Raw genomic sequence first — 63849 nt, 5'->3', positions numbered from 1 at the left:
GCTTCCACCTTTACAAAAATATAGTGAAATGTTGATTGATTGATTGATTGATTATGTGCTGTTTTTCATTCCCAGAAATCACATAGACAGATTTTCTTCATGATGATATAGTAAAATAAACATTTTTTAAAGTGATGACTTGGATCTCTTATCTGGTTAGGTTTATGCACAGATTCTCCCTCTAGGTGTTGAGAGCCGGGGCGATACTGGAGGAAGGATTAAGACTATTTCACACATTGCACTATCTGAGACACACTGAAATAACCATGTCCCTATTTCTGACTCTGAAATGTTGGCAGCCAGAAATATGCTAAGACAAACCACTATAGGTCTTTAACATGTTGCATGTTCCAATCTGCCAATTTCCTCTGGGATCTGCCTGCCCCCTCCCCCTCCCGAGTGTAATTTACTTTACAAATTAAAATTTACAAATTTACTCTGAGTGTAAATTTGACCTGCACTCAAATTACATTTTAATGGAAAAAGAAATCCCATTGAAATCAAATTTCTCTTTGTGCATGCGACAAAGAGGGCATAATCCAAGTTTATATTTGTATAGAAAATAGGTGATAGTTTTTCTAGAAGTGTTTGGCAAGACACAACAATATGTTATTTACAAATGGGAAAATTATCAAAGAACAGTACATAGTTCTTTAAAAGATTGCCTTTGTATGGGTAATGAATGTACATTTGTCTGTATATTCCCTACATAGGCATAAGTAATTTATGCACACACTGGAGAAGACAGGTAACCTGGGGACTATATCTTCAAATGGTGATATTGTGTACAATCTTGCATATGGTTGCAATATCTCTAACTCTTTTGAGCACAAGCAATATTCCCATAACCCAAGATGCAGTGACTGGTTGCCAAGCAGTGTTGCTAAGCATAATCTCTCCATCAGTGAGAAAAGAGCTATTGAATGCTATGATGCAACCACCCACACCATGGAGCTGCTTAAAGCTGCTTAAAGCCAGGATTGAGTGTCTGTCTGTCTGTCTGTCTGTCTGTCTGTCTGTCTGTCTGTCTATCTATCTATCTATCTATCTATCTATCTCATCATCATCATCATCATCATCATCATCATCATCATCATCATCGGAAATACAGCCACTACTATGTTTATTTTATCAGGGGGTTGTTAGGGGTTTTGGGTGGGTATGGCTTTTTTTCTATTTCATTGTCTCTGTGTCCTATGATGTAAGCCACTGAGTCATTTTGGAGTTGGGCAGCCTCCAACCTACAGTAAATAAATAGGCTTCTACAGTTTTCTGTCAGCATCTAAATAATGATTTATCAACTTAAGTGTTGTAAAGAGAATTAGTGATAGAAGCTTCCCAGAACTTTGTGATGTGCATTGCCTCTGTTAGTCTTAACATGAATTAGGAAGTACTTTAACTACTGTGCTCCTATCTGCTGGGAAAAAAATGGCTTTATTTTGGTTTCCAAGCAGTGACCAGAAAAGTGGAAAGAACCTTGCCAATTGCCTGTGCCAGTGGTCCTTAAGCTTTCTTTTTAGGCTGAGAACTTTATCATCATTGGAAAAATTTCGAGGACTTCCCCTTAACCTAAGAGCTGGCAATGTGGCACCAGAATTCCCAAATTAAATACAACTAATCAAAATTTAAAATAAATTAGGAATGGTTCAAATTGCATGAGATTACAGGATTTCATGAGATTTTGGAATTCTTGCCTGAACATTGCAAGCTTTTGGCTGGAAAAGCAAACATCTTGTATGATCCAGCAATCCCCTAAAATTGTATTGCATTTTATTTCATTTTCATTTTAGTGCTTATACTAGGGGCTGCCTGGGGATCATCAGTGGGAACCACTGATCTACTCTAATGTAAACCAGAAATGAAGCAAGGCTCATCCTAAATTTCTCCTGATTATGATGCATTTCTGAAAATAGTCTCAGCAATCAGATTGTGGGTAACTGATTCATGGGATTCTCAACAACCATGAACAATTATTTATTTCCCTTCCTGGCTCTGACAAATAATGTGTGTTGCATTTGTTGTTTTCTCACGTAGTAATATTATTGTTTTAATGCTGCCTCTTGGATGGAAAAATGAAGGATCCATGGATAAATTAATAAAGACATAACTTAGTCAGCATAGTGCAATACATAGCTGTATGTGTACAGGTGTGAGTGGCAGGATGGGAAAAGGAAAATGACAGAATTTACCGACTGCCAAAGAAGTGATTGGTCACAAGCTTGCTTAATCTGACGTCAGTAGCTTAGCCATAGCTAAGTCACTTCTGCTGGCATAAGAGTTCAATTTGTCAACTTTTCAGTTTTGGTGTCATATGTTTCACTCGCCTGGACCATTGGGCAAGAACTTGTAAAAGATTACTAACCTCTGCTTAGTTGTTTCTACTGCAATGGATTAACATTTATTTAGAGTAATTTCTATTTCATAGAAAACTAACTTCCTTCCTTCCTTCCTTCCTTCCTTCCTTCCTTCCTTCCTTCCTTCCTTCCTTCCTTCCTTCCTTCCTTCCTTCCTGATTCCAGTTTTATAAAACAGTTGGCTTGCTGACTTTCTCTCTTTATGTAACCAATTCTCCTTTACAGTTGGCCATTCTCCCCCCACTTTATGAACAATTTGGTCATTGATCCACCTACATTTTAATTAGGATGAGCATTTTAACTACATTGAAAATGCTCACTACTAGGGAACAGAACTTCAGACTCAGAGGAGATATTAATATCAGAAAAAGATAAAACAAATATTACTAGTATTTGCCTAATTTGGTTTACATCCAACAGAAAGCCTCATTCACAGGTAGCTCACAAATAGGTGATTTTTGTAAAAGTTTTGACTATTAGGTTTGGGCTTAATGAGGGTTAACAACATCTTGAAATACAGATTGTGCATGCATGTTCAAAATGGTAATTTCTATTTAAGATCCCTTGTTACCCTTTTCTGTACTGGTTGTCTTCTCCCCTTTCTCTCTTGCTTTAGAAGTAACTAGGGTGAATGGTACCTTCTTGATTCACACAGTGCATTGAATTATAAACTAAGCCACAAAACTCAAGTCAAGATTAAAACTAATGAAGCACAGCATGGTTTATGTGAGTGCAGCTGCTAGGTCTTTAACTGATCCAGCTAAACCCGTTTTATGAACTCAGCTGGGGAGTTTGCATCTTGAACTCTCTCAACTGAAAATGTCCTTTATCATTATTTTTGTGTTATAGCCACTGTTCATATCTAAGGATCATACTGTTTTAGATTTGGAGTTTGTGTGTGTGTATCTGTGTGTTTCAACTAGACTGAGCCCTGTTAGTTCTCGGACTACAGATGGATCACTGTTCTGTTAGGGCTACCATATCTGGGCTGCAAAAATCCAGCTGAACATTGAATGGCAGTTGCTACCTAATGGCCATTGGGATTTTTGCAGCCCAGAGCTGGCAGCACTAGTTCTGTCCACTAATGTTTGGAGTCCTCTAATCCTCTACTTCACCCAAAGCTATCTTGGTTCCAGGTTAATAGGAACAACTGAGATAGAGCCTTCAATAAGAAGATCCCTTGGAATTTTGTTTTACTTGCCCTTTGACTGCATAGCCAAATGTTAACTATTTAAGAAATCTCCAGGAGATTTGGGACAGTTGGAGAAAGCTGACAGATACACTATTATTAATCTTTTGAGTGATCTGGTTCAATTAGACATCCGAACAGCCATCTATCCCTCCCATTTCTTCCTCAAATGATGTTCTTATCTGAGCATGGAAACATCTTCAGTCTTCTGCAATGCTTTTAAGTAAAGAAAATGCTATTTAAAATCCCAATCTACCTTCAAAGTGGTGGATTTCTTTTTCTAGAGTAAGTTGAACCCTTAGATGTTGGTACTCCTTATTTTATGTGACAGAAAATAAAGCTTATATATATGGCTCTCCGCTCCAGCTATTAACATTTCGTTAAAGACAAGGCATTTCCTTCTCGTACAAATATCCAGCAGGGTGAAGATAAATTTTTGCAATCTTTAAATACACAAGACATCAAGGCTTCATGAAGAAACTATTTCATATCTGCACAGACGCTCATAATTGAACTTTCATCCTCAGGCTAAGCTTTCCTTTGGCTAAAGTACTCCCGTGTGCCAAAAGAGGATCATGCCAGACATGACAGAGCTTTAAATTCATGGTAATTAGTATCCCTTCCAGCTGCCACAATTGCACTTAATCTATCGTGTAACAATTGATGGAGCACTTATACTCCCCACCGCAATAGACACAAATACACATACATACATGCATACATACTGGAGTGCTATGTTACACACTCACTATATAATTCATAGAAAATTATACATTATATTCAAAATCCTCATAACACACTAGATCAGTTGTACTTTTTGTTCACCCATGTTGATTTATTACCATAAAAAAATCCCTGTTTTCCTTTTTAAAATGAGTGACCAGTTCTCATCACGGTGTGAAATTAGCTGGGCTCCCATTTAGCAGTAAGCCGTAGTGTGAAATATTGTTGGCTTGGTTTCCGGCTCAATGTTGTTTGAACCCAGCTATGGTCATGTATAAACCATAGTTTATGAGATCATGATGCTTAAACTCTGTCAATTGTGGTTTATTCAATGCCCTAGGGTTAAATAAGCTGGGTCTTGATGCAGTGAGTGAAGCCAGTAATGATGTGAGAGCTGGGATATAAGATCATGACATGATCTAATGATTAAGGAAACAAGTAAGAATGAAAAAGAATATCTGACTGCCTTTGAGTACAATCCAGAAACAGTAGTTGGTCCAGAAACTGCTGCCATGGGGTTCTGGCAGGAACCATAATGATCTCAGTGCATCATAATTACTGCACAAATGATTTGAATTATGTAATTTGGTTCCACCATGTCATGACATCATGAAAGAAATAGTGTAAATACATCATTGATGTGTGTGATGTCATTTGCCTTCCTTGCCTTCTTCAGATGCCCATGAAAGTTGCCAAATTGTTATTAGCAGCTAGCAGGAAAAGCCAAATTATTACTAGTTCTTTCTTATCTGACAAAGATTTCTTATCCATTTTGGTTCATATGCAATTCTTAGCCTAATTTCAAAAGCCTGATTCCAAAAATCTGATTAACTTTTGAGAAGCAATCTTTCTTTCTCAGTTGCCTACTGGCAAGGGAAGGGGGAAAGCAAAAGGAGCAAATGCTAGAAAGAGGAAGAGAGAAGGGCTCTCTCCCTCCCCTTCCACTCCCAGAGCTGGTGCAGCCCAAGCTAGAAGAAGCTCCTCCTTGACCAGTTAACTTTGAGGGAACATGGAGCTCAACAGTCATTGTAAAGCCAAACAGCCTGGATGAGACCATCTCAGGAAGTGCCCCTTCCTATGTGAATCTGCTCATCCTCTGAGTCCCTTCCTAATCCTAATAAAAAAAGACCCTTATTTGTTAGATATGGAAAACAGAGTCTTTTCTGGCATTGTGTCCAAATTATGGAAGATTTAGGGACATTTTTAAGTAGGCATTTTTATACTCAAGATAACATATTGGTTCTGCTGCTTCAACTGTTTTCCCAATTGTTTCGCTTTGATTCTTTTGATTTTTGTCATACTTGAGGTTTTAGCTTTTTATGTGGACACTCGCTTTGAGAAGTAGGATATTCAGTTTTGTGAGATATGAATATAATGAATTGCTGGCTCATTGTGGAATTTGCTCAACTGATGGGCTCAGTGTCACAGGGAATGTGTCTTGCTGAGAACATATTTCTTTATTAAATCAAGCAAGGTCCAATGTAGTTCAATGTTCTTTTCAACTTAGCACAAAGTCAATATGTGGTAATATCACTAGAATTTTTATAATGAACTGTCTTCTGCTTTGATCCATTTGTACAGCAGGTGGGAGCACCTAGCTGACCTTGACTGATCTCAAAAAGGAGACTATCAGGAAATTCCAGGACTGCAGACTAGATTGGGAAACTGAAAAAATATCCCAGAAGAAGGCAACGGCAAGCCATATCCATATTCTTCAAGATGGATATGTCACTTCAGTCACAAAAAATTGAGGTCAACATAAAGGAGACTTTCCCTTTTGCCTTTAAAGTATTTCATGAAATCTTGTTAATTTAGCAAAACTTTGAATGCAATTTAGAGAGTATCAGCCATACTTAAATTTAGAAATGGCTTTGAATTCTGCACCATTTGTATCTTATGATAGATTCTTAGGTGTGATACACCAATGGAATCCATTGGTTCCATTGGGTATAATCCTAAAGTAGTATGCAAGATCTAGTAATGTTCTTTAGTCATGCAAGGCCAAATATTAAACTTCTGAAGCTTAATGAATTAAAAGATCAGTGGTGTCCATTTCAGAATGTATAGTGAAAAGTAAAATCCATTTCCATTCCATATTCCTTTCTGAAATTAGAGGCCAATTGGATCATGTTTTCACCAAGACATTTAAGAATAATAGCCAGTATGTTAATCTTACTAACATACTACTGAAAGTAATGGGCTTTATGTATAAAATAAGGTGATTATGATCCATTGCTTTCAGTGAAGAATTGTTCCCAAAGTGGTTACAAATGGGATCCTGACTTACCTGCCATTCTGCAAAAATAATGAACTCCAGAAGGCTACCAATTAAGCCAAAAACAAGCATTTTTAAGTTCCATCGATCGCCACAGGAGATATTTAAACTTGTGCCAAATTTTCATATTAAAATCAGCAGGCAGGTATACAAAATGATTAATTTTGGCTGGAGCATGGCCCAAATGTTCATAATTTGTTTTCACCAGAATAGCCAACCAGGACTTCATATATTACAGGAGACATTTTGGACTTGATAGGCCATTGATTTGAGCACAGCAATGAATGTTCTTGAGCCAAAGATTGTTCTCACCAGGAAATAACATATATATTTGGTGACAGCGGATCAAAAAGCAATTGTCTTCCAGAGGAAGATGTATCATGGATCATAGAAGGATATTAGTCAGATATACTGATTAATAGATATACTGATCTACATTCTAACTAAAACTAGCTATTTTTTTCTCTGTGTCACCTTTTCTGAACTTGACAGATCAGATAATTCATAAATCTGTTTTAGTAGAGGATCCTTTTACAAAATACCAAATGATAAACATTTAAGCTGTTCCCTGATATTCCATATTCATACAAAACTAGGGACGTTGCAGGATATGAAGACTTCTACATTCAAAGGCAGAGTAAGGGATAACAAAGAGATAGTCATCACAATCATTATAAAAATATTCATGCATTGTAGTTCAGACTGTCTCAACAAGAGGACAAATAATGCTGGTTGGCTGGGGACATGGACTTGCAGTCCAACACATCTAGAGAGAACCCAGTTGAGAATGATTGTTGAAGATATTACATTCTGTTAACTTATATATTACAGATCTAATTTCAATACAAAATGAACATGGTACCATCACAAATATTCTCACATAGGCACTTCTTTGCTGACCAGTTCACAGAAAAAGTCTGTGTAATTTTTCAGGTGGCAGATTCTGAATATAATCAATGCATAGATCCAACAACCAACAAAAAATGAAAAATGTGCTACCCATTTGCAAGCAACCCAAAACACAAGGTATAATTTGGAACAGTTGTAGTTCAGTCTTATAATAAAATAAGACCTTTACATTATTATCTTCCACTGACGGAACAACACTTTCTTTTTCACAGAAAATGATATCATTTCTCTTTCTGATTCACATCTCACTTATTATTTATGAAATCAGCTTGAAATCAAAGTGAACTGAGATACTTAAGGTAACAGTGAGTTCCTATCACCAGAAAAAAATATGATGTCATGAATTACATCTTTACCTTAAACAATCCCAACAGATGGGAAATTACTGAATATTCCAAGGTTAGCCAATTCTTCCATTCATGATTTTTATCACTGAAATCCACTAAAACCTTTTACTATAGTTCATAACTTGATTGCATAATAGAGCTTTTGCCTTCATAAATTTTTCAGTGGTGGAAATGAGCATTTTTGAAAGGGGCTAGCAGCTGAGTCTAATTTGACAAGCAAATTGGTTTATATTTTGCACATCTGCTAATCCTTTGAGTCTTGGATGATAAAATACAGAACAAACATCTTATTAGTCAAAGACAATTCAAGCCCATTTGTAAAAGTGTCTTTTATTAAGAATTTAATATTGATAATCCAGAGGAAGATATCAACTAAATTTAACAGTGTACTTCTGACTTCCCTGTTCTTTCATTGATGTTACTGATCTTTATTATCTGAATATCCTTTTTTTCATTGACTCTAATCAAGTTGCCTCTACTTATTATCAGCCTCAGAAAGAGCTAATGCAGAAAAACAATGAAAAGTGTTGTTGATCCGAACAACCTAAAGAGAATATGTTCAGATACCAATAATGTTTTTAAAATAGTAATAATAATAATAATAATAATAATAATAATAATAATAATAATACACAGTTACATGAATTTCACTATAAAGCAATAATAAAAGCCTTGCCAATTGAATCAGTTCCCCTGGTGTTAATGCTCATCTTAAAATATTTCCAAAATACAGGACAGTATTTCTTCCCTCATACTCCTAAGGTCCTAATGTGGAATGTTAAGCAGAAGATTGCATAGCTTTTGGATTAACCCTTATGAAACACTACTGTATTTGACTTCTAAGTAAAGGAAGGATTGGGCTTTATAAGGATTTCTATAATACATTAGAGCATTTCATTTCCCTCTTCCTCCCCCTCACCCCCAGAGCCTTCCTTATTAGTCCAGAGCATTTAATTGCCTTGAAAGTCAAGGGCATCCAGTTCAGGGTATAAGCCATCCTACTACAGGTCTCATAGCCTCTCCTCTAGCTGGGCTTCTAAAAGGGGAGAATTTTTCCAGTAATAATTTCTTAACCACCTTTTTAGTCTGGTGTGATGGGCTCCCTTCAAAATAGTTTCTGAAGAAAATCCAGTGTGGGCAACAGCAGCTTCTCTGTCACCAATGGCTCTGGAGATTCAGCCCAGCCAAATGCCGTGCATGCTGCTTGGCTCATCATAATAGATTCTCTTGCCCAATCATATCCCAGAGTTGTCTCCCCTACCTCCCACCTTGAAACGAAGGCATCGGCTTGTTTCTTACTCACCATGTCATAAACATTCAAGATCACCGGTTCATTTGCCATTGTAGATTGCAGTGATGCTTGGATTGAAGCCCTTAAATCCCTGCCAGATGTGGCAATGCCCAGGGGATGGGGTTTTTTCACCCTTAGCTACACAGGAAAACCAATGCCCATGCTACTGAGGAAGTGTCAACTATGGTGGGAAGGTCCGGAGAGGGCTTTCCAAGCCTTTTGATGCCAAAGTTTCTTGGTAACGAGGCTCCTTTTAAAACTCAGCTGAATACTCAACCTTAAAAAAAAAATCACTGCAGATGATTGATGTGCCAGTGTTTGTACAGCATGTTCCAAGTCAGTCCCTGTCCTCCTGTCTCCTAACAGCATATCCCAACTAGCTACCACCAAAAGACAGACTGGCTTGCCTTAAAGATCAGTCCTCCTTCTAAACCTCCCAGAAGGGTGGAAACAGAAAAGATTACAGGACGGGTGGATGGATGAATCCACACTAGACTTTCAGCCAAAGTTGAAATATTTTAAATGAATATCAAAAGGTGGAGCAATGTGGGGAAAGGTGCGCTGAGGGATGGGAAGGGGAGAGCTTAAAGCAAAAATCCGCACCACATTTCTAGGCTACAGCAAATCCAAGCAGACATTTACAGAAAATCTGAATTCTTATATATACTGAGTCTCTAAGTTCAGCAGGCATGGGGGGGCGGGGGGGAAATAGAACTGTCTACCCTGCTACTGTTTCGTTTTTCTTGTGCCTCAATCCCCAAAATGTTGCAAGAATGGAGCCTATCCAGGTGCTGAAGTTTACCTTTCAGAGCTTCAGTTCCTCCATCAATCTAGGTGATTATTTGGGGGAAAAACAGAAAAAAAATGGCTTTGATATCAATTCCAGTTCAAGAATAAATCTGTAGGGAAAAGGGGAAGGTGATTTTTCTGAAAGGGAAAAGAGGACGCGCACCAAAGCAGTTTAACTCAGTCTCTGGATCAAATCTGGGAGCCGAGAGGGAACTGTCCAGGGTTCTGAAGCCTCTCCAGCCATCTATCCCACGGAACAGCACTCTTGGTAACCCTTTAGGAGAATCGCGTGCAAAGCGCTCTCCAGGTGCTGATGGCAAAACCGTAGCAAACCAGAAAATGCTGAGTACCAAGTCTTGGCTCTTCTCAGCACTTTGTACAGGAAGCTAAAAACCCCTTTTTCCACACCAGTTTCTCTCAACAGGAACATTCTCCAGTGGCTGGAAAAAGCTGATGAGTGCCACTCCATCTTTTCCTGAGAGAAGGCATCTCCAAAGGGAGAAGTTTAAACAACCAGTAAACGAATGAGAGCAGAAGGAGCAGATATTACTTTTGGTAGGGGTAGGAGTAATTCTGGACTTTCTGTTATCCCGCTGCTGGCTAGGACTCTGTGCTCTGGTGGTGCTGCAAATTCCTGCTGGAGTCTCATGAATCCAATTCAGATTAAACCTAGAGGCCAGAGTAAATTGTGAAATCCATTGCGGTAAATTTCTTCCTGTGTTTGCTCCTCCCTCCCCTCCAAAGCATAGTGAGATGTGCATTAAAGAGAAAGGCGGGGGAGCCTGGGAAGGGAGTGAGGAGGGGGGCTCTTCCTGCATCCAATGAGTTTCAGAGAGGGGAGAGAGCTGACCTTAAAGCTGGGAAAGCGCAGATCCTGCTGTAATAGCCAAGAAAGGGTGCTGGGATTACCTCATCGGAGTGGGAGGCGTAACTGAGGCGCTCTGCCAGCTTGCAGCCAACCACATCTGAATGAAAATTGCAGAGAGCCTGTTACATCAGCATCGCCCAGCATTCCCCTGTCTTTCTCAGGCAACAGCTGCACGCTTTTCCCAGCTGTGGGTGGATCATTCAGCAGAAGAGAAAAATTTGTTAGCATCCATTGATCACATGGCAAGAACCAGCACTCACTATTAATCAAGAGAAATAAAAGATGGATTTGCCTAGGGCAGCATATATTTGTTTTGGTGCAGGGAGAAGAGGAATTGACAGAGATGCATGTTTTAGTTTATTTGAAATTTAGCTGATGATTTTATACACTAACATTTACATATTTTCTTTGTTAGTTTCAGCTAGAATAGAGGGTTAACGATTAATCAGTATAGGACTGGATAATTAATCCAAATGCATATCTTATATATTTAAACCACCATAGCATGCTTCAAGTGTGTTTATGCACATGTGTTTATATATGCACATAAACAAGCATTTGTAAGCATTCTCCATGCCCTCTGCTTAGTTAAATTCTAACTCCACCTTCTTTGCTGAGTTCAATGAGAAAACCTCCACTAATTGTATCAGAGGTGACTTGGATCCCAAACTGCTAACATTCTGATTGAATATAATTCCCCTTATTAGGCCAGAATAATTTCCACCCAGGTATTAATTTGTTTTCTGCTTTTCATTCTTTTTACTGCTATACCATATTTTGTTTTGTTACCAGCTTCATGGTAATAGCATTAAAAAGATTTGAGGATCAAAGCCATATGTGAAATGTTACTAGAAGATCTGGAAGACTGGTTGTCTCATCCATCTATCCATCCATCCATCCTGCTCTCTTGATTTTGCAGAGGAAGGATTCAGCCGCTCTACTGAAGATCACTGCGTACACTTCAGCTAAGCATTTTCTTTGGCATTTTCTAGGTCAACCAACCATAATCTGTTACTATCTAGATATGCTGGAATTTCAGCTCCCAGAATTCCAAGCTAATGCATCAGTTTTAAATGGTGAGACGGCTTACATGCACTGGAAGTTCCTTGAAGCAGATTTCACGGAGTAAGTGAGGTGGGAAAGGCTAAAGAGAAAGCATACGGCATTTCCCAGCCATCTGAGCAAGTATGAAGACTGGAAAAATCTCTGTATTCAGAGGAACTGGTATCAGAGCAATGGCAGGTTGTACCATCAGGGTACATCTAGAAATGGAAATCCTGACTGCAGGTTCTGCCAGCGCAATGAGTTCAGTGGCTGGAAGCAAATAATTATAATCCAGGCTTAGCTTTTCATCCACAAACTGGATGAAAAATAGGAAATGAGGTTGAACAGATAAAAACAAACTAAAAGGATTTCATTTAATGAGCATGTCACCACTATAGTTTTTACCAGCCAATTATCACCACTACAATTACTACCCATTTTGAATCAGTATTACTTTGACCCAGCTGCCCAGCTTTTTAAAACTACACTGTATGGCAGGCAGAAAAGAACATAAAGGTTAGGTTTATACTGAAATGCTTATTGAAAATGTCAAAATTATTTTGATGGTTTGGTTTGGTTTGGTTTTGAAATAGAAAAGGTCACAATGAGGGGATGTATCATGCAGGAATAAGAAGAAAGCAACTGTTCAGATGGGTGAAACTATAATTTAGACCAGGAGCCAGGTGGCCATGCCATATTTCTAGGATGTCACAGTAAGTTTCTGAGGGGGCCACCCAATCTTAGCTGCCAGACTTATGATTAATTTCTCATAATCCTCACATTTTATTCTCTGTGATAATTTTAACAGCATAAATATTGAGAATTACTACATTGACAATAAATATCTTAACACTGTTATCATTGTGTTATGAGAACTTTTAGATACGTCATCTTCCCTATCACTTTAGCACTCCCTAAGCTGTTTGCAAGCCATAAAATAGAACCACCCCATTTTTAAAAGTTTTATCAATAATTACAGGTCTATGTATTTAATTGGTGTGCTTTCTGGCCCAAAGGCCATAATAAAGGTTTGATTTGAACTACCCCAAGTATAAATGTCTTCTTTTTCACCAGACATATGAGATCGAAAGAAACAAAATTTCAAGGGCCTCATTTGAAGGTTGCTTGTCTTATAGGTGGCTTCTCCTGACTTAGTCAACTCACTTTACAAAGACATTTCTTCCCTCTAGCTAAATTTGTTCCCTTTCTTGGGGCCAAATTTTACTGGTGCAAAATTAAGGCAACAGAAGGCTTATCAGGTTTCATAGGTAAATTTAAACTGAACTCTTACTCTAGGGTTACAACAAAATTTCATTTTTTCTATCATCTAATTTTTTTCTACTCACCAAATCCATATATCAAAAGTTCAATTTTTTCTGTTTCACACAAAAAGTCCAAAAGAGGTTTCCAGTCAGCATTGAACTAAATCAGTGTCTTTTCTATAATCAGAGCTGTCAATTTGGCAAACTCCATCATCTTCACAATCCACTTTTCCATTGTGGATAATGTCAAATCTTTCCACCATTGTGCATATAAAATTCTCACTGCTATTATCACATATAAAAACAAAGTTCCATGAGTTTTTTTCCAATTCTTTGTCAGTCAGTCCCAGAAGAAACATCTCTGGCTTCAATTGTAAATTAATCTTTAAAATCTTCTGAATTAATGTATGTACTTGGACCCAATTTTTTTTTAGCATTTTTACACATCCACCAAGCATGATAAAAAGTCCCCTCTTGTTCAGATTTTCAACATACATGTGAAGTACCTTTATACATTTTAGGCAGTTTCTCCAGTGACAAATGCCAATGATACGTCGTTTTATAAAAATTCTCTAAGGTTATAAAATAATGTAAATTTCAATCTTTTCATCCATATATTCTCCCATTGTTCCATTTGCATGTTATAACCAAAATTTTTAGCCTATTTTATCATACATTCCTTCACTTCTTCTTCTTCTGTTTCAAATCTCAATAAAAGTTTATACAGTACATTTCAGCAATAACATGTTCATCATTTGTAGATAATTCTGTCTCAAATTCAGTCCTACAATATTCAAAACCAAAAGTCCTTTTATCTATTTAAATCTTTCAAATAATTGTATATAGGAAAACCACTGACATGCGCATCCCTCTAATGTCAAATAATCTCTTTATTTCATTTTGAATTCTCCCCGGGAAAATTCTAATATATCTCCATAACTTAACCATTTATGTTTAGTCATCATTTCTCTTCTATAATATGAGTCTTGTGGTGAGAGCCACAAAGGTATTTTCGGACACAATCTGGATTTATATCTATTCCATGTTCTCAATCCATCTAACAAAATGATTTTTATAGCCAACATTAACTTTAGCTTTATCATACCATAAATAACCATGCCACCCAAACCTCAAATCATGTCCTTCTAGCTCCAATAATCTGCTGTTTCTCAGCATCACCCACTGTTTCATCCAAACTAAACAGCAAGCTGCAAAGGATAGTTTCAAATCAGGCAAACAGGTGAACAGGCAAGTAACTTTATTTAAAATTAAGTGTAATTAAATGGTCAAGATAGTCTAACATCATCCTGAGGTTTTTGTTTGTTTGTTTTGTTTTTAATATGATGCTGTACACATTAATCTAAGAGAGAGAGAAGAACTACAGTCATGTATCATGATAGCGATATTAAATGCTGTAATATTCAAACACCATAACACACCCAGATGCCAATTCTGTCCACCATATTTATTCTGGAAATATTATTACCAGCCATCCACAATATCTGGAGAACATACTCCAATGTTCATGCTCCAATGTGATGTATGCCATAATCTCTCAGCAATGCCCTATTACATATTAACATTGATCAAATCTCTGTAGTCAATCTAGATGATAAGATATATGATAAGATATAAATCTGACATCTGAAATGACAAAAATCAATAAGGAAATGCTTCCCTTCTCCAGAACAGTCTGTCACTACCTCAGGGTAATAAGAAATTATAAATACTAATTTTAGGATGAAACAGTAGTGTTAAAATTTATTAGAAGATTGAACATCATTTCTCACAGCTTAAAAAAACTACCAGAGTTTCATTTCACTACATGTATTAATTAGGTCCTTAGTGCAAGAACACCTTTGTGACACCTAACTATATCTTTGCTTAATGTTACTATAGATAATTCTCACTCTCTCACATACCTTTGCTTTTACCATTTTCTTTCTCCTCCCTAAACAATGCTATTTTCTCAGATCTATAATCCATATATCTGGTACAGCAGACTATAGTATTATAAAAGCTTAATTGTAAAGTTTTAAGGTCTCACAATAGTGTTGTTCATCCTTCATAATGCCTTTAGATATAGCATTCTTCGCAATGAAGTCCTGTTGTTTTGTTTTTTAACAAAATTAGATAAAATGATTTCTACATTCAGTATTCTAAGTTAAATGCTGATTACCAATACAGGTAGTCCTTTGTTAGGAACCACAATTGGGACTGGCAGCTCTGTCATTAAGTGAAGTAGTTGCTAAGTGGGAAATCACGTGACCGCAACTGTGCTTTCCTTTTCCCCTCTCCCCCGCCCTTTGGAATGCTCACTCCAGTGTTGGAATAATTAGCAAGAAGAGAAATAATGTTTGTGTTTACATTCATTGGAGAGGAAAGAATTACAAGAAATTAAGCAGGCACACAATGGGAAATATACATTGAAAGCAATATGGTGGTGCCAGCAGCCCTGAGAGTGTTACTCAAACAGCCTGGTGTATTCCCCATTGTATGTCTGCTTACTCTCTTGCAATCCCTTCTTCTCCAATGTCTCCACTCTGCAGGGAGGGCAGGGGGAGAAAAAACCCAAGCAATTTCTGTAGGAAATCTCTCCTATGTTTGACCTGTTTTTTTCTCCCTCCTCCCCTTGCAGAGTGGAGAGGTTGGAGAGGAAGGGATTACAAGAGAATAAGCAGGCACGCAATGGGAATACACATTGAAAGGAGCATGCTTGGGGCTGGGAGCCATGAGTGTGCTATGCAAATAGCACTGTGTATTCCCCATTGTGTGCCTGTTTACTCTCTTGTAATCCCCTCTCCAATCTCTCTACTCTGCAAGAGGGGGAAAAAAGAAAACAACAGGTCAGGCACAGGACAACACATCCTGACTCTGATGGCAAATCATGTTACTGAAGGACACTGTGAAGGTCATAAATGTGAGCATTGGTCATAAAGTTATTTTTTCAGCATTGTTGTAACTTCAAAAGGTTGCTAAATGAGGCAGTTGGTAAGGAGGACTACCTGTATTAAATAATAGGCTTGTGCAATCTTTTGACCTAGATCATGGATTTATAGCAATCAGATTTTGCATATACAATATTATAATTATTGTAGCAAAATTAGGATAACTGATGTTATTAAAGTATGAGAAATAGATTTTGTTCTTCAATATTTGATCAATAGTGAATTGGTAATGCCTCATTTGTATCAGTTTCACTTAAAGGCAGAGTCATCCTCGGAATCTGGCAGCTTCTCTGCTTCTGGACATGTGCCTGACATTGCAACACATGCACAACAAGGATGGAGCTTGCATCACAAAGTTTCAGAGCTTGTTTTGCAATTTGCACCCCTTTGCCCTCAAGTCAGCCCCACAATGTAGGCCAGACCAGAAACAACACAAGTATAGAATTACTTTGATTAAGATGGACTATAGTGACGGAATCTTGCAAGTCTGATTATGTTTTACCTCCTCCCTTTCTTATACACATGTGAATTAGGGAAGTGCCTATCTGAGACATTTAAGCACACCTTCTTGCCTTAGGCTTAAGCCATGCATAACCACAGTCAGTAGAAGCACATAAAGTAGGGCTTCAGACTATGGCAAAACATCAATAAACTGACATAGACCATCGAATGTTTTGTTTGCATAACTGTTTGCTTTGCAACTTATATTAAGTCTAGGAGTGAACCATAGAATACATTGGAATGTAAGCATGTCAATGCACAAATGGGTAATGAGTGAGAATATTTTACAGAGGCTGTTGATTATGTATTAATCATTGCCTGTAATTGTTAGTAAAGGACTAAGTTTGCGTTGGCTCTTCCCATAATGATACAAACATTTTAGATACAAAGATGTGCTTAGGAAATAAGACAGTAGGAAGCTGGAGATCATGAAAAGAATCAAAAGAGCAGCTTTACTCAATTCTTGGACGGGTACTAATTTCTGGAACTAAATCATGGACAGGCATGGAAAGTAAAAAGTTCTGGCTGGACACATCGTGGTCATTATGTGACTAAAATGGAATGCTCCTTTCAGAAGATGCTACGAAATAGCAAGCTAAGCAGCCTATAAGATCCACACTTTGCCAAGAAAAGATCAGATTTTACTGCAACTTCCACACGTTTTGCTCAAGCTTCTCTTTCCTGCTCCACAGTCATGTTTGCTTTGGGCTGACTACCCAAAAGCCAAGCTATATGACTGTCTAACAATTGTGCAATGTGTTCCTGATCACTCTGTCTTCCTTACTCTCTCCTCTGTTAGGGAGTAAATAAAAATATAGAGAGTTGAGCATAAATATGTGAAGAAGAAAATGTTGAACAGAATGCTAAAGAAATAACTTATTCAGGAAGTTCATTCATTTCTTAACCTCAGAAATGAATAGACAGCTAGTACAGGTTACTCAAAATCATAATAGACTTTCATTAACCAGCACCATTTAACAATTGGCAGCAACATTTTCCTTCCTTTAAATATTTTTCAAGGATAGCTTCATAGAAAGCACAAATTATAGTGGCTAACTCTGAGTTAACAAAGAAATATAAAAAGAGTCCTGTTGGATCAGAGCAAAAGGCCTCACCTAGCCCACCATTCTGTAACCATAGTGGCAAACCAGATGCTAGTGAGAAAGTCCACAGGCAGAACTTTCTTCATTTAAGCAGAGCCAAAATAGAATTACAGAATGGGAAGGTTGACAGGGACCTCTGAAATCATCTAGTCCCACCTCCTGCCCAGATCACGTGCTCAAAAATATACAATAGCTCCAGAACTGATTCTGGAGAGATGCAAAGACCACCTGTGAAAAAGCCCTAAAACGTCATCTGGGAAGTTAGCCAGATGGATCCCTGCATTCAAAAGATTAATTAAGGGTGAGAATAGTGAGGAAAGTCTCAGAAAGATAACAAATTTCAGTTTAGAGATCTGGATGTTGCTTAATAACTCAAGAAAAGTGCCACAGGAAAGTTGGTAAATTCAAAAATAAAATAGAATTGGTTTTGTGTGAAACAAAGATTATTTATCCACTGTGGATAAATGAAAAGTATATTTTATATGCAGAAGTGAATATACAGTTAAGGGGAAAAGCTTGAAATATCTGCTTACCCTGACATTATCCATGCAAAAGATTGATCAAGAAACAAATATTCAGGCGAATCAATTACCTTTAACAGAATATTGATATCTGCATATATACTTAAAATTTAATAAAATTGATTTTAATGGGGTTTCAGTGACAGGAAATCAAATTTAAGAAGTCATTTAAGCAATAACTCACAACTGCTTTAAAACAGTGCCAGGTTCGATGCATTTTAGAAATCAGTCTGGTTCTATAAAAGTTGCTGAAAGCATTTTGATTTTTCTCATCGAAATGGCTATGGCCCTCTTTCCTTAGCAGAGCCATGACAGATGATACATGGCTATCTTGCCCTGTAGAACAAAACAGTGCCATGTAAGAGAGGTTCAGATGGTCTTCATTTGATGCCTGCCAAGTCTTGGATCTTTTCTCAAGGCATGGGCTTCCTCTTCCTTGATCTTTCCTTCAACCTTCAGGTCATTTCTGTTTCATTTTGTGTGCTTGGTTCATGATGGATTTGGGCACACTTTTGAAGCTAGCTATCTGTATTTGAAACAAAAGCCATCGGGGGGGGGGGATCAATGTATATCATCCTCCTTATGATAAGAGGTCTATCACTGGTCTCTTGCCAAAAGTCAAGCTAATTCTTTACTCAAAATTCCCTTCAGGTGCAAAATATACTGGGAAAAGATTATTTTCATGCTCTAGGGAGCATGACCATGGTTATGGCCTCCTATGGCCAAATAAAGTTATTTAATTTCATCTTATTTCTAACACAGCACTAGCTAATGATGGGCAATTTGTCAGAGTAATAGCCTAGATGCCCATTTCTTTTGCTGAATATTGTTTGTATTACTTCTAATTTGTGGATTTCAGGAGGAGATGCCCAAGTTCTAAAACTTTATTTGTGAAAGGGGAAGGCTACAAATAGATTCCTTTAATTTAGCTATTCACATTGATTTAAAAACCAATCCTGGATAGTATCATCTGAGCCCAGCACCAACAAAGGCCCTGCACCATGGAGTTTGAGGCTGGCCAGCATCAGCAAGCCCAGTGGAGGGAAGGCGAGGTGATGCTGAAGAGGAGGAAGAGGAGGAAGTTGACAACAATGGCACTGAGGAGGAGGACAGGGAGAAGGTCCACTGGGAGTGGCAGTGGCAGCAGTAGGTAGACAGTGGCAGCAATATCTTGGCCATATTGTGCAGGGCAGTCAAAAGGGCAAAGATGTGGGCGGGGGGGAGATAGGTGGGTGGCAGTTGAAGTGGAGGCAGTTTGCACAGGGCAGGAGAACATGACACAGGATGCTGCGATGGTTGTAAATGTGGGCTGGTCGCCAAGTGCCCGAATTTTTATCATGTGACCATGGGGACACTGTGACTGCTGTAAGTGTGAGGACCAGTCATTAATCCATTTTTTCAGTGCTGTCATAACTTCAAACAGTCACCAAATGAATGGTTGTAACCCAAGGACTACCTGTAAAGTGTATTTTATTATTTTAAGTAATTACTTTCAGGACAGATTAATTAGACACATATACAGATACGGCTTGGCATGAAAGTATCTTCAGGACTGCCTTCTCCACCAGAATCAACCTGCCTTAGTCATTTGCAAGCTTATAGGCACAGCATTTCTGGGGCAGTGCCTACAGAATCACCTCCTATTTAACTTGGGCCCTACAGTTTTGGAATTATGAAACTATGAAAACAAACCTGTTCAAGAAGGCTTATGATGATACATGGAGCCTAGGAGGGATTCATTCATTCATTCATTCATTCATTCATTCATTCATTCATTCATTCATTCAATCAATTTCTAAGTCCATCCACTCACCAAAAATTCTGGGCAGTTTACAAGAGGATTAAAAACATCAAAATAGAAAACTAGAAATCAAAACAACAAAGCAAGCATGCTGGGGAAAGATAGATCCTGTACAATGTTCTAGGTTTGCACATTCACCTCAGAGTCACTGGTCTGAGATGGGCGGCTATATAAATTGAATGAATGAATGAATGAATGAATGAATGAATGAATGAATGAATGAATAGTCCCAGCCCAGTGCCTCTGGGGTGAATGCATTACAGTCTTTAGATGTTATTTTATAATAATGTAATCTGATTTTTTTACTATGAATGTTTTATTTCCTGTGTTGTAAACCACTGAGATTCTTGGAACAGTGGTGGATAATAAATCTAATTACATTCCAGTGGGACGTATTTTTAACATTTAAATTGAACTCATATTCCTTCCATATAATCTGGAAAATGTGGAAAGTTTCAGGCTTTGGGATATATGGTAAAATGCCTTTCTGCATGTGTGTGTATTGGATGCATGTATAAGAAAGCATAAATATAAGAGAACTTTCTCAGGTAATCAAGGGACAAACAGATGGCAATGGTCTTGGACAGGTGAAATTGTGCAAAGTTACTAACACATACATCTCAGCCATGTATTCCTGTAAATCCCATACCATTAATTCCCTAGTAAATGTAGGCAGTTTGTTGTTAGATACTGCTGCCAAGGAAGGCCAACATTGAGGCGGCCTTAGTTTTGTCAGGAGTTATTGGTCTACAGTTACTGATAACATACTATTAGTGGATGTTGTGGTACACCTCTCTAAGTGAGCAATAATGAAGCCTGCAATTAAACATGCAGCTGGAACTGAGAACTGATTGAATTTGAATGGAAAAGCAGAGTTTACCCTTGAGCGCTCCTTGTGCCAAAACTAGCTGAAGCATCTCTAATGCGGAGGAATATAAGGGAAGAAAGTGTGACTGATCTTCCATGGTCTTAATAAGTTCCAGCACTATTTCCCAATCTGGTGCTCTGCACGTGGCTGGCATACTGTCACATGGGAAATATGATGGAGTTCTGGAATTTAAATATGGCAAGGAAAACAATCCTTTACATGTCATTGGTTCAGAGAGTGACAGTGTTAAATAATAAGGTCAGGGCAGATCCTCTCAGTAAGAGACTTACTGCAAGGGCATGTTGTTTTCTTAGCACAATATGGAAATGGTTTGCCCTTACCCTCTTCTGGGATGGTTTTCAATTTTCCAGTATAGCCCACCACCCTGACATCTCCTGGTAGTCTCCCATCCAAGTACTATCTGGGTCCGGCACACATGGTCTTTCTCTAGGTCAGCCCAAGAATGCTAGGTGCTCTCAGCTGCTGTGATAATGTTTCATGTAGTTAATATTCCAGGAGTTCTTAAAACAAAGTAAATACAAGTCAAGCTGCCTAGCTTCCTGGCTTACAAGAAAAAAAAAGGGTTCTATAAAAGCAAATTAGTAAAACTATTGCCATGTTCAGCAGAAACCATCAAGCCCCAAAGTCCTCCATCTTGGCTTGGCACATAAGGAAGAGGTGAGGACAGTATCTATAGAAAACAGAATTTTGTAACACCTTAAAGGCTTTCAAATTTATTTGGGCATAAGCTTTTGTGGGTGGGATTCCATTTTACCAGAAACAGCTTAAGATGCCACAGGATTCGTTGTTGGACTTGCTGCAATGAATGCTATCTTAGTTGCTTCTCTGGAGTTTTACAGACATCCACATGGGCTCAGTTTCAGAGGAGATAAAGACATAGGCCATCCAATGGGTAGGTTTATATGGGAATAGGTCCAGATCAAAGCTTTAGCTGCCTCAGTATACACTTTAAATTATTAGGAATTCTATCTTCAAACCCCATAAATATTTAGTTTATTAGGTAATTGAAAATCCTTGTTATCTAGAAAGTTAAGTAGGTGATCTCAAGTTATGTCTATTCAGTCATAATGAAAAAAGGGCAGTCTAAATCAGGTATGGGTTTATGTTCAGTAAACTGGAAATGTTTGACTCCAAGGACTCTAACGAAAGAAACAAAAATAGAAGTAATAAATGTATGCATGAAAACTCAACAGATAACAAAACCCACCCTCCCACACTAATTAAATTGGTGAAACAAAGAACATATTGAGGAAAACAAACATTTGCTTGAGAAGTTATCATGAGGTTAGCTGTGGTGTTGGAAATACATCTTTAAAGTAGCAAATGCATCTGGCTCCCATTGGTTGATCTTGAGGTTCTTGGGGAGAAAAAATCCAGAAGTAGCTCCATCAAGCCTGAGTCTACCTCTTTAACTGAGCTTGACACCTAATGACTTCATAAAACACATCCATGTAATTTTCTTCTAGATTGTCCATATTAGCCAATGGTGCATCAGGACTAGACTTTGGAGTGGAAGGCAAGAGCTTCACTCAGCAGAATGAGTAGATGCCTTCCCCCCAATGCAGTAGGACTGAAGGCGGGGCGGGGAGGCAGAGGTCCTTAAGACAATTAAGTCTTGAAATTATGTAACAACCTTACTGATCTCTAACCCTCCTGCTTTCACTTCTGATCTCAGGACTCACAAGAAAATCACTATTTAGGATACAAGGAAGGGCAGCTCTCTCAAATTCCTAAATTAATGCTATATGAATTAATATCAGGAGGGGATTCTAAATTAGAATGACTGCTTTCAAAGAGCCCAAAGTGGCTACTATGATGGAACAAAGGCTGGAATATCAAAGCGCTAGAAATGGCCAACAGGATGGAACAAAGCCATATATTCTTCCCATTTATAGAAAACCAAAGCCCATTGTTCTGTTCTTGATCCCAACCCAGCTGATAGTTGTATCTTTCTCAAGCATATGGTGACTGAAATTTATCTTCTCTTTCCAAGAGGCTTAAATTTCACCACAGTCTCAACTATGAGCAATTCATCAAAAACCATTCAACCTTTGGAGAATGAATAGCCTATTCAAATAAAAGTTCTTTATTGATATGAATACTAACTTAGAGAAGGGAGACTCCATAATGTTTATGGTGCTGTTTGGATACTCTGAGGGGTTTTCTTTGTTTTCAATTTCCCTTATGGCATCAATAGAGTTCCAAAAATGAAATAAGTACATCCAGATTTCCTAAATGCTGCTCAGAAAAAGAAGAGCCTAACTAGGAAGCAGATAGCATGATCTGAAGTCACTAGTCTCACTCCCAAAGGCTGGAGCACTTGAAACTCACATAAATGCTTCAGGTGAGAAAGGGTACTATACTTAGCTGAAGGATGACTGGATTTTGAAGCCCCTCTCCATAATTTAACATGGGAGGGTCCTCTTAGATTCATTGAAAACATGGTAATGAAGGCAGGTTTTTTCCCCATCCCATCATCTTCTGGAACATCATGTTAAATGTAAAGTAACTTTTCTTTAAGGTAAATAGGGCAATCTCCAAGATGTTCTGTGCATGGAACATATGTGGCCTTTACAGGTCAAAATCAACACTCAGCAGCAAACCCAACATTTTTTCTGTTGGTTGTTGAGTGTAATGGGCACTGGTTGCCAACCAGACTTTTGTCATCTGCAGTAGGCATCTCCAAGTACCCTTCAAAGGTAGCTCACTATTGAATGTATTTCTTTAGTCCAAACAGAAAACCCTATGACAAGAGTTTAAAAAAAAATTCCCAGAAGGGTGTGTAGGTGGTAGACTAAAACAAATTTTAAAAAGCACTCCAAAGAATTGGTGTATCCAAAAGCAAAGACAAATACAGAAGACCCTGCATGCCATGGTCCTAATCCTTTAAGGGAAAGATTATCAAACTTTCCAATACCAAAATCCTTAAAATGATAAACTCTATGAAGCCCTTGTGATAAGTAATAAGTAGTAGAATTGGTTTAACAATAAAAACAACAACAACACTGTTCACTTCACCTGAAACCTCCTTTTCTTCTCCCCAACACTTTCTCTCTTCCACTAGCATAAGGAGTAAAATCCAGCAGAAAATAACATTGAAAAACCCTGAACTCTTATTCAACACCTTTGTCTTTGCTGCTGGCCATGTATTTGTATTCTGCAAAATGCAGCGCCCAACTTCAGCATCAGGCACTGCATTCCAGATGACCTCACATAATTAATTTAATTTTGCATTCCCGACAGGAAATGTTTGAGTGAGTGGAAAGCTGTGGTGCGCAAGCCAGAGCCAACTGGTTCTGGATGAGAGGGAACACAGTGTGAGAGGACTCCAGCTTTGTGATCTGCTCACAAATCCCAAAGGACTCAAAACCCACAGTTAGAAAACCCCAATTTAAGCCATGCATGAAATTTAAGCCCATGCAATATAGAGAGGCCACAGCCTTATCGGCTGACAGAGCATCCAACATAAAATCCAGCTGGATTTCAATGTTTTGGTCCATTATTAACTGTATCAACAAATTCATCTGGCACCTTCACTGCCTGGATCAGATGGGAATGCAAAATTAAGAGGAATGTCTTTTTTTTCTGCCTTCGAGTCAGTGTTGACTTCCGGCAAGTACCTGGACAAGTCCCTGCAGTTTTCTTGGCAAGATTTCAGAAGTGGTTTGCCATTGCCTCCTCCCTAGGGCTGAGAGAGAGGGACTGGCCCAAGGTCACTCAGCTGGCTTTGTGCCCAGGCAGGATTAGAACTCACAGTCTCCTGGTTTCTAGCTTGATGCCTTAACCACTACACCAAATGGGCTCTTTGAATGTCATTAGCACCTTGGTAATACTTCATGCACAGTGTGGCTCCTCCACCTGGATGTCTACAGCTGCTTCAGTCCTAATCAGTGCAATACCTTTTCGGTTTTTCTGTTTAATACCTGAAGATGAACAGCCACCCTGGGAGTAATCATTTTGTTTTGTCCCAAAAGAGAATGGTGAAAATTAGTAAATTGATGCATATTAAAGATGCTGAGTTAAATTTATCAAGCAGTGCTCTTTGGGTTTAAATTGAGATCATACATATGTGTTTGCATCTTTTTTGTATGTATTTCCTCTTAAATTGTTTCTGTTAGAAGCTGCCCTCTTGTTCTATTACATGCAATGAAATTGTCACCCATTGTACTCCTTCCTGTCCCTAGGCCATAATTTATTACTACCTTTTTCTATCATTCTTGGTAATTCTGTGCAATACACCTCTTCTGCACCTACTGAAGTTTCTGTTGCCACTATAATATTGTAGTTTATTGAGGCCAGTTTAGCAGGTAAGACAAAAGATAAAAAATATCTGTTTGGCACAACCCTCTGTTCGAAACACCACTCCATTGCTGTATAGACTGCCATAGGATGCCATAACCTACCTCTAAAGCTCTAAATAATCATCACAGATTAGGGTGAAAACTGGTTTAGCCTTCTCTGCTGGCTGCAAAATTTAGTCTAATTTTTCAAATGACTCTTTTAAGCCACAGGTCTGGTTCTTTGTCTTAGGTTTACTGAAGCTCTTCTATGAGCATTGGCTGAAATAGAGTCGTGGCCTTTCATATTCTTGGAACATTTTCATTTAGCTTCATCCATTGCTTCCCATGGCCCTGGAAACACTGCAACTGCATTGCAGTAGGAGTGACCAGGGAACATTTACTGCAAGCATCTTCATGGTAAAAGGAAGAAGAGAGTTTAACAACCAAGACCTAGATTCCTTAACAAATCTTGCACAATCAAAAAATTTAATTTTTTTAGCCAAGAAAATATTTCCTATACTCATTTTCTGATTGCCAATCATTAATTTACTCATTTATTTATTCCAGACTTCAAATACTGCTCTCTTACCCAAAACTAGTAAATTTTTAAAAAAATCCAAAGGGACGATGTTGATTCCTTCCTATATTATAGTTTATGTCATGTGCATGGGAGGAAATCCAAAATATATTCCAGAGCAATTTTATTCAGATTTGCTTCTTCATGAATTAATCATGGAAAACCTAAATAACTATGACTTTCAAATTTCAAATCCAAGATCTTAGCTGGTGCTACAGGAAAAATGTACAATCAGGAAACAAATTTTCTGCCTCCTCTTGCTTGCAATCCTTTTTCAAAAAGCGTGCACATGGATTTTGGATTTGACACTTAATAGATATTCACATGTTTCTGAAGTGACCTATATTTTAGTCCCTGGTATCTCTGTCTGAAAGGGAAGCAGGAAGGTAAAAACTCTGAGAATCTGAAGAACCTTGTCATCTCACAATAAAAACAACTGTGAGCTAGATCAGGAGTTACAAATCTTCTGGTGACCTCAAGTGTTGGGAACATGAAAGAATCTGAGTGCGTAGGACAATGATATAAAACAGGCAGAGCTAGGATTTTCCTGGGTTTGGGACTGGAGTGTTAGGAGGAGAGTCTTACTTACTTACTTTTAAGTGTATTTGAGGAGTTACATTTCACTTTTCAGATATTCCCTCAAAATGGTAGGAAAGATTTTTGATGTTGGGGGAGGCTCTGAGGGCCAAAACAGGGAGCTGATCCAGATGGGTAATTGTTTTCTCTTCAATAGCTTCATCTGTTTATTGGCTTCAGGTCCAGACAATGAGGGACATATTTCTGCATTAATGATACTCATTCACCTTTCTTGGAGCTGATATTCACAGGCGCCCCTTTGGATTTAGACCAGTGAAGCTGGCAAAACGTTTCAAGACAGCTTTTCATATGAAATGAGGCTACTTTTATGAGTCACTCCTTTGTGTCCTTTTATCTAGAAAGCTGGGCAAATTATTTTCCAGAGGAATATAGTAAAACCACATATTGGCTGCCAACCTGGAAAAACAAAATGACATTTCCAGAAATTCTACTGAAGTTCATTAACCTCAGTTGGAACGGGAACTAGTCTTTGGGGTTGGACACTCTGCCAAATCAGAAGGAATGCCCTGGTTTAAATGAAACATGACAAGTTTCTAGTAAAATTACAACTTCTAGGATATGCTGATGATGGCTGGTGGACCTCATTATAGAACTTCCATTATCAATATAAACTTCAGCTTAGCCCTGCCAACTGCAGTACACTGTCCACGACATGAAATGCTCACTAACTCTCCCTTGCTCTGATCTCTGATCTACCTGGCTATTTTATTTCTTTTTCAGAATTCTTTTCCTAAAAAGGTAGTGCCATTCTGAAAGAAAGCAGTAGCTTCTAATATTATTTCTATTTACAAGAAAGCCTTTGAGCATTCTGTAGGCATTCTTGGAAAATGGCAGAAAGCTGCAACTCAACGCACTCTGAAATATAAAGTAAGTTGACATGCCCAGAAAAAAAGGAAATAATGGAAATATTCTTTTTGTGGGAGGAGGGAACCAGTGGGCATAGTGAAAAGGATCCTCAATAGCTTGTATCTTCTGATACATTTTTTCTTTGTGACTGCCCATCATTGCAGCTAATTTAGAAGATACCAAAATTGGAAACACCGTGCTCTAGATTGTTGTTCCACACCTATCTTTCACAGATAATTGCTGATTTAATTTTCTCTTCCCAATAAGGTGTTCTCCAGCTGTTTCAAACTCTAATAGAAATCATCCCCAACCAGCATGAACATGTTGGCTGGACCTCATTACCCAACTTACTGGAGGAGACACTACATTGAGGAAAAGGGTTAGCTCAGTACAGTCTTGTTTCTTCTGATTTCAAATAAGCATATAAAAGAGGGTCTATGAGAAGCATGTAACTTGTGGCTTGCTGACTTAATTTTTAATTTGGGGAGACTTGGGTTTTTTTTTCACCCCTTTAGAAATCCAACCTACCCCCACTGAAGTCCTGATTCTGCCAAATATTGAGCAAAACCTGGATTGGCCCTTAAGCTAACTCAAGTTGCTTACATTTGATTTAAAAGATGAATCATCTGGCTTTCTAAGAGAAAACGACAAAGGGTTGTGTCTAACTGCCCCATTATTTTAGTCCATTCTCTCTCTCTCTCTCCCCCTGTAAGACCTTAAAACCATGAGAATAAGCCCTGCTGGAACAGACCAAGATCTGTCTATCTCAATCCAGCATTTTGTTTCTCACAGTGGCCAAACGCCTCTGGGTGATCACAAACAAGCAGCAGACACACCGCTCCTCTGCTATTGTTCTTCTGCAACCTAATGGATTTGTCCTCCATGAATTTTTCTAATCTGCTTTTAAAGCCGGCCTAGTCAGTGGCCAGCACCATGTCTTCTGTTAATTTCCACAGATTAATAATGTGTGAAGAAATCTTTTTTTTTTTTTTGGTCTAGTCTAAATCTCTTTCAATCAGCTTCATCGGATGAGTCCTAGTCCTTACATTTTGAGGAAGGGAGGAAAACTCCTCTTTCCTCATGCCAAACATGAATGTATATGCTTTGATCATGTTCCCCTACCGACCATTGTCTTTTTCCAAGCTAAAGAGTGGGAAGAGGCGGCCACTGTCTTGCAGTGGCTTTCCTCGTTCCTGAAGTTGCTTGCAACCACTTGGGCCGATTTTGACTCAGTCTGAGAAAAACTAAGGGAACTGTGTATGCTAAGGAAACTGTGTTGGGCTCTTTGAATAGGTTGTCAAATGTATCCCCTGAATTGTATTGCTGCCAAGAGGCTGCATTTCTCTACCCTTTCAAAACAAGGAAATTCTCTCTGAAGCAGAACTTGCAACACTCTTTAGCCAAGTTTTGGCAAGTTACTTGTGATGCTTAATTGCTTGGCCTCAACAGCTCCCATAGATAGTGCAGCTATAGTCCTTGGTGGCAGACTTCCCCATTTCTCCGAAAAGAGAACATTGGTTATTTGAATGCCCACTGCCTAGCCATTTATTTGGGCCAAATTGTTGTGACTAATATATTGTTTTGTTACAAATGCAGCTTGCTTTGTCCACAGGCAAAAGCCTCTTCGCCAAACAGAGTAACATACCAGTTCCCACAATTAAGCTGTAACATTTGGGACCCACCAGAAAATGTTGCAATATACAAGAATGTTTTTCTTCAGAGCCAGAACTTTTTATCTGCAGGGAACTCTAAGCAGGAAGAGGCTGAAGATAGCAGAAAGACTGTGAGAAATCTTTGCCCATTAAAATTTGTAGTTTGCAAGGCAGTGGACTCTTCAGCTCCTAATTGCCTTACAGTCTGTACTTGTTTACCGTTACTTTATTCTCTAATCTGCAGCTTCAGCATCATTGGAAAATGAGTGAGTTCCTCTAAATTGATCCCAGGTTATCAAATATCAGACGGGCAACATGGCACCATTATGAATCTGAAGCAGAGTGAATGTGGCTTCCTGTGAGGATAAAGAATTGTCTAAATAAATATGTGCACATTTTATAAGTATGACCCCCCCCCCAAAAAAAACCCTGCTTAGACAGCAAAGAACTCCCACAATCCTAAATACTGGGTATTCAGGTAATGTTTATTAATTTCAATAGAATTTTCTTCCAAGCAAACGTTTGCTGGAATTTCAGAGAAACTAATAATACTGGGCAAAGTACTGAGGCATTAATTCTCTGCTTCACCCAAGCTGTGTTCCTGTAGCCACAAAATCATACTACTCACATGTAAATATATAGGTGGAACAAGAGATGTTTCAAAAAGGCTAGAGATCAGTGGTCAGAGCATGCATTATCTGGAGATGTCCTGGGACACCGACTGAAATCTCCAGGTAAATATGTCTGCCTAAACCTTGGAGGGATCTATGCCAGTCAGCCTAACTGATGCTGAGCTAGGAAACTGATAAAAAGCAGATTCCGATCAATATTAAATTCAATCCTGAAAGTTGTAGCAACTCAAGAGATTTCTCTACATGTTGAAAAATGGATATGCTTTTAGACTGTCATTTCTACCCTTAGCGCTTACGTGAACAGTCAAGATCAGGACACTGGAACCACTTCTAGGACAGATGAAATGGTCAGTTTTCTTTCTGATCACTTCTGGCCCAGATGTGCTAGAATTATTATTTTCACTTTGATTCCCTGCATGTGTTGGACTTGAATTCTCATATTTCCCAGCCATCATCAATAAATCATTGACGTATAGTATTTAAAATGGTAAATTCAGGGACTCAAGCATTTGTGACTTGAAAAGTAAATTGCTACAAAAAGAACTGTGCATCCTTTAAAGAAGAGACCATTTAATCTATTAACTTTATTAAATAACTATCACAAAACCTCAACATTTCACCTGTGCCATCCATATGGTTAAATGTGTTGGATTTGGCCACTGATTGGAGAGCTTGCTTTTGAGTATGAAGAATAAATTATCTTGATTCCATTATTTGTGTTTGTCCAATTCTGTTGTCCTTCATGTCCTAGGGTTATGAATTGCCAAATGTTTTGCCCTTCATATATATACAAGGAAATATTCCCTAATCATTTTTTCTGCATTTTTACCAGACCTTTCAGGTAACGTGCAGAACATTCAATATCTGAACCACAGAATGAGAGCAGCTAACAATTTCTGGGTTTTGACCTTTTTGTCTATCAATCTTCAAATTGCATTTGCTTTCCTGAGTTCTAATCAAGCAGATGTTTTCAAAAAGATATCTGCCTTTTCAAAAGAGAGAAAGGGGAAATGAAGATTCAGGGCAACAAACTGGTTTGGCAAAACCCATCCTGGGTACAAAGACTTTTATATGAAAAGCAGATTGAACATACTACTGGACTGAAATACTTGGGAATCCATTTTGTTTGCCAGATGCTGTACATGTGCTCAGGATTTCACTAAAGGAACCATTTTCAGAATGATTCAAGGTAACTGTAGTCTAAGACAATTAAAGAATAGGATTCACCTGTCCACATCAAAGGCAGTAATTAAAAAATGCCAGCATTAGTAGCTACTTCTATTTGTGGAATGAGCCCCATCATCTTTTGATCTACCCTTAATGCAGGAGAAATATGGCAATTAAAACCCACTGGCAGGTATTATACAGCAAGCAATAGCTGTTGAAAGCACGAACCTTTTGAACCTCAAAGACAAAGCTGTGTACTTTTGGGGGGCAGTTAGGTGCAACTTTGGGGGCACCTAACTGCCCCCCAAAGGACAAGAAGGGACAAGAATAGTGCTACTGTCATCACATAAGTGGGCTAGTGCAGGATTTCTACATTTGGAGAGGGTTGGAGGGTTTCTAAAAATGTTTTTCTTAGGAGTGTGAAGTCCACCTGAAACTTTTTTACAGGGAGATGTCTTCTGCAGATAAACAGAAGAAAATTATCATTTGACCACTGAATTTTGCCAGGATAATATCTGGAGGGCTGCTAAAAAGAGAGTTCGTGAGTTACATATGATCTGAACATTCCACACTCTTGCATTGTAAGAACTGCAGATTTTTCACAACTGGAGCAGAGGGATCTGGGAGCATGACTGTTTATAATGTGTCTATGTTCACCAAAGCTAAGGCAATGCTAGATAGCAAGCATGGTGTCCTTCTACAAACAGAAACTCAGAATCAAGTTCCAAAGAAAAATCCAAATGCAAAAATATCTCAAATCCCAGACAGAATTTATTTCTCTTATTTTAGATTTCTGCTTACCACAGGAATTTGCATTCCCCATGCTGAAGAATATAATTCTTCGTAGTATTTTGGCTTTTTCTCCCCAAATTACATGGGGAAAACCAATGGTGCTTCACAAAACTACACTGTAGAGGAAAGGCAGGTGCAAACTCCAGACATTAGGCAGGAAAGGAATATTTGATTATCGTTTTATTGCAACACAATTAGTGAGAAGGCTCTACCTGAATGTGATGCTTTTGACTGTGTTTGAAGTCAGAAAAATTCTGTGACTGTAACCCAAACAGTTTCATCTAATAACTATCTCAGAAGGTCCATATTACTATAATAACTTCCTTGCACACTAAAAGCCTCTGTTATCAGGGTTCCAGTTTGTGTGTCTGCAATGTTATACTGTTGCAATTGTACCGTGCTTGTGGAAAATGTCTTTTCAGTGACAACATTCCTAACAATCCCCTGAAATTGTAGAGTCCCCGTTGGTGTGCCCAAGTCCTCATTAATGGAATAGGGGCCCCAGTAAGGAATGACGACTTTCTATATCCAGAAAGGCTGGGAGCACTCCAGGTAAATGTAACTGGAGAGAAGGTAAGTTTCCCTCCAATTTTTAAAGGCATAGAGAGGGGGAACCACAGCAGACATGCATTAGCATATCTCAAGCACTCTCCTGTACAGAACTAGTAGAAATTATAAAAGTTAAAAAAGTGTTCAGCCATGCATTCTACCCAATTGGTCCAAAATAAATCATCCGTTGAACACAACACTTGATTTTCTCTATTCTTAGAGAGCAAAAAGGGACAATGTATCATCTTTCCATGCTTTGGTTGGAGGAAATTTGTCTTTTCGGCTAGAAAGCCACTACAAGTTTGAATGCGTATTGCATACACATATTTTTTGGCATCCTGCATTTCTCCTATATCAACATTCTTTTGCAAAGTGCAAAAACAGATTCCGTTTGAGAATAAAACTGGTGATACTTTAATGAATTCAAATCACTCAACTTTATAATACAATCAGCACAGAAGGATCTTAAAAGTGAAGGCATGGTAGCTTTTCTTTCAAGTACCTTCTCACCATTTCACAGACTTTTGCTTACATAAAAATGGCTGCCTTGCTGTATGGCCCGAGGACGCTACAGGTGTGGTTCAAACTCTCCGAACAAAAATTGATTATCGTGAGCACATGTTGCTCCTCCCTGGAAAGAGCTATCTGGCACTTTAGCAATTTAAGAAAGAAGATGTTTGGCCACCCAATCTGAAGTGAGTTACGTGGAAGAAAACATTGCAAGGGTCCACTTCCTGATCATCCCACAGACGAAAGCCATGCATTCTACCACACTGTCCCGAAATAAATCATCCGTTGAACACAACACTTGATTTGATCTATTTAAGAATAGACAGAGTAAAAAGGGACAATGCATCCTCTTTCCATGCTTTGGCTGGAGGAATTTTTTTGTCTTTTCAGCCAGAAAGCCACTACAAAAATGCAGTTATGTTTAGCCATAATTTAAATAACGTTTAACCTGCCCTGCCAAAATATTCTACTCATTAAGGAAAGATATACTCATTATTACTTTTATCTCTCATCATGGACAATATTCTCCTCTGAGAAAACTTAGACAATAAAGATAAATCTGAATTTTAAAAAATCCAATACCTTCTTTACTTTCAAACTAGATTCTGCACCTGTGATCCACAATACTCCTTTTGATCAAGCAAACATGCTTTCTTACATCTTTGAGGACATTTTACTCCACCTGAGACCCAAGCTCTCCCACATCAGAGCATAACTATGCTGCAATTCTTCCAGAAGTTCCCTTCGTGTTTCAGAAGCAGCTGCACAAGTGCCAAAACAGTTAGTAGTTACCTTATCTCACCTTGTGTCTCAGGAGACACAACCTGCAAGCCTTGCCCTGTCACCTAACTACATGTGAAAAAATGTTGAGCGCATGAAAATTCACATGATAAAGGAGAAATCAGAAAAGGCTGAACCAATTTTCTTCAGGACCAGTAAACTGAGATTGTCCAGCTCATAAGTTTTCAGATTCTAGGTGTATGAAATTTGAAACTCCCTAAGCAGCCAAAATGTTTAGTGTTCTCCAGCCTTCCCCAAAGTGATACCCACCAGGAGGCCTTGCTGGTTGGAAATAAAGGGAGTCGTAATCCAACACCATCTGAAAGGCACCAGGTTGGGGAAGGCTGCATTGAGCAATGATTCTCTCTTTCTCCTCTCCCTATGCCAGTCCAGAATAAGATTGCTAATTTGTTCTCTTTAAATTATTTCATAGATCTGTAGGTTTTCCCAGACACCAGGATCTTTGGAAAATGATGCTGATCACACCCGTTGCCGATATCTAAGGAAGGCCCATACTATAGCTGCTGCTATGGCCAGCCCTGGCACCAAAATCATAGTCAAAGGGATGCCTCCTGGATCTCCATCCCCTCGGTGGCTTGAAGGACCATTCTGGGGCAGCAGCTGCAATGGAAGAAGAGGAAAGGCATTAGGAATTGAATAAGAGAAAAAGGTGGTTGAACGTTCTAAGGAAATTAAGAAAATCAAGGGTGACCCACATCTTCAAGCTGGAAAAATTGAGAGTTCCCTTCCAAACAAATATTCAACCAAGCTACTTTTGAAAGCTTGTGCATGTCCTAATGAGATACAGGTAGTCCTCAACTTATGACCACAATTGGGACCGGAATTTCGGTCACTAAGCAAAGTGGTCATAAAGCAAGATGTCACGTGACCACATCACTTAGCAACTGCAATCCCGGCCATCCCCGTTGCCATTGTCTTTACTGGTTGTTAGCTTGGTATCCAACCCAACCCAAGCCATTTTGGGCTTGGTCCCTCCCAGCCCTGAGTCTCAGTAAGGTAAGGGACTGCCTCCAACTCCTCCCCATCCGCCTATCTCCCCCCACCTCTGCCCTTTTGGCTGTCCCACACCCTGCCTTGCGGGATGGCAAGCAGCCTCAGAACCATGTGGCTCTGGGGCTGCTTGCCACACCCTAGGAAGCCGCAGCCACCCCAGCCCAGTCCCAATCGCCCTTACCGCCCTGTACTCTGAGACCCCTGCCACCCCGCGCTCTGCCGCCCCAGCTGACCTTCGCCATCTTCTTGCTCCCACTGCTGACGAGGCATGTCTGGCCTGGCTGCTGGACCACATGGGGCTGGCTTCACACAGCGAAAAAAGGAAAAAAAAGCACAAAGCAGCTTAAAGCGGCCATAGCGCTCCTAGGTGGGGCTGGGGCTGGCTTTGTGCTGCAAAAAAGGGGGGAAAAGGCTGCTTTCAGGGGGGGTTCCCCTTTTTTTGCAGCACAAAGCCAGCCCCATATGGCCCAGGAGCATGGTGCAAAGGGGCATTTTGGCACACTCTGGCCCCCTTAAGCTATCTTTTTTTCTTTTTTCCAGTTCAAAGCCAGCCCCGAACAGCCCAGGAGCATGGCGCAAAGGGGAGTTTTGGCATGCTGCAGCCCCTTTAAGTTGCTTTGTGCATTTTTTTTCCTTTTTCACTGTGCAAAGCCAGCCCCGTATGGCCCCTGCAGCCAGGCCAGACACAGCAGCAGCAGGAGCGAGAAGGTGGCGGTGAAGGGCAGCTGGGGTGGTGGAGTGCAGAGCAGGAAGGGGCCAGAAGGGCATAGATGAGGGGGAGATAGGTGGGTGAGAGGAACTGCAGTGCCCCTGCGGCCATAAGTGCAGGTGGGGTGCCAAGTGCCTGAATTTTGATTATGTGACAGCGCGGGTGCTGCAACCACCATAACTTCGGGCATGGGTCATAAGTCCTTTGTTCAGCGCCATCGTAACTTTGAATGGTCACTGAACAAATGGTTGTAAGTCGAAGACCACCTGTAGGCAGGACAAAAATTATATAATAATAATAGTAATAGTAATAATAATAATTTTACCTAAGTTCATTTTTTAAATTATGTGGTTTCTGTAAGTCTTAAATTCCCGTGTTATACTTGAGAAAAAGATTGAGGCCTTTAAAGAATTACTTTTCACCTTTACCTTAATGAAAACTTGAAGATTTCCTCCTCAACACCCACCTATCACCTAACACCTAACCACTAACACCTAACACTATCCTGATCAATGAAATGCCCAGGGAAATTTTAAATTACACCACAACACATATACAAGTGTATGTTAGCCTTCCCCAGCCTGCTGTTGTTCAGATGTGTTGGGACTACAAAAGTTGTTTGTTGGCCATTTTGGCTGGGAATTCTAATATTTATAGTCCCAACACATCTGAAAACCATAATATTTGGAAGGTGTGACTCATGCTGCTCACATTCAACTTCTGCTACTTATCTGTTATGTTTTTCCTTAGTTTCTCTTCTCCACCTCTTGCCAAACTTACATTATGTGTTGCTTGGGAGAGTATCCTAATTTTTTTACACTGTGGATATTACTTGGAGGGTCTATATGGCAGCAGCAACAGCTTAAAGCAGTTTTTCCCAGCCTGGTGTTCTTCAGTTGCAAGACACTGCAACTCCCAAAATCCCTCAACCAGTTGGCCTTGCTGGATGGGAAAGACAGGAGTAGCTGTCCATCACATCTGGAGGGTACCCTCTTCGAAAACAATGGTTTATAGTAGGGATGTTCAAAATCAACCAATCTGGCTGTCCTGGGGTGGCCTGGAGGATTTCCTGAAGTAAATTCTTTGAAGCACTTTGGGGAAGAGAGATCTACAAAGCTATCTTCCAAGCAAAACCTAAGGAAGAGAGACTGCATACCCTGTGCTGAACCTTTAATGATACATTGTCACCAGCTGTCCTGAACAGATCCACAGCATTCTGGTGTAGCATGTTCTTCAACTCCTTACCATTAACCTGGAAAAGAACACACGTGAAAGCCAGTTAGGCATTCATAATAAACCTGCCTGGACCCAAACCATCACTAATGAACAAAAGCCTAGTTAGTATGAATAATTCTACTTCTATTTGTTAGAGTACAATAATTAGTATAGAGCAGAGCTTCTCAATCTTGGCAACTTGAAGATGTGTGGACTTCAACTCCCAGAATCCCCCAGCCAGCATGGGTGGCTGGGGGATTCTGGGAGCTGAAGTCCACACATCTTCAAGTTGCCAAGGTTGAGCAACACTGGTATAGAGCATTTAAGTAAGACATTTCAAGTGCTTTAAGGGCTCCAGTTTTCCCCTTATATTTTCATTAACTGCCAGCATTCTCAGTATATTCTGGGCATAAAGGCCTCTAAACCAGAACTGTACCTAAGCATTTAAGAGCATGCACTAAAGTAGAATGCCATCAGCTTCAAAAAGCTTTAAAATGTTAATAAATGGAAAATAAAGCTACAATCAATACACAGCAATAAACAATGCTGTAAAACAAAGGGAGGCAGTTTGTGGCTCCTAAGTTCTCTTTTTGTAGCCTTTAGACCCTCTGATGATGATTTCTGAAAACCAATAGCCGCTCCCTACCATTCTGAGGTAGGAGATATGTGAAAATTGCCTGTAATCCCTAACACAGGCATAGCAAAAAAAAACAACAAAGAAATTCCCCCCAATTCTCTGCAAAGGTTCAGCCCCACCTACATATGGGTGATGTGGTCCCACCTAATTTGCAGCCCTCATAATGTTAATTCTGATTCTTGTCTATCAATTTGTTGCCCACACCCTACTATAAAAAGGACATGATATGATAGCATATGGCTCTTCCTTCAAGCTCTAAATGTTTGCCAAAAAAACCACACCTGCAGAAGCTGTAGGCTCCTACAATTCAATTAGCATAAGATTCACAGGATGAAGAATTATGTGCCTGTTTCAAAGGAGATCAGTTACACTTGTAAAGTGAATGGCAGACCTCAAAAGGGTGCATAATTTTTCATGGACTGAAGGCCACATGTGATTGTCGGCTGGCATGCCAGGGCCCCTACACCAAAAAATAGAGTGGGGCCAAGAAAAAAATTATTTGATAATATTTAAGTATTTCATGGTATTTAAAATATAATTAAAGTCTCTGGCAGCGCATATGACCCTATGTCCTTACTCCATGTGTCTTTGTTTCAAGAAAAGGTACAACATACTATTAAGGTTTATTTTCCCCCAGAGGCAAACATCCAAGTCTGTAGAATAGCAAAAGAATGGTAACGATGAACTTAGCAATGACTTTTCTTTTTCTTTATTCTAGAGACAGACAAGTCACAGACAGGATGAATTTGATCACACCTTTGGACAGGAGACAAATGATTCTATGCAGCTGGGGATAAGACAAACTCATACTGTGGTTGTGATAATGCTTGAGCAGATGTTATAAGGTACTCTTTCTTCAGTGGTACTGAACTATCATTCCCATCATTCCAGTATTGGTTAGAAAGGATGGGTATTCAGTTGGGGAAGTCTGTTATAATATGAAATATCAAGAAAACTTTGGCCTTGAATTTTCAAAAACTTAGCGATACAGATTGGATGGATTTATGGAGCCAGCTAGTATTGTGAAGAGATTATAAATGTTCTACACCATTTCCCCCCCAGTCTGAAACAATTTCACAGGACAGAGTTAAACCATTTACTGTTAAAATCTTGTCTCCCTCCTGAAGGCGGCCATCAAGTGCAGCAGCTCCATTTTCTTTGATCCGGCTAACGTAGATGCCAGTGTCATTGGAGATATACTGCTGGTCAGTCCCACCAACTATATTAAATCCCAAGCCTAAGAAAAAGATTAAAAGAACAAGTTTCACTCCCCACCCCAAAACTAGCAAGAAAGAAAAAAAAAAACCTCAGAACAATGAAAACTATTCCCTTCTACCCTAATAAAGCTCCATGAACCAAAATAAACAGTAATTGGCAACCATGCATATTTTGTTTTTATTTTAAATGCTAGGAATAACTGTATGGTAATTTTCATTAGCAATAGTGTATAGTCTGGCTGGCAGCACTCAGCTGACCCTGGGTGATCCTGAAGGCTAAGTTTGGTTGGACCCTGTTAGTATTCAGCTGTAGGCTACATTGGGAAGTTTTTTAAAAATTCCAAAATCACTTCTATAATGTTGTCCAAAATACAACATTGACTTTCTACAGAACAATCTGGAGTCAACTCAAGGGTGTCTTTACTTTACTTGTATCTTTACTTCATAGATTTAAGGAATGCCAACTCCAATCAACTCTGGACACTTTATATAATAAAAAGTCAGAACAATAAAATAGATGATATGCATCAAGAAAAAAACATATGAAACAGCGTATAAAAATCTTACAAGGGCTCACTCAACACCGTGCCCCAGGGCCTGGGAAAGGAGGCAGGTTTTCAGCGCCTTTCAAACCATCATCAGGGTGGGAGTCATACAGTCCTCTGGGGGGAAACTGTTCCAGAGGACAGGGGCTGCGACAGAGAAGGCCCGATAGGTGACATTGCTTATTTGAGGGACCCAAAGTGCACCCCACTCCACCAAATCTTGCTGGATGAACAGTAACTATTGTCTTTCACGGAACAAGGCCTTCTTTTTTATTTCCTTGCTATCATGGAGAAGGATCAATTATTGTGCAGCTCCATAGTTTGCATTAAGAAAAAACACTCTAGTTTTTTTGTTTTTGTTTTTTAATTCTAACTGTTGGGGAAGAGGGTTTTTTATCAGGATCTCAGCTGTGGAGTGAAGAAATAAGAGTCATCTCCCCACTTACCTCAGTTCTGATGCAAATCCCGACTTCTGCTGCTGATAGGATATTCAGGAACTATTTATATTTAGATCCTAGAGGAAGACTACTTATAGTAAGCCACATACTTATTTTGAAGTGATGCAGATCAATAGTTATGTAATTGTTCATATCAGCATCAAAACTGTTCTATTTGAATCATTCCATTCTCTATCAGAACAGCTGCAACAATTTCCCCCAAACTATTTGGAGTTCATTAACAAATCTTGGTTAAAAGAAGCCATGTTTTCCACACAATTTATGAATTAACTTTTTGAGTCTAACACATCAGAGTAGGAAAAGGGGAGGGGAGGGGAGGGGAGGGGAGGGGAGGGGAGGGGAGGAATGGAATGGAATGGAGGAGGATATTGACAAACTGGAGCGTGTCCAAGGGGAAGCAACCAAGAAAAGAGGCCTATAAGAAAAAATGTACTGGGAACACCTGGAGGCACTGGGTAGGTTTAGTCTGGAAGAGAAGACTGTGGGGAAGCATGATAGGTGTTGTGGATTTGTATGTAGGGCAGGGATTTGGACTCAGGGAATGTTGTGATCCCTTCCAACACTTATATTAGATAACCTAATAAATGAAGAAATAAAACACAGGTCTTGGTCTCATTTTGGAAACTCTTAACCTTTGCAGAAAGTTCTGAAATGCAACAGTATAGCAAACGCACTGGACAGAACGAAACCGCAAGTTCATTTCTTAATATCTCCAAGTTAGATTAGGAAAACCTTCTTGTCTGAAACCCTGCAGGAATACTGCCAGTTACTACCAATACTAAGCTAAATGAAACAACCATCTTACTGGATTTAGTTCACATATTTAATATGATACAAATTGTGTGCCATTTATTTGTTGTTAATTGCATTGGATTTAACCTTTTAACCTTAATACTCAAAGTAATAAAATGGCTATAAAAATATAAAACATTGGAAAAAATGTTTTTTACCTAATGAAGGAAAAAATACTATGGTTACACATAATTTTTGGTTTCATTTGGTTTTAATACTTGTGGTTTTAATATTTTTTATTGTACATAGATATTGTGAACTGCCCAGAGTTTGGTATGGGCGGCTATACAAATGTTTTAAATAAATAAATAGATCTCTAAGGGCAATAAATATACAAGGTATAGATGACAAAGAATGCAACAATGATGTACTTCCAACAACTTCGTGAAGAATGAAAGGGGAATTTGAAACGGGGGAAGTTATTCAGTTTATCTGTTCCAGGTAAAAACTGTTAAGTGACTTTATATGATTGGAAGTAAAAAAAAAAAAAAAGTCTAGCCATTTTTGCCTACTATACAGCTATAAAAATGTTTGTTTAAAAGGATCAATATCCTATAGTAGTGGGAAGAATATGATTAACAGAATTCAACATAAGGTTGAATTCAGCAGGGGGTAAATCCCATTACTGCAATCCCAGAATAAATATTCACTTTTTTAAGACTGCAACACATCAGGTTTTCTTTCTACTGGTCACAATGAACCAAAATTTACATTGTTTCATATATTTAATCTAACAAATGCTTTAGATTAATCTGGGGCAAGACTATCAAATGTCATACTCTCTTTGAGATGAGATATACAATGGTCACCCACCTCTGTTTCTCTTCCTCACAACTCCACTGTTTTATTAACTTAGTGTACTAAACATATTCTAGCCATAATATGCCACCAATATTTGTCAGGTCATTTTCTACAAAATGACCAAAACAAAATTCAACAAATATAACCTCCTACTAACACAAATTGAATTAATAGAGAATAAGATAATAATAAAAGCACGGGCATGCAGGCATTCGTTTAGACACTATATTTATTTCTGGTTGTAGCTGACTAGTTGTCCAGGTTCTAGCACAATGTTTGATATTTCCACTAGGTGTCACTAATGTCCAGTACAGCCTTTCATTTACCTATATTTTTAAACTCTGGCTTGCTCTTTAAGATTTTGTTGTTCCTTATTGAGGGGTTATCTTTAAAAAAAATAATTCATGAATTTTACTAGAGTTAGTGGGCTGTTGATTTGAAACTTACTCTATTAATAGAAGAGATTATATGTAGCTCAGGGTGAACTGTGGAGTCCTTGGGGTTCTCTGAGCTTGGTTGTTTTCTTGTAAACGTTTCATTATCCGGCTAGGTAACATCTTCAGTGCTAGCCAAGCACTGAAGATGTTACCTAGCTAGATAATGAAATGTTTGCAAGAAAACAATCAAGCTCAGAGAACCTCAAGGACTCCACTTATTCTTAGCAATTTTGGAAATGCATGGATTGAAATGTGGAGTATAAATATATTTAACATACATTAAACAAACACTGACAGCTCATAGTTTATTCAAGAGTAAATGAGCTGAATTATCCAGACTGTATACTAAGAAGCCAGCAAAAATACAAAATTAAAAAGTAACTCAATGACCCAAAGTTGGGTTTCTGTTGCACACTTTTGAGCCAAGATTAGTAAATTAATTTTTTTTTTAAAAAAATTGCCTTTTTAAATCAGAGAACATAATCCCAAGATTGCATTTTTTTTCTTTCTTCCCTTGGCAGATCACTCCTCTAACAAATAATCAAGAACAATCCATTTGGGACACAGACCAGTCCTCTAGGCAGCACAGCAGTAATGAGATCTCAGGGAGAATTTAATCTCGTCTTCAAAATGTGTGAATACTTGTAATACCAAACTTTTTACTGTAAGCAGTAAACAAGAGTACCAAGCCTTGGCTACCAGACACAAGCTCTTTTAACATCCACACATCTGACTGGATTAGGCTCTGCATATTCACTTTATCTCAAACCTCTGTACAGAGAGAAAATAAGTAGCTTTCCAAAATTATGGGTTAAAGACAAATTCATCACCTTTTTTCCTCCAATAAACTTAGAATAGGGCAGATAGGAGTCATCTCCTTTTTCATGAGAATCATCCATAATCATCCATAACTTGGGGGGGGGGTTGGGCAGCATATAAATTTAATAAATAAATAAAAATAAATAAGAAGGAAGGAGAAAATTACTCTGAGGAATACTTAAAGAGCTGTGAGGCTGAGTTGAGCCCAGGAACAATTGCAGGATGCTGTCCTGTAAACCAGTGTTTCTCAACCTTAGCAACTTTAAGACTGGCTGGCTGGGGAATTCTGGGAGTTGAAGTCCACTCATCTTAAAGATGCTAAGGTTGAGAAACACTGCTGCAAACTGTTTGCACCCCAGGCTGATCGGAGCTTCTGAGAGCCATAATTCTGCAACATCTGGAAGACCACCAGTTGTTCTGCTTTCAACCCGTCTGGCTTGACTCTTGTTCTAATCTCCAGCGTGAAGATCAGGCACAGCCTTCGCGATCAGACAGGATTCTCTCGCGCGCCCTTGCTGCACAACCAGCATCTCCCAGCCCCCCATTTCCTTTTACGGCGCAACCTGCGCGCCTCCAGGCGTCCCAGCGAGTTCCGCATAAGCGCTGCAGCCTCAGCGCAGCATCCGCTACGCTTCAAATGCCCTACATTTTCGCGTCAACTTTCACGGGGAGCGGGAAAGAAGCCTCAAACGGAGTCCGCTTTCGAAGGAAACCGGTTTCCTTCCGAACCGTTCTTTGAGGAGTAAAGCCTTTAAAGGCAATCCTGCGGTGCCGCGCTAGAGGGGCTGCCTTTCCTGCGCCGAGGATCGCGGAAAGCCAAAGGGCCTTTGCGGCTCCTTCAGCAGCAGAAGGGCCAAAGGGCGCTGCTCCTAAGCGGCAGGGCTTCCCCGGGCTTCTCCCTCGCCCTTCGCGGGTTTCCTTTTCCCATTCCTCAGAAGGAGAACTGCTGCAGGACCCAGCCGGGCGCTTCCCTGCTGCAGAGCCTGGGGGCGGCTGGAGCGCCAGGCAGCAGCGGCGGAGGCCCACGGGGCTGCCCGCCGCGGACTTTGTACCTGAAGGTCCTCGGGTGAGATGGATCACTTCCTCCGACAGCAGATAGTCCGCCCCTCCGTTCATGCTGCGCTCTCACGCAGGTCTCTGCTCTGCGCCCTCTCGCTCCGCCAGGCCTTCTGGCGCGCGCGCGCTTGAAGGTGAACCAGCCAAGCCAAAGTCGAGGAGGAGGAGGGACGGCGGCAGCGGGGCGGCCGCGGCACTTTCACTTTCATCGGCTTCGCGACCGGAAGAACGAAGGCTGCCGCTAAGGGTTCTGGGACTTGTAGTCCTCCCCGGGAAGACGCCGCTAGCCCAGTTCGTTCTGCTGGGGGTCTCCCTCCCTGTTTCCGGCGAGGAGGAGATGCTGGGCTGCTGCTGAGAAATAGGAAGGGCGGTGCAATAGAGCCCCGTGCAAAGCGGCGCTGGTGCAACGCCGATGGGAGGGTTACGCAGAGGCCGGGCGGTTGCTGCTGCTTCCCTCTCAGATCCCGGTGTGGGTCCGCTTCCCTCAGACGTGGCATCGCTCTGACGGGGGTTGAAGGGGGTCACTCGGAAAGCGGCTGCCTCGGCCGATTCTCATGTTAACTCGAGCCTAGATCCAGACCTAGATTTTATAGTAGCTGATTGCCTTTTGCAGCCGCATTAAAATATTAAAAGGAAGTCAGGACAAATGGGACTATTTGCTTTTAGGCTAAATGATGGATTAAAGTAGATGGAAATTCACGCTGAACCTCGGAGGTTTTCTTTTCCAGCGAAAGAGGTTTGGGGGATTTTTTAAAAACTTTATTCCATCCCTTTTTAAAACCCCATTCCAGCCATGAGAATTTCTGAAGAATTCTTTCTTCCATTGAGACAGAATTTGCTTTCATATTTTTTCATCAAACTGAATAAGAGTTGTTAGAAAAAAATCAATCAGTCTGTGCTGCAAAGATTATCACACCTGATACTGGCTGTCCATTCTAATGTGGTAGCTAATAGCTCGGCACTGGCTTCTGCCCAAGTATGTTTTAATTATAGTGTTTGAATGTGATGTATCTTGTTCCAGAGCGGCTTATTTTTGCACATGATGATACTGAGTTTGATAACACGTGATCCGCACAGCCTTATATTATAGCACAGATTGCTGTACATTGCTAGCTGCAATGACAAAAAAGTGGTGACCTGCATGATGATCTCACAATGCAATCCCCACCTTTTTCAATTTATCCGAATGAATGCTGGATGGAAGTGTGTAAATCACAGGGTTGGCATTTTGACGCATTTTGTGATTTGCTCCCCCCTCCACTGCTCTAGACAATCATGGTAAAACTACAATTGCCAAATGGTCACCTTGAATATTCATTACTCTGAGGCAACTCTCTGAAATAAAAATGGCTTTTTTCCAGAGAAGAAGCACATATGTCTCTTACCATTCCAAGGGAGATAGCAAGTATGACATGCTACCTTTCTCCTGCAGATTAGGAGGACAGGAGCTCTGTATAGTGCATCTCTAATAGGGGAACGATTTGGTCACTAAGCACTTAGTTATCTTTACCTATAGTAAGGGATATCCAAATGGACCATTGTAGATAACTTTTTATCATGATTACACCAAGGTAAACCACCCTCTCTAAGCAGGCTTTGCAATTGCTCAGGAGAGTTCCATAGTCTTACAAGAAAATGAGAGCTGGGTAATTGAGCCTCTTCACACATTTGTTGCCTTTCAGTGTGTGCTTTAGCAGTTGGAATAAAGACAGATGCCTTCTACCTGAGTTACCAGCTCCTGCAGGAAGAACACAAATATCAAGTAGCCATGATTCAGAAAGCAGTGATTTTAGCAGCTATAAGTTTAGAAGTGGTGAATGATGTGGTAAAACATCAACCATACTTTAAAGCCCTTTTGGGGGGAAATGTTAGTTGCTTATTTGTGAGATTTAACCACTGCCTACCTGCCATGGGAGTGAAGCCAACATAGAATACAATATTTAGAATGCTTAACTACATTTGCACTAGGAACAAGAGTAGCAATGGCTGAAATTAACATGCTTTTTCTTGATTTGTCATTTTGTGTTGTGATATTGATTCTGTTTCACGTGTAGGCTTTGTGTGTAGAGATGAATGTGTGAAGGCTTCTTCTGAACTAGAGCCCTGAAACTGCGGAGTTCAGGATCACCCAGAAATCTTCATCAGTACCACAAAGGTTCTTGCTGGTACAGAAAAATTAGCTGTACTTATGAAGACTGGTTCATCAGTGACATCACCACATGACTTTACAAAGAAGAAGAGCTGTAGTTGGCAAATGATGTGTTGAATTGACATTTTTGTAATATCAAATGGAAGGAAATGGAAGGAAAATGGTAAAGACTGGGAAGAAAGTAGATGGCTGGTTGGAGTTTACAGAGCAGAAGACATGGAAATGGAAGATTATCCACTGAAGTGACAGAGTTCTTACAGAGAGATTTTGAGGAAGCCTTCTAGAAAGATGTTAGTAGTTGCTATGTTACTAAAACTGCTGGGTAGGTTAGGAAATACACAAACCAAACCAATACATTTCAATATCAAACACAAATTGAAAAGCTAATGTTTGGCAATTATTTAGAACTCATTTTTTCTAAATAATGTTTCTAAAAGATCCTCAAGGCACTTCATGGCAATTATGCAATGATAATTATACAATTATCACATAGCATGAAAGTGGCACTTTTTCATTTTGTTTTGAGACATACTTGTCAAATAATTAATGTGGAATTAGTCAGTGAGGGAAAAACATCAATTTTGTTGTAAACTTTATTTTTGTAGGGTATGGTCAGGGGAGAGAATTGTATGTGAATGTGTCCAGTGACCAGAGATGAAAAATATGAGGGGGAGGAAATGTACAGATGGACACTAAGAGTAGCTATAAGGCTTTCACGGCCGGCATACGATGGCTGGTGTGGGTCTTCCGGGCTGTGTGGCCGTGTTCTTGAAGTTTTGTTTCCTAACGTGCACAGAGAGAACTGCTCCTGTCTGTGCTCCTGCACTCTGAAGATGCCGGTCACAGGTGCTGGCGAAACGTTAGGAAACAAAACTTCAAGAACACGGCCACACAGCCCGGAAGACCCACACCAGCCATAGTAGCTATAAGGACTGGGGGAAAGTAGGTGTAAATATTTTATTTTACAATATAAATGTTATTTATTCTGTAGTTAGCTATCTTTTTCCTATAGCTTGTTCATCCCAGCATTATGAAATTCTTCTTCATAATCTCTGTGCAGTCATATAGATACATGTCTCTGTAGAAGGAATAGTTCAGAAACATACAGCATATTTTTCAGCCAACATCATCAGTTGGGAAAGCTATGAAGTTACTGACTTGCAAACTGAAAAAATCACTTCTTTCCCCTCATATCCAATTTCTAGTCAAAACACACCCCTATTGAACTGTAAAAAAATTTGGCTGGCACAACTGAAATTGATTAGAAGAGAAAGAAAAGCTGTACATAATAAATAATGTATTAAAAGAATGCTCTAAGTAATATGTAGGCTATATGTCAGAATTTAGATAACATTTTGACTCTTCCACAAATGGCTGCTAAAGTGAAGTTGATCATTAATAAAATGACTATTAGGTTGAAAACAGCCAATTACAAACTATCAGTTTGGCGTGTTCTCCTCTATCCCCCAACCCAGAATACTCTCTACTGTTCCTAGCTTACCTTTGTCATTTTTCTAGCCTGGTGGACACATTTCTAAAGAAAGTACTGGGCCTCAGCCAATTATCCCCCTGTGTTTTTTAAGAATGATGAGGTGAATTCCTGGCAGTTCTAGTGGGAGTCGTGTCTCTTACAGCATTCTGTGCATAAAGGTAATCATTTAAGGAGTTCTGTTATAGGTTCCCAAAACCATGATGTTAGTGTTTGTTTGTTTATGATATTATTTGTCAGCTTTCTCTGGACTTCTCCAGCAGGACTGAGACAATACAACTCTAAGGCTGAACTGGTTCTACAGACAACAGAATGGATGTTAACGTTTACTTCCGTTCCAATCCTGTTCTAATACAACGAAAACAAAAATATCAAGTACAAAGAAATACATTAGAAACTGAAAAAAAAAACCCTTAATCTGTGCAAGCTACTTATTGTTCTTAAGAAAGAAACAGAGAAACCAGATATTAAAACACAGAACAGACTTGTACCAGAAGGCAACAGCAAATATTTATTTAGGTGAAGATTTTCTATTACAATTCATAGATAATGATTTGCCCTTAAATACATAACTTATACTGTTACAAGGTACAGTGGTCATTACCTCAAAAATTTCTGCATCTTTAAAACAAAAACAAAAAACAACAACAACAGGTATTGGAAAGACTGGCCGCCTTTATAATACATGTCTCTGAGAGGGACTAACGTGGCGATATATCATTCTTCCCTAGAATACTGAGAACTAGTACATAGCATATTATATCATATTCCATTATTCATAGGGTATGTGAGGCATTGGTTTAAATGATATGTGGGTTGCAACTTATGCTAATGTTTGAAGTGCAAAATCTAACATTTAACTATATTTTGATCTCTACCTTACCTGGAAGATGAATATCAGCTCAGATCAATTTGCTTCAAAGTAGAGATTAAATTAATTCATTAAGAATACCTGGATTCTTGTTATGCTCCCATTCCTTTGCCTGGACTCCATCTGACAATAGAACTTTTAATCTGTCATATCAATTTGAGACAAAACCTATAGGTTAAAACACAAGTAACCAAAAGCACAATCAGTTGAAGTCCCCGAGAAATAACTTTTATAAAGTGATACCTTGGATTCTGCTTCTCCAAAATATTTAAGCTAAGTCTCAAGTGCTCTGAAGCTGAATGCTCTTCAATAGGAGAAATCATCTGTGTCTCCATCCCAGGATGAAAATGCAACTGAGAAGAATGTAGGCTAGTCTTCCCCAAGCTGGGAAAACATATTGAGACTAGAGTTCAGATCTTTGGGAATTCTGGGAGCTACACAACAAGAGTCCCTCCCCCTGCAACTCTCAGTTCTCCCATCAATTCTCACTTTCAGTCACTTATCACTGACTCACCACAAGGAACTATATTGCAAGACTCCTTCTGAAAGCTCGAGAAAGCTCGAGAAATGAACTGAAATGGATTACTTCATGATGGAGCTCAGTGTTGTTCTCTATTGGTTTTTCATCATAAGCCATGAAGAGAGTGCCCTACCTCTTGAGACAGAATTAGGAAGTATGCCTAGACATATTCATGTGCTCTCAGAAACAAGGCTGCTGAACTCCCAGGATAACACAAGAGAAAATGTCTCCCCCATCCCACCCCACCCCTCGCCTTTCCTGCACGTTTATCCAGCAGTTGCATCATAAAGTAATAAGGATTTTGAACACCAAAGGTAGGTCTTCTTCACCTCATTGGACTGAACACAGAGGGAGGGACTTTTCAAACTTATACAAGTCTAGAGTGGTGTTTTTCAACCTTAGCAACTTTAAGATGAGCAGACTTCAACTTCCAGAATTCCCCAGCCAGCATGGTTGCTAAAGTTGCTAAGGTTGAGAAACACCGGCCCAGAGCTTCAGAGCCAAAAAGAAAGGGGCCATAGCATTCTTCTTCCAGGCAACCTTATAAGCACATGTCCTTGCCCATATCAGCTGCATGCACGAGTCATTACACTTGATTGTCATGTGCATTTCACTTCCAATGCTTTCTTAACAGTCCTTTTGAGAGTCAGATCCAGACTGGGAGCAAAAACTATTATCAGGCATTCTACAGGATAGGCAGGATAAAAAAAGCCCAACAACATTCCACAAAGAATGGGCTTTTGAAAGGAGAATAAAGTTGTAGCCTTTGGCAAGTCACAGCAAGTTGGTGCTTTCATCAGAATGACAAAAGCAACATTGCAATGTGCCACCGCAAGCTTGGCCCCCTTGGGGCATGCACACCACCTCACAATGTGCATAGAAAAGGGGCAGGGCTTGAATCGCAGTTCTACAATGCTGGGGACATCAGCGTGACTCCTCTTGGTACCCCTGTAGGTAGCACTGCTTATTCACCTAGACACAAGTCTCTTTTGCTCAAAATTATCCATAATATCTTGTTACAGATTTGACACATGAACCCTGGTTCATTTCTCTGGTCTACTGTGAGCTTTTTGGGGGGGGGGGGGGGTTCATTCCTGTTGACTAGATCTTTCCTCCAACTTTCCAATCCTATATATAATTCGGTTCTTGAAACCAGCACAAGAAAGAACAAGTGCGCAAAGAGGAAATACAATCGCTAAGATAATATTCATTTTGCGATAAAATCTCTGGCGTTCATACAGAGGGGGTGGGCCACTGTCAATACTACCACCATTGCCTTTCTCTAGGCAGTCTGGGGGAGCCCAGCCTTCCTCACAGTGACAATGTTTGAAATTGTTGCATATTCCCCGATTGTGGCACTTTGCGACGTTACAATCATATCCCAAGAGGGACACATTAACACATTTCCTGTCAATACACATCATGCCATTGCCACAAGGAGTGCCATCTCTCACTGCTCCGATATCGATGATCTTCATCCCACTGTGGTAGTCAGTTCCCCAACATTGTTTATTGCCTATGGAAGTCTGAACTATGGTGGTGTGATCCTCCAAAGAAGGCAAGCTTTCCACATTTTCGCACTGGATACGGCCACACAGGATATTCTCAGCTATGCATTTGTTATAAATTCCATGTCCCAAGCCACAGTTGCCAAACCGATCACCTTGAATATTCATTTCTCTAAAGCAAACTTCTGAAGCGACTGTTGCTTTTCTGCCAAAGATGGTTTTGCACTGTATATCATGAGTATTGCAATTCCCACGAAAACAGTACGCACCATCACTGCACGGGGCACCATCTTGCACATAAGCATCTTCAGGACACCTCTCAGAAAGCCCATTGCAGTACTCAGGGAGATCACAACTGCTTGCTTTATTTCGGCAAACCGTTCCAGCTACTTGATACTGACACTTGATACAACACTGTCCAAAAGCACAAGTGGCCCCTAAACGTAATTTACAATTAGATTGACAACACGGATCCAGCTGACATTCAGCTTTGGTACCACAGTCACATTGCTCTCCATTGTCTACCACTTTGTTGCCACAGAATTTGATTTTAAATATTTTATTAGGGTCTGGCGGAATTAACAAACAGTTAGAATTTCTTCGACTGAAGTAATCATTATAACTGCAGTTGCTAAACCTATCAGTTGCTCCTTGTGCTGGGGCCATAATGCATTTCGGTCGATCACATACACAGTACTTCGAATCATGTTGCATGCCAAGATTATGTCCTAGTTCATGGACAAATGTGTTAGAAATATGGAACAAACTGGAAGTAACATATGATTCAACACCTGATCCCCTGTTATCATCACAAATCATCCCTAAGTATGCCAATCCTAATGCACGACCAAAATTCTTAAAAATAAATAAGTGACCAGCATCATTCGGTAAACGATTAAGTAATGAGTCTCTTCTCCAGTTAGTGAATTCCTCAAGTGTTTTAAATATGTCATTACTAATTGGTATAAGGTTTCTTTGTGACCATATTTCTAGTCCAGCTATAGACAAATGAACAGAAAGAGGATCATACATTGCATTTGCAATGTAGAAGATATCCAGAATATATATAGCAGTGAGAGTTTCATTTTTGTCAAATTTCAAAAATCGTTCATGATCAATCACAATAGCAATCTCTGCATACCTATCATGTGACCACCAGTCTCCTTTAGATGTAATTTTGTTCATTGTTTTGTCAAGATCTAGGAGCATGGCTTCTTGATGTCTTTGCTCTTCCTGTGTTAGGCCACACTTCATTTGAATGGCACCCACCTTTTCTTCTAATCGAAAGACCACATGTTGAAATGTAGCAGATTCCAGAACTGGCTCTATTTCATAAATCTTTTTTTCAAATCGCAGTAGACCCTTGAGTCCTCCAGAGCAAGTGCTGATGATGGCCAAAGAGAAGGGTTCACCCTGTACAACACCATCATAATAACAGTCATCCCTGATGAATGGATAATCTAGCTGGAGATCTCCATCCTTACTGTAGGTGAAGACAGGCAAATGCTTGGGGATTAAGCCTCTCTTCTGCCTAAGGTGTATCACAAGACTCCTCCCCTCAATGTGAAACAAGTATGAGATATTCTGGGGGTTCTGTTGTCTGGATTTGGGGGTTAATGACTTTGGGATGGTTACTTCATAAGAAGCAAAAATAAAGCCCCAAGGAGGAGTCTGAGGGGCAGTCTCAGTCAGGAAGTTCTTCAAGAACATCACCAAGAGCCAGGGAAGATGAATACTCATATTATCTGGCAAAGAAAGGAACCCCTTAAAATACAAAATACACTTTCTGACATTTCATTTCAGAAAAGGAAGCCTCCAGCATCTGATGAGAACCCAGGAACAAGTTTATAAAGCTATAAACAGAATCCTTCTTCACAAAAGGGAGGAGGATTCTATACATAGCAACTGTAAATGGGGCTTCCTTTGGAATGTGGGTGGAGCTTGGGGATAAAAAATGGGATAGAATGGCAGAGGAATGGTTTATAAAATCCTGAGTTATTTTGAGCCCTGTTGGGTAGCTTCAGTGCCTTAGCACAACTCCCTCATTGATGCACCCACAGTCCTTTAATTTTTGTAGCAATTTATTCATTACCTGCCAGACTGGACTACACTGAAGGTTTTTCCTAGTTTGCTCGACGTGTGAATTGGATTTATTAGTTTATGACTGAGCCAGTGCTCAATATTGGACACTAACTCTACAAAGACTTGTGTTGATAGGCAAACTTTGGAGCTAAATCTACTCACTATTAGAGCCAAGATTAGCCAAAAACATCTGTTATCTGCTTATTCAGGCAGGGAAAATCTAAGTTTCTTCTTTTCTGCTGGTTCATAGTAGAGAAAGAACTTGTTTGCACATCAAAAAGGCACAGTCCCCACCACCAGATTCTGTGGTTTATGTAGCAAAGGAGTCCTTTTATGCAGAGTTCCTTCTTGCTTAAACTGGAGGTAAAGACTTGAGTTCAGAATAGTTACTAAACAAAGGATACAAAGGGTGCAGAAGATTATGTGTGCCAAAGGATTCAGAAAGACATTACTTTCAATTCTGGAATTAATTCACTTGGTGTCCTTTTGCACTTAGATATAGGAAGACTCAGAGTGAAGATTTAGCATGAGTATTAGCAGAGAAGCATCCCCAGAAAAACATATTTCCTGGAATGCTTAAGTGTCAAGAATTTGCAGATAAGAGCAATCCAGCTCAACATGGCATGAAACACACTGTACCTTTTTGACGGGGTGAAGTGCCCCTGTGGCCAAACGCAGTGGCATGGCTCTGCTGCTGTTTACAAGCAGGGAGACAGTTCTCTTCTCCAAGGGTGCTTCAAAGAATACTGTACAAAATACTGAGTGGGGAGGGATTAGCCCAGCAATTTGTAAAAAAAAAAAAGAGAGAGAGAGTGCCTTTTATGCAGGCCACTAGGATGACATCACTGACCTCACCCATCCTTTTCCCACTGTCCTCTTGAAATACTTAATTTTTCCCCTCTTTCAGTCATTCTCATGTTTTGTTTTCCTCTCATGCAGTCCTTAAAATGCAATATGACAGATTTATTGCAATATGCAATACTACAATATGAAAGATTTACTTGTCTTGTTTAGCAGTCGAGATCCCTACCATTTTAGATTAGACATTTGTGCAGAAAGAACATTTGCCCTGGAGCTATTTGAAATACTCCCAAAATATCTTACTGTGTCACTTTCTGTCCCCCATCTCCACCCAAAAGTTTTGTGCTGTGATCTCAGTGTTTCTTGCATCATTTTCTCTGATTCCCAAGCTCTCAGGTGCTCCACTTTGCCTTAAGCCTTAAATCCTAGTCAGTCTTATGTGATCATGATCTGCATTCTTCAATCCTAGTCACGCTTCTTCATCAACAGGATTTGCTCTCCAGTTCTGGGATGTGGTTTGGGGGTGTGTGATTTGTGTCACCAGCATTTCCTACGGATGGCCTTTTGTAAGTAAATGTTTGCTCTTCTTTGTAAATGTAGGCATGTCCACTGAGTTATTGCTATTCCTCTTTAGACTGTTTTGAACACCTTTCCAGATAAATCGTTTGAACATTTTGATTGGGTATGAGTTGTTGAAGGGTGCACAGCTATGTCCTAATTATTAACCACTTTGACATTTCTCATTTGGAAAGATTTACAAATTATTGTCAGAATTAGTTTTCACCTAATTTAGATAACACCCCTAAGGAGGGACGGGTTGTGGGAAAAAAACTGCACAAATATTCTGAATGAACAAAAAGGGTTTGGAAGAATAAAAAGGTCTCATTTTCTAATCTCTTATATCCTTTTTTTAGTTACATTTGTCTACAACATCTTACACTTTTTATGAACTTTCTATAACCTTGCTTACCCAGAAAGAGAATAGGAGGATAGATCTGTTTGTTTGTATAACCATTAATATCAATATTATATTATTCTGAAGAGTTATAGTATTTATTTATCACATTTCTATACTACTTCAGTCCAGTGTAGACTAGTTTAATACTCTCTCAGGCACAGCCCTCTCCAAACTTAATGAAATAAAGATCATATTGAAATACATGTTTTCAAGGCAATTCAAAGACAAATGATATTATATGATACCAGTACATTCTAGGAAATTAGAAAAAATTCAATGCATTTTTATTAAGTAAATTTAATAACCCCATTCAAAAGCAACATTGCAGCTATGATCAGGAAGGATTTTAATATCAGACAGGAAATGTAACTGTCCTTCTTAAAAGTCCACTGAAAGTCCTTGGTTTATCAATGGAAGAAATGAACGTCTTCTATATTCCACGTAACTGAATTTAATCTAACACTGATTAATCTATACTAACCAATTCTGAATATGCCCTCAAATTGCTTAATAAATCCTAGTAGGATTTATCAAGATGCAATATTTTAATTGGTGGCAGACAGGGTGGTGCCCATAGCTAAAACATGGGGGTCTCAATTCATTTTCCCAGTAATAAACTAGGTGTTATATTCCCTGGACTACCTTTCTACCATGGCCCAGCTGCTTGGTAGTTCTATGGCTGCCACAACATGCAGGATCTAGTTAAGGAATGCCTTAACCTGACACCTGCCCCCTTACCCTGGTATATGGGACTGATAGAAATCCAAGAAAAACAAGAACAGTGAAAACAACCTAAAGTTTATAGCACCGCGTCCTGTAAGAAAGCACAAGCTTGAGGTGTGTGCAGAGGAAAAGCTGTTCCCCCTCTCTTGGAAGCCAGAACAACATAAGAAGCATGAATTGTAAATTAGGCTTTATTAAAAATAAGAAAAGATGTAAGACTTTCATTTAAAACAATGAAAACAATCACTGTTGTGAAATAATCCAAGAGGACCGCTCAAATCAAGAGTAAGAATAATCTCCCACAGACTGGTACCAAGGATAAGCAGGGTTGCTGAACAGACTGTGCAACGGTTCAGAGGGTTGCTCTCGTTTGGAAGCACTTTGATGCCACAAGGTTCCGAGCTGTATACCAAAAAAAATCATAATTCCCTCAGCATGTACAGAGAATGGTATATACCATTTATAGACAATAATCACAAACACTAAAACCTTAGAGACAGTAAAGCATTAAACTAGTGGACACACATTAAAATACAGTGGTACCTCTACTTACGAATGCCCCTACTTATGAAATTTTTGAGATACGACCAGCTCCGGCCCCAAAAATTTACCTCTACTTACGAACTTGCCTCTACTTACGAACCGGATCCGCGGCCATTTTCCCTGCTGCCACGCAGTCACGGCTTCCTGTGGGCGAGATCGCAGTAGCAAGGAGACGTTTGGTGAGGCTTGTGGTGTGTTTTGTGGCGTTTGGAAGGTTTTTGTGGCGTTTGGAAGGTTTTTGAGGTTTAAAAATAAAATGCATATGTTTCAGAACTGTTTAGCCGTATTTACATTGAACCTTATGGGGGAAATTTACCTCGGGGTGCGACCAAATTCGGAGGGCGGATTAGCCGTATTTACATTGAACTTTATGGGGAAATTTGCCTCGTGGTGCGACCAAATTCGGAGGGCGGAACGGATTAACCGTATTTACATTGAACCTTATGGGAAACTTTACCTCGACTTGAGACCAACTCGAGTTGCAACCAGAGTCACGGAATGGATTAAGTTCGTAACTAGAGGTACCACTGCACAACTTAAAATCATTATGGAGAGTTCCAGATGGGCTTGGTAACGTCTGTCTACCCACACAACAATTCCTTGAAACAGAAGTCTCTTTCTGATTCAGTGTTACCTTGACTTCCTTTTAGCTTTTCTGGAATGACCAAGCTTACTTTGGAGGCTTGGGGGAGATGCTAAAAATCTACTTCTTTTCAGCCTCCCCTCCAGCACCTTCTTGTTTCTCTTTTCCTTGGAGTTTTCTTTCTTCCCCTTTTGAGGCCTGAATTTTAAAAAGACCACCTTTATCCCCTAGATGAATGCTTCTCAATCTTAGCAACTTTAAGATGTGTGGACTTCAACTCCCAGAATTCCCCAGCCAGCTTACTGGCTGAGGAATACTGGGAGTTGAAGTCCACACATCTTGAAGTTGCTAATATTGAGAAACACTGCTCTAGATAGTGGGGTGGGGAGGTTGAGAAGATACCTGGGCATACCTTGTCTTACCTGGGGACGCACAGGCTTATTTCCATTGCCTGCCCATTTGTTCCCACTCCATACAGTATGTATTCTACTGTTTAGATAAGGATGTTGATTCCATTATTGGGAATCAGCTGTCAACATTGTGAAGTCTGGAGGGAATTAAAGTAGTGAATGGGGAGGGGTGGGTTGAAGGAGGGCCTGCCTATTCACCAGCTGTTAAGGAATCTCAACTATACAAATGGACTTTTAGATAGAATAGTATTTTAATATTTTAGACAATATTCATTCGGAGTCTTTGATACATATGGCATAAATTTTGGTACCTGTTTTATTATTTCAGCTCTGATTTTGTACTTTAAAATTGTAGTTCTTGCTTAAAGTACACTCATTCAGCAATGGAGGTTACAACAGTGCTGAACAAGGGGTACTTATAGCAGGTCCTCATAGTTGCGACCATTGGAGCTTCCCACAGTCACATGATCGTGATTTGGGTGCTTGGCAATCGGCTCACAATTACAACATCACAGTGTCCTGCGGTCACATGATTGCCATTTGCGACCTTCACTGCCAGCTTCTGACAAGAAAAGTCAAAGGGGAAGCCGCCAGGAGGTCACAAATGGCAATCACATGACTGTGGGATGCTGCAACCATACGGGATTCACCTAATGACAGCAACTGGGACTGCTGGAACTGCCATCATAAGTCAGTCCAGTCACATGACCTTGTGCCTTATGACCATGTTGCTTAGCGATGGAGTTCCCAATCCCAATTACTGTCAGGAAGTGAGGACTACCTGTACAATTAGTAATGTGATTAAGACACCAGGCTAGAAACCGGGAGATGGTGTGTTCTAGTGCTGCCTGAGGCACAAATCCAGCAGGGTAACTTTGGGCTAGTCTCTCTCAGCTCTAGGAAGGAGGCAATGGCGAGCCACTTCTGAAAATCTTGCCAAGAAAACTGCAGGGACCAGTTCAGGCAATTGCTAATAGTCAACATTGACTTGAAGGCACCAAAAAAAAAAAAAAGGTTACATCCTTTTAAAAATATTTTTTTGCTTCCACGATATATGTTCTGCAAAGACCTTGCTATACTGGCTTGAAAATGGTGTGTTGATACAATGTCATATTCCACTGCTGACAGTTAGTTTGGATGCAGTCTTATATTATTTCACAACTAGCAGAGCTGGGAAAAAATATTTGCATCCTGCCTTTTCAAAGAACGTACCTTTTATAAGTAGGCTAAAGGGGGGACTTTGGATGGGCTCTCACTTTAAGCTGGCCAGTTGGAGTGCCTGCTAACAGACAGAAAAGCTGATGCTCATTGCCTGTAGCCCTGTGGAGAATACCCCACAGATTAAGGCTGTGTCCTCTCTAGTGATTTATAGCCACTTCTGGCATCGCCCAACCATAACTGTGACAATATAACGCCTGTCCTTGATACTAGTACATTGGTATGACAATGGTTGGATAGCACTATAACACCTTATAAATAGTGAGTAAATGGCCACGGATGGTTCCTGAGCATGCTTCTAAATGTATTATGAGTTCAACAGTGATATTTGCATGTGCCCAGTTCAGTTCAGATACCTGCTTGATATGATGGGCAAATTCAGAGGTACTTATACCAAGTAATATATATTTTGCAGGTAAAATTAGTAATGTGATTAAGACCCCAGGTTAGAAACCTCTTTCTTTTCCCTTTCCCTTTTTCTTTTCCCCTTTCCCTTCAGTGAAGTTAAGCTTTTTCATAAAACATGTTTCAAAGACAATTTAAACCAAAGAAACTTTAAAAATTAAATCTTCAAACCTTTACCTGCTCAAAGGTATTTTATTTTATTGGAAAACTATTATTTCCTAAGTTGATATTTAACTCCTTGTGAAATGTTCAAATCTGAGTTTTACTATGGAGTGTCCTGTTTTGATTCTGTAGGATGAATTTTTGTTGTTGTTCACAAGTGGCAGCAACACAAAAAACAGGTTGTAATCCTCCTATGCTGCCCCTGTAATCTTCATTTAGACCACTCTTTCTCAACCTCACCAACTTTAAGATGTATGGACTTCAACTCCCAGAATTCCCCAGTCTGCATGGAATTCTGGGAGTTGAAGTCCACACATCTTAAAGTTGCTGAAGTTGAGAAATACTAATTTAGACAGTCAGAAAGGTTCCAGCCATAATTATAGTCATCATTTTTGCAACTGTTGCATGCTCCCTTATTGACACTTTGTGACATTGTGGCCATACCTCAGGAGGGACATGTAAACACATTGCCTTTCAGTACACATCATGTCAATGCTACAGGAGCACCATTTCTCACTGCTCCAGTATCAGTTAATTCCTTTCCAGTGTGGTAGTCTGTAGTCCCAGCATTGTTTATTTCCAATAGAAGTCTGAACTTTATATTGTGGTCATCCAAACATGTAAGCTTCCTACATTTTCACTCTCAGTGCAGTCAGCTTCACATGTAATGTAGTTCCATATTTATGGCCACAATTGCCAAAGCATCAGCTAGAGCACTGGTTTGTTGGAAGCACTCTTTGTAAGCAACTATTGCCCTCTTACCAAATTGCATTACAAAATTTAGTAACAATATGCATTATCAGTGCATGAGGCACCATCTTTACTATTTATTTTAATCAACTTATATGGTTACCCATCTCATGACACTGGGCAGCTAACAAGGTTAAAACTCCAGAAACACCCCAAAATAGGAACAAGAAATATAGAGATTCAAACGGCCCCCACCTTGCTGATGTTTCAAAGGACCTTGAAGATCTGGCTCTTTGCCCAGGCCTTTGGTGAGGGTGACTGAAGTCTCCTTTAACCCTAGGTTGTTTCCTTTGATTTGCACTTGGTTTGTCGTCCTGCCATCGTTACCTTTCTGTTATCATTTTTAATGTCTTGTTTTTAACGTTTTAAATAATTTGTAAACCACCTAGTGCCACTGGGAGTCAGGTGACATGTAAATTTAATTAATTTTTTAAAAAAAAACATACAGTGGCTGCTGAGAACAATAGTCACAACAATAGCACTCATCTCACAGGCTTCATCTTGCAGATGTGTATCTTCAAGGTACTTTCCAGATGTCTGGTTGCAGTATTCAGGAAGATCACAGCTACTAGTGTTCCATTTGCAAACAAGTACAAATTTATGTAGTAGCAAGTAGCACAGCACAGTCCAAGATCACAAGCACCAGGATGTAACGAGGAGGAGGAGGAGGAGGAGAAAAATAAGTCTGAGTGTAGACTTCTTGTTGAGTTGGTTGTGTATTTCAGAATCTACCTACCTACCTACCTACCTACCTTTGGCAAAAGTCTGTATTGCTTAGATCTCATTTCATGAAGGTTTAGTTAATTGTCCCTCTTTCAATCTGTGAAGGGGGGATGGGGATATGCAAATATTTCACATACTTGCTCTAATCTCTCTGCTAAGAAAGAGGAAGCAAAACCTACCTCATTCTTCTTCATTTGCTCTCTAGGCTGGCTGGGAAATTCTGGAAGTTGAACTCCACACATCTTCAAGTTGCTGAGGTTGAGAAATACTGCTCTAAGCCTTCCACCACTCCTTCCAGTTAGGCTGATAGGGGAGGCAGGGCCATGCTACCGCCTACAGATAACTTAGCATGGAAAGGAGCACCTGATCATCCATACCTAACTATTCCTCCTCCTCCCTGCCACAGTGGAAATTCTTTTTTGCTGGCTTTTAAGCAACGGCTTCGGTGCAATCCTAAGGCTACTCAGCAGGATTTGGGAGAGAGATTTAGAATTATTCCTGTTATCATCCATTCTGAATTTTCAATTTCATTAATTTTATATCCATGCAGATGATCTTCAAAGGTCAGGAATCCCCCCCCCAAAATGTATTTTTAAAATACATCTCTCTGAAGGGAACATATGGTTTTTAAAAAAAAAATAAAAATCTCCATATTTCAAATAATAGTACAGGTTTCCAATGGGATAAAAACCTAAACAGCCTTTTATTTAAAATAGAGCAAATAGTCATAGCCGAATTGATAAGAAAAGTTATAATTGGATAACACAGCAACCTCTGGCCTACAGGCTGCCCTGGTTTATCAGTTCAATCCTGCATCCTGGAGTAAATAACTGAGCTTGACGTTTTTGAGTATCAGCCTTTTTGGCTTGATCTCTAGCAGAGTGACAGACACGACTTCCATGTGCAGTAGCACACTTTGGCTTCCAAATATGGGCAGAGGACCATGCTGGAGATGTCTTTCGCCCATTGTTACTGAGTGGCTTCACAATACTGAAAGCCCATAATACTCTCAGCAGTAATCTTACTGAGGCAGAGTTGGACAATAAGGACTGCTGTGCAGCATTGTGCTGGCAGCCCAAGCAATCTGTCATCAACAGCGCCTCTTGCTCTTTCTTTGACGTGCAACGCACTGTTGGCATAGCGGGCTGTTGGTTGAAATACCTGCAGCACAGAGGCTTCGTTTCCAGTGCTGTCCTGGAGAGTTCTCTTCAGAGGCCCGCTGATGATCACTGCAGGTCAACCTACAGCCAGACTGAATCAAGCAACTCCAGTCATTTCTAAAGTTCATTTAAGAGTTTACTAATATGTTAGCAAAAATATTTATCTGACTGCAGAGTAAGCCTCCTGTTATTCAATGTATCTGAACCAGATTTTTCAGGCAGTGGCTTTGGTGGGACAAGAACAAGGGTCCTTCAGTTTTTCACCAATCCTGGAAAGAAATGCTGTGACTTTCAGCAAGAGAGACCACAGGTTTGATCTATTATAGTGACGGGATGGACTAATTCTGAGTGAGAATAAAAAAATATTCTAGCAGGAAATGAAGAAAAAACAAAAGTGCTGATGGGTTTTAATTGTGCTTTCCTGCTACCACAACGTCCTGCATGTTGACAGGAACCAGGAACTTAGGACCATCACACTGGGGCAAGCTGCCTCTGGATGATCTCTTCCTCCCAAATTTGAACGTGGAATTTTCAGCTACAATGTTAAAACATTTTATTTTTCTTTACAAATGGGAAATTTCCTCAGCTCATTCTCACTGAACTCTATTTTGCGTAGATCAGAGGTTTCCCTGCTGAAGAAGCCAAACCTTTCAAAAAGAAATGTGCCTGGGAGACACATTTAAAACATTGTACTTTCAAATGCCTTTGTTTTTAAAACTGACTGTTAATTCCTGTGTTTATATTTGATGGGTTGTGCATTGTTAGAAATTGTGATTTACAGTGGTGTTCCTTCATCTTTTGATTCTGTAGCGTGGACTCTTCCCTGGAATTTTCCAAAGAGGTTTGTCAGACCATCTTTGAAATAGACAGCCAGGCCAGCACAAACAAGTACAAAACAAAAGGCGCACAGTACTCCTGCTATTGCTGAGGTTTTCTTATTACTTCTAGTCTGTATCATAATTGGAGGCGGTCCACTGTCTATGCTGCCTCCATAGCCTCTATTTGTACAGTCTGGAGGGGCCCATCCATAATCACAGTGACAGTGTTTGAGAGTGTTGCATACTCCCCGATTCCGGCACATTGAGACATTACAGTCATATTTCAGAAGAGACACATTGACACAACTCCCCTCAATACACAGCATGCTGTTGCCACAAGAAGTGCCATCTCTCACTGCTCCCATATCATTTACCTTCATTCCACTATGGTAGTCAGTTCCCCAGCACTGATTATTTCCAGTGGAAGTATGAACTATTGTATTGTGATCCTCCAAAGAAGGCAATTTATCTACGTTTTCACACTGGATACGGCCACACATGATATCCCGAGTATTACATTTCTTGTAAATTCCATGTTTAAGGCCACAGTTGCCAAAGCGATCACCTTTTGCATTTACTAGTCTGAAGCAAACTTTAGAAGCGACAGTTGCTTTGCTACCGAACATCATTTTGCACTGCATATCATGAGTCACGCAGTTCCCATGATAACAATGCACTCCATGACTGCATAGGGCACCATCTTGCACATGCACATCTTCTGGACAGTGCTCCGAAGTCCCACTGCAATATTCAGGAAGATCACAACTACTAGTGTTCTCTCTGCAAACAGTTCCAAGTTTACGATACCGGCAGTTAGCACAGCACAGTCCAAAGGCACAAACAGCACCAGGACGCAACTTACAATTAGATTGGCAGCATGGATCTGAGTTGCATTGTGCTTCTGACCCACAGTCACATTGCTCTCCATTTTCCACTACTTTGTTACCACAGAATTCAAATTTAAAGGTTGTGTTAATGTCTGGTGGGACTAATAAACAGCCAGTGTTTCTAAACTTGAAATAATCCTTATAACTGCAATTACTAAATCTATCAGTCCCTGATGGATATGCTGACATAATGCAAGAACGCTTTTTACAATGACAGAATTTTCCATCATGTTTCATTCCAAGGTTATGTCCTAATTCATGGGCAAATACAACAGAAATGTAGAACAAACTGGAAGATACATAGGTTACAACACCACTTGACCACTTTCTATGACATATAGTTCCTATATATCCATATCCTGTTGCACCCCCATAACTCTTATATACAAATAAGTGACTAGCATCATTCTTTAAATATGTATGTAGAATGTTGTGTTTCCAGTTACCAAACACTGCAAGTGTGACATTTATGTAGTTAGAAATGTTTATGCGGTTGTTTTGTGACCAGATCTCTAGTCCTGCTATTGACAAATGAACAGAAAGAGATTCATAGAATGAATTTGCAATGTGGACAATATCTAGAACTCGCATAGTAGTAAAAGATTCATTTCTGCCAAACCTCAAATATCGTTCATGATCAATCACAATTGCAACTTTAATATATCTGGTATGTGGCCACCAGGATTTTCCAAAAGTACTTTTGCTTGCAAGCTTCTGTGTTTTTGGAATTATGACCTCTTGATGGCTTTGCTCTTCCTTTGCTAGCCCACAAGTCATCAGAGGAGCCCCTTCTTCTTCTTCTAACTGAAACACCACATGTTGAAAGGTAGGAGATTCCTGGACTGGTTCAATTTCGTAGGTCTTATTTTCAAATTGCAAGAGACCTCTCAGTCCCCCTGAACATGTACTGAGGGTGACCAGAGAAGAGGACTTTCTCTGTACAAATCCATGGTAGAAACAATCATCTTTGATAAAAGGATGATCCACCTGGAGATCCCCCGCTGTATCATAGGTGAAGACAGGAAAGTCCTTAGGGATGAAGTTCCTCTTTTGCTTGAGGTACACCACATAGGGATTTCCCTCAATCTGCAGGAGGTAAGTCACATGCTGGGGTTCTTCTTGCCCATACTTGGGAGACAACTTCCTTGGGATAGTCACATCATAAGAAGCATATCTGAAGCCCTGAGGAGGTACCTGTCCAGAAGCTACATTTGGGATGATCTTGAGTAATATCACAGCCAGCCATGACAGACAGATACTCATTTGTGCAAGAAGAGGGTAGAACTTTACCTTATTCTAGAAAAGGAAGCCCAATAGGGAAGGGGACGGATGAATTGAGAGAGAGTGAAAAAGAGATGTTGGGAGATTTAGACATTTGAAAATGAGGATTCTGTACATAGCAACAGAAAATGCAATAGACTTTGGAATGTGGGAGGAGTTTAAAGAATCAAATATGGAATCCAATGGCAAAGGAATGTTTGTGAAATGTTATTACAGTATTATGACTCATTACGTAATTGTTTCATGTCCCAGGACAACTCCAAATTGCTTTACCATGGTTGGTGTCCTGCTGCTGCTGTCTAGCTCACATAACAGGAATGAATTGTATATTTCCTCTTGCTGGCTGAAGGTGTGAATTGAAGTGGATTCGTTCATAGTCTGAGTGGGAAGTGGAGTAGTCCATCACACCATGATAGGTGTGGCTTTGTGAGAGTTCAAAACAAATAACCTGCTGAACATCCTAGAGGTTTCTAGTTCAAGGTAATTTGCCTTTTCCTCCTTCCAGCAAGGTCATCTATAACTAGAAAAAGAAGCGAGGCTTTTTGCATACTAAATGGTCCAGACTGTGCCTTAAGGCTTTTCACCCTTATTGAGCTGAGCAGAGAGAGAGAGAGAGGGAGGGAGGGAGGGAGGGAGGGAGGGGGAGAGAGAGAGAGAGAGAGAGAGAGAGAGAGAAATATGTCAGTCTAGCCAACCCCGGAGCTTCAAATCTGGAAGGAGGGGACCACAACCTACCAGGAAAACAAAGTGTGTAACTTAGATTTGCTGGTTAACTTTGAAAAGCTGGTATGAATGATCATGAAGCTGTTGAAATATCTTTCAAGTTTTCAGAGTAAACAGAAGCTCTGAATAGGGAGGGGCATCTGAATTTATTGTCCAATCTCTTGGTGATATACCAAGACTTTTAGGAAA

At 39.7% G+C, this 63849-nt stretch overlaps 3 protein-coding genes across 3 annotated transcripts; all 3 read right to left on the bottom strand.

Moving 5' to 3' along the window:
* Positions 1-31319: 31319 nt before the first annotated feature.
* Positions 31320-43117, bottom strand: SYNJ2BP (synaptojanin 2 binding protein). Its single transcript, XM_088145585.1, has 4 exons — positions 42893-43117; positions 37872-38008; positions 36076-36171; positions 31320-33817 (listed from the first exon to the last, which is right to left on the bottom strand). Exons 1-4 carry the CDS (start codon positions 42954-42956, stop codon positions 33677-33679), a joined length of 438 nt encoding a protein of 145 aa, XP_088001711.1. The 5' UTR covers positions 42957-43117; the 3' UTR covers positions 31320-33676.
* Positions 43118-47035: 3918 nt separating this feature from the next.
* LOC103067612 (disintegrin and metalloproteinase domain-containing protein 20-like) lies at positions 47036-55359 on the bottom strand. Its single transcript, XM_088145584.1, has one exon. It carries the CDS (start codon positions 51171-51173, stop codon positions 49014-49016), a length of 2160 nt encoding a protein of 719 aa, XP_088001710.1. The 5' UTR covers positions 51174-55359; the 3' UTR covers positions 47036-49013.
* Positions 55360-57651: 2292 nt separating this feature from the next.
* LOC103067845 (disintegrin and metalloproteinase domain-containing protein 20-like) lies at positions 57652-63606 on the bottom strand. Its single transcript, XM_007428340.3, has one exon. It carries the CDS (start codon positions 62917-62919, stop codon positions 60727-60729), a length of 2193 nt encoding a protein of 730 aa, XP_007428402.1. The 5' UTR covers positions 62920-63606; the 3' UTR covers positions 57652-60726.
* Between the last annotated feature and the right edge of the window lie 243 nt (positions 63607-63849).

This window comes from Python bivittatus, unplaced genomic scaffold (assembly GCF_059951505.1).
Source record: "Python bivittatus isolate LINGU-HERP-01145 unplaced genomic scaffold, Pbiv_v1 ctg000480_np1212, whole genome shotgun sequence".
Taxonomy (NCBI): Eukaryota; Metazoa; Chordata; class Lepidosauria; order Squamata; family Pythonidae; genus Python; species Python bivittatus.
This window is presented reverse-complemented; position numbering and strand designations above follow the sequence as displayed.

Bases quoted from the DNA above. Each gene is read 5' to 3' on its own strand.
- SYNJ2BP (XM_088145585.1), bottom strand. From the start codon at position 42,956: ATGAACGGAGGGGCGGACTATCTGCTGTCGGAGGAAGTGATCCATCTC. The intron at 38,009-42,892 runs GTACAAAGTCCG...TCTTTTTCTTAG, and splicing joins TCTCACCCGAGGACCTTCAG to GCTTGGGATTTAATATAGTT. The intron at 33,818-36,075 runs GTATGCAGTCTC...CTTCCATTGCAG, and splicing joins CATTAAAGGTTCAGCACAGG to CTGCTGCCCCAGAATGGTCC.
- LOC103067612 (XM_088145584.1), bottom strand. From the start codon at position 51,173: ATGAGTATTCATCTTCCCTGGCTCTTGGTGATGTTCTTGAAGAACTTC.
- LOC103067845 (XM_007428340.3), bottom strand. From the start codon at position 62,919: ATGAGTATCTGTCTGTCATGGCTGGCTGTGATATTACTCAAGATCATC.